This window comes from Glycine max, chromosome 1 (assembly GCF_000004515.6).
Source record: "Glycine max cultivar Williams 82 chromosome 1, Glycine_max_v4.0, whole genome shotgun sequence".
In the NCBI taxonomy this organism is placed as follows: domain Eukaryota; kingdom Viridiplantae; phylum Streptophyta; class Magnoliopsida; order Fabales; family Fabaceae; genus Glycine; species Glycine max.
The window spans coordinates 26,608,718-26,680,806 of NC_016088.4; the positions used below are offsets into that span (position 1 = coordinate 26,608,718).

At 33.4% G+C, this 72,089-nt stretch overlaps 2 protein-coding genes, 1 long non-coding RNA gene and 1 pseudogene across 3 annotated transcripts in view; 1 reads left to right on the forward strand and 3 right to left on the reverse strand.

The window, feature by feature from the left end:
• The window catches only part of LOC102660245 (uncharacterized), a 4,020-nt gene extending 1,837 nt beyond the window's left edge, over positions 1-2,183 (reverse strand). Inside the window, exon 1 of the long non-coding RNA XR_412770.3 lies at positions 1,900-2,183. This is a non-coding gene — a long non-coding RNA (uncharacterized lncRNA). The remainder of the gene's footprint in view (positions 1-1,899) is intronic.
• A 21,906-nt stretch (positions 2,184-24,089) lies between these two features.
• Positions 24,090-36,527, reverse strand: LOC100797918 (receptor-like protein 4). The gene is made up of 9 exons (XM_003517961.5): positions 35,962-36,527; positions 34,814-35,878; positions 34,004-34,154; positions 33,072-33,143; positions 31,642-31,710; positions 30,782-30,850; positions 29,662-29,739; positions 28,496-28,701; positions 24,090-24,631 (listed from the first exon to the last, which is right to left on the reverse strand). Exons 1-9 carry the CDS (start codon positions 36,071-36,073, stop codon positions 24,525-24,527), a joined length of 1,929 nt encoding a protein of 642 aa, XP_003518009.1. The 5' UTR covers positions 36,074-36,527; the 3' UTR covers positions 24,090-24,524.
• An 11,883-nt stretch (positions 36,528-48,410) lies between these two features.
• On the reverse strand, positions 48,411-50,147 carry LOC121174621 (uncharacterized; annotated as a pseudogene).
• Positions 50,148-69,763: 19,616 nt separating this feature from the next.
• LOC100778054 (probable galacturonosyltransferase-like 3) lies at positions 69,764-71,842 on the forward strand. Its single transcript, XM_003516805.5, has one exon. It carries the CDS (start codon positions 70,105-70,107, stop codon positions 71,119-71,121), a length of 1,017 nt encoding a protein of 338 aa, XP_003516853.1. The 5' UTR covers positions 69,764-70,104; the 3' UTR covers positions 71,122-71,842.
• The last annotated feature ends 247 nt before the right edge of the window (positions 71,843-72,089 follow it).

Below are 72,089 nucleotides of genomic sequence, written 5' to 3' on the forward strand. Positions count from 1 at the left end.
ATGTATTTTCCCAACTGACATTATATTATGCTTGTTTTATTGGGATGGACTAATTAAGGGCAGCTCTGAATATGTTTTCTTGTCCCCATTGCTTGCGTTCTTATGATTTTGGTATTAATGATTTTATTTATTCTTTTCATTTCACGATAGAAAGAGTGACCTGAGAGTATAAGGACTAAGGTTTTGTTGATTTGGAAAACTTACTAGAAGAACACAATTTTTCATTTTGTTGGAGTTTCTAGAAGCTCCATAAACAAGAAGGTTGCATAGACTCTTCTGTTAGACAACCTATGTTCTGACAGAGGAAACAGGTATAAGCCACACAAAATACAATGAGAATATAATAATAACTGCAAAATATGACTATCCAAACATTTTAAACACATGATGTGAAAGATGACTAACATACGTAAATACTCATAGGATTTCCAAAAGTTTCAAATGTCAAAATTATTGAGACTTTTTAAGTAAGACACCTTGTTTAGCCATAATTTTCTTTTCCATAACCAATTAGAAGATCAATTGCATAAAATAAGAGAATGGAAAGGAATGCATACATTATATTTGACTTATTAGAAGACAAAGAAACTTTTTTTGGTCTGTGAAAATGTGATTCCAGAAGTGTACATGAGCTTTTTAGGTTTTAAGATAATCCATGGTGGCTTGCGGTTTTGTAATGGTGGTGTGTTGTCATGTTGTGTGATGTGTGGTTGGAGATGACTCTCTTATGCTGAAGAGTGTGTATGTGTGCGTGCGTGCTTCCTAATTACAACGAGGGAGTGAAAAAGTGGTGAGGTAAGGTGAGTGAGATAGAACAACAAGCGTGGCCTGTTGTGTACTTTGTGACGACCAAAACAAGCAAAAGGAGGACACGCAAGTGCAAACATAAGAAAAATATAAGGATTCCTTCCTATAATAACTGAAATTTACTCCCAAAAATAACTGAAATTTGGCACTTATCAAAAGATACTATAGTCATTTAAGTTTCTTCAATTACTGGAAAGGGGTATAAGATAGCATGAATGGATGATACTTGTTATTAGGAAACTAACAAGTTACTCTTCCATATCAATTAATTTGTCATCTCAATCAAAGCACACACCAACTTGATGCAAAAAAGCGCATGAAGCAAATTCAAGGCTGCATATAGGACTCATTTATTGCATAAAATGTTCAATTTATTTCCTATTGTAGTGTGTTACCTCACTCAACAAAAAACAAAATATAGTAGCTTAAGAGCAATGAATGTTAGGACAGGACAAAAAAGAAAAGTCATATTGTTCAGACATTTTTCATATTTTCCTATCATTAGAGTTACAATAGACTACCACCCTATTATCTTGTCTCTATTATTTAATAGCAATATTTTCTTTCCTATACATAGAAAACTCTTAAAACATATACCATCATGTTTGTGAACACCCAATTATGTATAATTTTTTTTACCAAAGTAAACATAATTTGCCCATGTCACTATGTCAGTATCACAAGCATATTAATGTCACAAGAAAAATCAATTGAAATTTTTTATATTTGAACCTGAGTTAACTAATCATAGTAACATGGTAGTATTAGACTTCAATAACTTAACAGCGTTAAAGTTAAACTTGAACACACAAATCACTCTTAATAGAAGATTATACAACTCATAAACATGGGGAAGGAATTAGATACGAATCCGTAAATGAGATAAGTATTATAAATCTCTGTTAGTTCTTAATAACACCAACATTTTTATTATATATATATATATATATATATATATATATATATATATATATATATATATATATATATATATATATATATATATATATATATATATATATATATATAAGTTGTAGTGTGAACATTTTCAAGGTTTTATCTTTATCCTATAGAAAGCAAACCATATCGCACCGAAGCAGATGCCCCAGACACAACAAAAGCGGGTCGTGGTGGATGACGACGGGTCACGACCAAAGTAACAGAGGGAGCAACAGCAGAAATAGATGGAGCAATGAGGTGTTGTGTTTGACGAATGAGAAGGAGAAACAGAGAAATTACACAAACTCCCTCTAGAGCCGATGGCTAGACCACCTGCGACGAGTGTGAAGAAGAAACAATGAGCAAAAGAAGTAGAGAAGAAGCATGGCTATCCAAACTAGGTCTTCAATTTGCGTACAAGCATAGCGTCCTTTTCCTTTCCCTCCCTCTTTGCATTCCTATTTTTAATTTCAATTTTTTCTTCTATTTTTATTTATTATTATTAATTAATTTAAATAATAAAATGATATATTTAAAGCCAACTAAGTGGGTGGCTAATGGGAGTATAACACTTATCAGGTGTTTTTTTTATCTTTTTTCAAATATTATACTAGTTTATATTTTTATTGTCTATTAAAGTTTAAATTATATTGACCAAAAAACTTTGATAACTAGTGATTTACATATTATTTTAAAGACTTATACATTTTAATAATTTATGCATTAATAGTGAGAAAAAAAATATACTATCATTTAATCATAATTGTCATGATTTATGATTAGTTAAAGTTTTTAGAGTTTGATGATCACACATTGATAGTGTAAAATAAATTTACACTATTATTCAATCAAAAATCATTTGTGTGACTTTTAAGATATTTTGTTACAAAAACTCAACAAATTTACCTTACATGGTGATAGTTTGTGATTGAATGACACTATAAATTGAAATTATAAAAATAGATTATTTATTTCATTCAACCCCTTTGTTGTAATTAGAAATAAAAATAAATGATGAAGGGCACTATGGTGAAGACCAGGAGCATTGAAGTGTTGAATACAACTATCTATTAGAACTAAAGGTTTTGTTTATGAAAGATATTCTATAATGCCTTTTGTCTACTTTTAATACTTATAAATATAATGATACACAACATTTTTTGAAATCAAATTGTCCAATATTATTTTTTTCTCAATTTTATACAAAACTAATTAAGTTTAACAATGTTCTATAATCTAAGTAGCATAACTTTAATTTTAAACCAAGTCAACATTTATAAATCTATAATTTTTTAAATATTATTTATTGATTGAGTATATATTTTAATTTATTATTTTTTATATATAAAACATTCATGGAAAAAAATGTAAAAGAAATGTATGATCATTATTTTTGTTTTCTTACATCATATTTTAAGAGCGAGAAATCACTCACAACATTATTATGATTGTACCTACATGGGGATAGACATGTAACTTTCATTTTTTCTTGCGTCGTCTGGAAAGGTTTCTTCCTTCATAATATAATACTCAGCAATCTGGACGACGGAATAACTGCAAAAGGCACTCCAACGCCTAAGTAAGGTATTGGTCAAGGGCAATAAACGAGGATAATAAATAATAATCAACAGTGTCTTACCTCGATATTCATGTAGCTATTTATACATACCTTAGTGAACCTTGGACTTATGGGCCCTTTCCCATTGTTACTTTTCTAGGTAATGTTTCTCTAAGTATCATTAAGGAGTCGAACTCTTCCCTAATGATTGTTGTTAAGTTTTAACCAAGATGGTTTTACCTTTAAGTAGACAATAAAGGGTGAGGCAAAGGTATCCAAGTATTCGGCCATGCCGAGTACACGATTACTTGTTATGAAGGGTGTTCTGATCAATGAGGTAAAGGAGTGTTTAGGGTACTCCGCATGGCTGAATACCTGAACACTAGTAGGGAATAACTTGGGGAATTTGTAGTATCAAGGAACTCCAAATGTTTGGGTATTCAGACATGTTGAATACTTGAACACTGATGAGGAATGGTTTAGGGAACTAGCATTGTTATGAAATTCCTAGTGTTCAGGTATTTGGTCATGCTGAGTACCCAAACACTAGTGAGGAAAAACTTGGGGAATTCCTAGTGTCAAGGAATTTCGATTGCTCAGTGATAACTGCAAATTATGAGTATATTTTGGGGTTAAATTATATAGGAGTTTGTAATTTTTCTCTCATAATTTTTCCTTTTTGAGCAAATAATTATTAAATTAACATCATTTAAGTTTTTGTGCAGAGAATATTAAAAGTAATTAATTAATGATGCTTAGTGAGTAAAATAAAGCCCAAAAAAGCAGGATAATTCAAGAAAGCATGGCTAATTAAGGAAAGCATGTTAATCAATGAAAGAAGGCTAATAAAGGAAAGCATGTTAATTAAGGAAAGGAGAGTAATGAAGGAAAGCAGGATTAATTAAGGAAATCAAACTAATTCATAAGCCTGCTAATCTGCACCTATAAAAGAATAAGAGAGAATAAGGAAAAGACACACAAAAATTTCAAGAGAATGCAATTTCTTATAGAAGGCAAAGCCTGGAAGAAGGAGAAACAAGCATTGGAAGTCATTCCTTCCCTCCATTCCATTTCTTATCTTTTCCCCCTTTACTAAATAGTTCTCTCTTACAACTATAAAGTCTCCATGACAATGAGAGGCTAAACCCCCTTTGATGGGAACTTGGCAGCCAAATACTCTTGAAGTAATTTCTCTTCCTATCTACTTATGAATATTACATTTGCATTATCATTTTTTGTGCTTAATATTATTGCTTGTGGCTTGATCGTCCATTTGAATGGTAAGTTTTTGGGGTAGTGTTGGAAAACATTATTTTCTAATGGAATTGGGAAAATGTATCTAAATAAAGTCATCGCTAGGGATAGGTTAATATTTGTTTAGCCTATTATACATCTTTATTCTTAATGCAATTTACTATTTTAGCTCTGCAAAGGGATTTGGGAGAGAAAATAGATAAATTAGGATTTTTCATGCGGGGGACCAAAGTTAGAGTATATTATTAGATGCAGGTGTAAATTAGACTAATTATAAATAGAGAAAAATCATTAACATTATATCAAGGAGTAGCTCTGATAGGCTAAGTTCCCACCATTCTCATCTTCTGAATTTCCTTCTACAATAATATTGAATTTTCTCATCTTTTTTGTCCTTAATTAACTCATGTTTAATTCTTTTTCTTGTTTGATTTAATTTTCAACAATTTAATTTACTATTTTTCTCATAACCTTTTCAAATCAATTTTCTTTAACTTCTTTTATTAATAAAATATTCATCTACCAAAGTACCAACAAAGTCCCTGTGGATTCGATACTCAAACTTCCGTTTTAACTTTACTACTTGGGACGCATTTGTGCACTTGCCAATCCATCAACAAGTTTTTGGCGTCGTTGCCGGGGACTTTGTTCTTTGTATTTGGTATTTTGGATATTCTATTTTTAATTGTTATCTGCCTTAATTTTTCAAATTTAAATGATAAAAAAAGAGTATCTTTTCTTTGTGAGTCTATGCTTGCAGGGTGAAACCTTGGAAGAACTTGATCCATGGAAGATATTTTGAGTGATATGCTCAGACATTAAAGGATTCTTAGTAACCAATTAAAGAAATTTTCTGCTGAAATCATTCAATTAGGGGTCAGTCACCCACAATCGGTAAATTGTGATTTTTGTGGAGGAGAACATTTCAATGATAGTTGTCATCTCTATTCCATGGAGAATTCTTGGTGGGAGCAAGAGTTACACCCTTACAATCAATATGAAGAAGAAAGACTTTCTAATTTGAGAATGTGTTGATGCAATTCATGGAAACATATGAAGCTAACTTCAAAGCCAATCAAAACGCAATTCAAAATCTAGAGATTTAAGTTGGTAAGCTAGCAAAAGAAGTGGCTGAATTACCCTTTTTAGTCACAAGAGAAGAAAACTTTGAAGAGTTTAAAGCTTATGAGGAGAGTCTTGTAGAAGAGCATGATTCAAGAGAAAGAGATGAAGAAAAGAAGAAAAAGGTGAGGAGAGAACACTACAACAGTGGGAGAAGTGCTCACAAGTAAAAATTCAACAAGAAAGCATTCTCCAAGTCAATACCCCTCCTCATCAACTGATTGGCAAGGAAGAAAGGCATGTAGAATGTGATAAATCTTTAAGTGTCATTCTCTCCTTGAACACCAATGCTTCTCTTGCAATGGTATGGAAGGCATTTTTGGGATACATGAGTTTCATGGAGTCTTTAGCTAAGAAGCGAAAATGCAAGGAAGATGTGTTCTATGTGACATACATGCCATGTAACATCCCATTTTTCATAAACTAATTTAAAAATAATTGTTATTTATAAATAAATAAAGTTTTAAAAGAAAATGATCATGTTTTTATAAAGAAATAAATAATGAAAAATAATGGTTTGAAGAAAAAAAAAAGATATTTGATTTATTCATTTGATAGGGAATAAAATAGAGTTTCTTTTTATAAAATATTAAAAATAAATAAATAGAGTAATAATAAGTTGTATGTACCCTAGGTATAAATAGTGATGTTAGGTCAGTTTTAGACTAACGATGCATTTTTTTTTCCTCATTTTCATTTTCTCTCTTCTCCTCTCCAAAACCCTTTCTTTTTCCCGCAGCCCACAAAACCTGTCTCAGAAAAATGATGATCTTGGACTGAGTCACCGTTGGATCGTCGTAAAATTTGAGTATCACGTTCAAAACCCATTTTCGAGCATTCTCACCGTTGGTAATTGAAAACTCATGTCTGAGCTTAGAGGAAAACCCTCCGCATTGTAGTCTTTTATTTTCCCGCAGAAACCCAAAACTATCTCGGTAAAACTACGATCCCGGTTTCGTTAACCATTGGATTTTCATGAAATTTGGATATGTTGTTAGAAATTCAATTGCGCACACTTTCACCGTTGGGATTTTTGAGATAATATTCTTGGAGGGAGAAAAAGGAATCGCATGAAGACAGTCCAAGTGGAGGCTTCAATCTCTTCTCCGTCTCTCTGACGTTCGAGAATTCTATCGGAGAAGTCGGAGGAAAAACTAGAGGAATCTCAGGAAAACGCTAGAGATGCCGCTATCGTTGTCGGAAGACATGTGAGTCCGCTCAGAGGTAAGGGATGAGTTATTCACAATTGGGGGTTAGTGAGAACATGTGTAGGGATCCTTAGAGAACTAAATTTGGGTTTATTTTAGGATGTTTATTGAATTATAATTTTTCTTTATGATTATGAATGCAATATTATTGTGTTCTATGTACCAATTGATGTCCTGATGAGAATTGATTGATAAACTTGAGTGCTCTTGATGTCTTTGTGTTTAACCCATGATTTTGATTAATTGATTAATTGAGTTTGATAACTGCTAATTATGAGTATATTTTGGGTTAAATTATATAAGAATTTGTAATTTTTCTCTCATAATTTTTCCTTTTGGAGTAAATAATTGTTAAATTAACATCATTTAAGTATTTGTGCAGAAAATATTAAAAGCGATGAATTTATTATGCTTAGTGAGTAAAATAAAGCCCAAAAAAAACAGGATAATTCAGGAAAGTAGGGCAAATTAAGGAAAGAATATTAATTAAGGAAAGCAGATTAATTAAGGAAAGAAGACTAATTAAGGAAAGGATGCTAATTAAGGAAAGCGGAACTAATTAAGGAGAGGAGACTAATGAAGGAAAGCAGACTAATTAAGAAAAGAATGGCTAATTAAGGAAATCAGACTAACTTAGAAGCCCACTAATCTGCACCTATAAAAGAATAAGAGAAAATAAGGAAAAGACAAAAAAATTTCAAGAGAATGCAATTCCTTATAAAAGGCAAAGATTAGAAGAAGGAGAAGCAAGCATTGGAAGTCATTTCTTCCCTCCATTCCATTTCTTATCTTTTCCCCTTTTACTAAATATTTCCCTCTTGTAATTATAAAGTCTTCATGACAATGAGAGGCTAAACCCCCTTTGCTGGGAACTTGACATCCAACTACTCTTGATGTAATTTCTTTTCTTATCTATTTATTAATGTTACATTTGTATTATCTTTTCCTGTGCTTAATAGTATTGCTTATGGCTTGATCACCCATTTATATGGTAAGTTTTAGGGGTAGCATTAGGAAACATTATTTTCTAATAGAATTGGGAAAATGTATCTAAATAAAGTCATCGTTGGGGATAGGTTGATATTTGTTTAGCCTGTTATACATCTCTATTCTTAATGCACTTTACAATTTTAGCTCTGCAAAGGGATTTAGGAGAGAAATAGATAAATTAGGCTCTTTCATGCGGAGCACCAAAGTTAGAGTATATTAGTAGATGCATGCGTAAATTGGAATAATTATAAATAGAAAAAAATCATTAACATTACATCAAGGAGTGGCTCTGGTAAGCTAAGTTCCCAACATTCTCATCTTTTGAATTTCCTTCTACAATAATATTAGATTTTCTCATCTTTTCTGTCCTTAATTAATTCATGTTTAATTCTTTCCTTTGTTTGATTTAATTTTCAACAATTTAATTTACTTTTTTCTCATAATCTTTTCAAATCAATTTTCTTTAACTTCTTTTATTAATAAAATATTCATCTACCTAAGTACAGACAAAGTCACAGTGGATTCGACACTTGAACTTTCGTTTTAACTTTACTACTTGGGACGCATTGGTGCACTTGTCAATCCATCAACACTCAGGTATTTGTTCATGCTAAATACTCGAACACTGATGAGGAAAGGCTTAAGGAATTCCTGGTTTCATGGAATTCCATGTACTCAAGTATTCGATAATGCCAAATACCTGAGCATTAGTGAGTTATGGTTTAGGGAATTCCTAGTGTCATGGAATTCCAAGTACTCAGGTATTCAATCATGTTGCGTACCCAAGTACTATTGAGGAATGATTTGGGGAATATGAGTAGTACTTAGGTATTCGACCTAGCCTAAAGGTTTTACTAGGGGTATTTTTGGGTATTCGACTAGGCCAATTACTTATTCGGTATACAAGCCCCCCTAGCCTCTTGGAACGAAGTGATCATGAAAGGCTTTAATGATGGGTTTTGGGAGCTCAAATGTTTTGTGTCTAAGAGTCATTTTGAATTCTACCATAAAAAGTGATTGTTTTGTTGTGCATAGCAAGGTGTCGCTTAGTATGGCTTAGATCTAACAGTTGGAAAGGTTTTTGGGCCTTGTCCACCATTATAAGCCCTCCTATAAAATGAGGGTTCGCCCTTCATAATTTAATCTTTATTTCGGTTCTCAATTTTTCTCTGTGTCGAGTACTCTTCTTTTTAAGGTACATTTCTGCTTTGCATTATGAGTTTGGCTTTTGAGGCTGATATCTCTGGGGATTCCAAGGGGTGAGGTGTTCGACTTCTGCAACTTAGGGAGTATGGATACGAAGAGGGGTCGATATCTTTCGATTCAAGCTTGGATTCCAGTAGTTGCTCGTCTGGGAGTTCGGTTTCTTCTTCCAAAGAGAACAGTTCTCTACAACTAATTGTTCATGTGGTACTTACTGAATTTGATGGGTCCAGCCAAAAGGTAAATATCGAAGCTTCTTGCATCGATAATGGGGATAACATTAAAATACTTCAGCGTTGTGTTTAGACAAAAAGAAAGGAGCATCTACCGATTACCCTACCCAATTATTGTAGGTTGACGACAAGCTGGGTACTTTTTATTCTAGGTATAGTGACAAATTAAGACTTCTTCATTTTATAAATTGTGTGGATGTATATTCCTCTATGGATGAGGAATTTAACCCCATCCATCTAAGTTGTTTTCCAATAATGCTAACGAGAAACCAAATTGGGTCTTTCTTGGAAAGGAGAGACCGAAATCGCATCCTCCAGGACCGAATGATGAACCCATTGTAGAAATAATGTCATTGAGGGACTTCTTCGACGCGTATGACTACATTTTTTGTAATCTTCATGTTGAAATCCCATTTGATGACTTTACCATGAGTGTTCTCTACCTACTCAATGTAGTACCTTCTCAGCTTTATCCAAATGGGTGGGCGGCAATCCAAGCATTTCGAGCTTTATGCCAATTTTTTCGGTTAGAGCCAAAAATCGAAATGTTCCTCTATCTTTTTAGGACTAGGCCATCAAATAAGGCTAGGTGGTTTTCTCTTACTCGTCACAATGAAAGATCATTTTTCAGACCGTTTACTACATCATACAGAAAAAATTAAATTGGTTTTTTCAAGGTCGTCATCCTTCCCGACTTGGGTGATAATCATTTTCATGATGTCAACAAGAAGCCCTTGTTCCCTATTTATTGGTAGCAAGTGTCGAGGAGGTATGATTGTAACGATCCGTCTCGTTGCTACGATATCACTAATGTTGGACTAGCGGCCTCAATAACTTAAGAGGGATATGCTTAGAATGCAGAAGAAGCAACAATCAATTTAATAATGTTCTTTAAACATGCAAGACAAAATTGATTACAACAAAATAAATGAGATAAGGGAAGAAAGAATGCAAACACAGTTTTATACTGGTTCGGCAAAGTTTGTGCCTACGTCCAGTACTCAAGCAACCACTTGAGATTTTCCACTCCCTTTGTAAAAATTCGTTTACAAAGTTTGAACCACACAAGGACAACTCATCCCTTGTGTTCAAGAATCCTTACAACTTAAGAGACCATCAGTCCCTTAATCAATCTCTTTGAATGAGAAGAAAGAAAGAAGAATTCTCTCTTGAAGAGAAAGATATTACAATTGAAGTCCATGGAGAAACTCTTAATGGATTTGCAAGTGTTTGTCCAAGAGTTTCTTTTGATAGAGCATTTGGCAATGAAGTTCTCTTGAAATATCTCTCTCATACATTTTGTGTCCCAAGTCACGTATTTATATGTCTTTGATGACCATTAAAAAATCTCTTGAACAGATGTGACTCTTAGGAGTTATTTTCTAAAGAGTTGTGACTCTTGGGAGTTATTTTCTGAATTTCTGAATTATTGACTTGGATCAAACTTGAGAAGCACTTATCTTTGGCATCATCAAAATCATGTATACATACATTCACAACTAACCCTAAAACACGTTATTTCAATTTTTAAATGAAATCTCCATTAATTTGATTATGAAAATGAGAGTAAATTTTTTGCAATATACATTCACCAAACAATGCACAAACACTTAAATAAACACACACACACACACACACACACACACACACACACACACACACACACACACACACACACACATATATCTTAAACCATTATGCACCATTCACATGATAGAAAATAATTAAATTTTTGCATGTATCTAAATCCGGGATTTACAAGCCCAAATCAAAAAGAATTATGAAATCACTAAGGAGGAGTTGATAACAAAACACACCTCTCTCCCAAAATAATCTCAACATCATCACGTCGGCTTGGAAGCTCCCACAAAAAGAATCTCCCTCCATGTCATCTACTGTTGTTCATCTACTCCCACGAATGAAGGTTCGCGATCATCACAGGTACCAACCACACGGTACAAAATTGCAAGGATGGGTTTATTATAAAAGAAATCAACAAACATCAAATGACCATGATTATCAAGAAAACAATAACAAATACCCTAATCATACGCAAATATCCATCAATCCAACATACACTTAACAACTAGTCATCAATTTTTCCACAATTTCAATCAATCATGCTCAGTATGACGCATGCACCTAACCTCAACTCTCAAATGTAATGTGGTACCATTTGTTCATTTTCCTATATGGTTCCTTTTTCTCCAATTTTTAACAAATATATTCAAGGGAAATGAAATACCGGAAAGCGCACCGGGTCGTCAAGTATTTAAAATTAAAACGGAATGATCCGAGTATCGAACTCAGGGAACTTGCTTATTAGACAGAGTTTTATTCAGAAGTAAGGCATTGTTGGAACAAACATTGATAATTGATGGTTAAAAACATAAATAAACTACTTCTATGGTAAAAACAGTAAATGCAAGTAAAAGTTGACAGCAATAGGTAAAAAGCATTGGGTCTTTCTAACAAACAAGTTGATGCATATGAGGATATTTCTCTAATTAATCATGTTCTTGTGTTCTATTTTGTAGCCTAAAGTACTAAACCTCGATCCCTTGTAAGTTTAGACTAATTTAACCTAAGCTTCGTCCGCAGATCCCTCTTGTAAGACTAGGCTTAACTTAAACAGCATTATCATCACAACATATTCAAAAAACCAAAACCCCACAATCCATCCCTGGTAATGTATTTATTTAGTCCTACTTCTATCAAGTTCTAAAGCAACATTACATTTCCCAATGCTAAAGTCACCTAACAGTACACACAAGTGGGTGATCAGGCCAAGAGCATGCAGTAATTAAGCATTAAACACACAAAACACAATTAATTAGATATTAAAGATAATTATATCAACTGTTCATTAGAAATCCCAACTAGGGTTTTTAGCCAGCCATACATAGAAACCCTAACACAAATGAGATAGACAGTACAGAAAAACTGTTGCTTACACAAGAAGGGGGATCCCTCCTCCTCTTCTTAGCACCTCACAATCACTCTAACACTCACTAATCTCTCTAAAAATATAGAACCCTAGGCTTTTCTGCACATCTGCTCCTCTTTGCTGCCTCCAGAGCATTATTCTCGAAGTCTCTGCAAAAATATGCAGCTCAGGTCTCTCAAAATCCTCTGTTGTGTTGTCTCTACCCTAATTCTGACAGTTTAGGCTTAAATAGGCTTTGAAATCATGATATCACGCTTAGTGCCACCCTCGCGCTTAGCACGAGTAAGTGGATTTGGGCTTGGCGCCAGTCGTGCCCTGAGCCTGGCAAGAGAGAAACATCTCGCTTAGCGAGTTAATCTCGCGCTTAGCGCACGACCTTGATTCTTGTGCTCTTACAGATTCCCTTGTCACACTAAGCGCGCTGAAGCTGCGCTTAGCAGTGGATACGCGCTGAGCCCACAAGGTTCACTTAGCGCGACTGCTCCTTTTAGCACTTCAAGATTTTAGCCTCTTTTGACCTGAAATTGTACAAATTTTATCATTAAATCACATGGAAGATACTCTAAAGACAATTATTCAAATAAAACAAGATTTATATACAAATTCCTACTAAATAACTATAAATTGGGGAACTATACAAGTTTTAGAAAATGTTTTCTATACAAAAGTTAGTCGTATAAGACGACTAACACCATTCGTCAGGAAATAGCCTGAGTGTGTCCACGCGACACTCACACTCAGAAAAACTAGGCAGCAAGTGTCGAGGTCATCCTATCGTGCACATGCAACTCCCCCACCATGGTGATTAGCCTGAGTCACAAAGGAGTTCCAAACCGAGTGATATGCCCCCAAGTACAAGTATTTTCCCTCATGAAAAACTACAAGTACTTACTGACAAAGTTTATACTATTTCATGCAGTATGAAGTATAAAACATGGGCACCATCAATGTACTGACCATGGATAATTAAAGATTCTAAATCATCTCCCACCAGAGATGCTTAAACCTCTTTAACCACTCTATTTCCCCCACTAGGGGCATCCAACTTGGTCACTGCACCCCTCATGTACATACACAACATACATCATCACAATGTCATTAACATCATCTCATCTCAATATCATCATCAACATCAACATCATCTCATCTCAATGATATTCTCAACATCAAAATCATCTCATCTCAATCTCACCATCAATATCAATATCATCTCACATCAACATTATCATAAACATCAACATCATCTTATATCATCATTATCATTATCATAAACATCAACATCATCTCATATCATTATTATCAACGTCATCAGTAATTGCATTCCACGTATATATACATATAAATTTTATGCCCGGGATTCACACTCCTCGGGCCTCAGATAACATAAGTCTTATACAACAACAATATCATTAATATCATTCACAATTTCAATCTTCAATAACAAATAAAGCGCATCCCATTAGTCAAAAACATAATTTTTCTTGAAAACCAACACGCAACAGGGATAGGCATATATCAATATAGTTGGGTTCCCTAACCCCAACTACCCTATCAAAGCAATAAACCAAAATAAACTCCCTTCACTTATCATTATCTCTCTGTCGAATCCTCTCTGCATTGTTCAGAGGTCTCTCGCATTCAAGTTTGCTGGTCCAAATGCAGATTCCTAGATACCAAATCAAAGACAATTTAGCATAGATTTTAAGGGTAAGGTTAATATCAACATTTGGGTCACATACCCATTCACTTTTTAAAAGGGACAAAAATGGTGTTTTTGGTTTCTACATCAAAGAGATGTCATTTTGAAATTTCGATCACGTCAATGTGATCGGGGTTTAGTGAAGGTCATGAAAACAACATCAATTTTATAAAAAGGTAACTTTCACAATGTCGTATTTTCAAGGGTTTTCAAAGGAAGTGTAAAAAATCCTATTACAGTACCCAAAACATAAGAGATACTGAGAGAAGCTCAAACTAACTAGGAGAAAAGCATAGAAGTCAAGGTTACCTCAAAGAAACTACGAAAGAAAGGTTTGAGAACTTGTTTCACTACCGAATCCTTGAGGTGGATTCTGAGGATCCCACTCCAATTAAAATGTTCCTCTCTGTGAGGTTGTCTGTCGGCAAGCAATGGCAACTTGTGGTGGCCACCAGTGGCCATAGGTGGTGGAGAAGAAGGATTTAGGGTTTGAGTGGGTGTTTGGAGATAAGAAAAGTGAAAAATCATGTTTTTCACGCTGAATAACGTATTAATAATCTGCAGAGTGTGACATTTCATGCTGAGCGCAATTTACTGGCTGGAATTGTGCTTAGCACGCTTGTCTCGCTAAGTGAGATGTCCAAAAGTGTTATTTTGCAAATCCTAACGATCAAATCTTGAAGAAGTGGGTTACGAACCTACAATATAAATTTAAAGGTGATCCAATGGTTAACAAGTACAAGATCACGGTTTTAACAAAACATGTTTGGGTAAAACTTAAAATCTCACAATTTCAACATAGGTGAATTAAACTCCACATAATCTAACATTCACATCAAGCAATCATACATTTCTAATTCACACGACACCTCAACCCATCCAAATCAATCAAATAACACAAGAAATACATTAAACATCGATTTTTGGTTAGCAAAATTTCAGGGTGTTACAATGATCATCTTCCCAATAGTTATCTTACTGAAGTAGAGAGTCAACACCTGACCCTTCACAATAAAGAACCCCGGAGGTTGTCAGCTAAGGTCATTGTATCTTTGTTCAAATCATCATCTGTTTTTGCAGATTTGCGGGTACATCTTTTTTCTCTTTGGCATTGGATTCTTTTTCTTACATAGTTGATTACTTTATTTTATTTTGTATCAGCTATCCTTAAGTTTTTTGGTATGGATTCCCTTGATTTTGCCAATGTTTGTTGAGAATCTGGTGGTATTGTTGGTAATGCCACTATTTTTGGTTCCGTCAACCGAAGCCCTCAATTGTGCCCTTCTCCAATTGATGTGGTACCTCCTGGTGATAAGAATAAAAGTAAGAAAACTAAGGGAAGCGATGAAGATGAGTCGACCTCAGAAAAATCTTTAGCAACTGACTCTTCATTAGTATAATACTCCTCCTCCCGACTCCCTAGATGCTCTGCCCTTGGTGCTCAGGAAATAATTTTTCAGTAACACTCACAACCCTCAAAACTTGATGTTGAATAACTCTATTTTGGACCTCAGCAAAGATGTCTTGCAAACATCCAATGTTTCATCAAATTGGGCCATGTTTTGCGACCTTCAGTCGAGGTCGACCGCTATTGCTCAGCATATGATTCTGAGAAATTCTTCAGCAGACCGAGAAGTGCTTAGCTAAAAAAAGCACTTAAAGGAATGGCGAGGGAAAGGGATCAATCCCTTCATGAAAACATTGAGTTGGAAACCAAAAACTCCAAACTGAAGATTGATATTAAGAAATTTGAGGACATAAAGGCTTCTTGGGGCTGAAAACTAAAAAGAGATGAGGACTCAGTTGCGGCATTGAAAATTGAGGTAGACAAGTTGAAAGAATCGGTGGCTAGGGCCGAAGCTGAGGTGGAGAAGGAAGAAAAGAGTACCAAATATTGATGAAGGATGCTCATGAAAAGTTGACAAAGAAAACAAAGCCGGTTTTGATAAGGTTATTCGGTAGGTGCAACATAAGTTTCAAATTTTGGATGTTGCGGAGTTTGACATCCTTGAGGATGCACATGAGTGTGTCATAATGTCTATTAATGACATCCCAGAAAAGACCCCCATTCAAGCCAACCACCCATTCCACCTACCAATACCCATTACCAATGTGACATTCGACGAAGAAGAAGAAAGGCAGCTCGATGATGATAAAGTGAACAACTAGAGTTTTAAGTTGTACTTGGCGGCCGCTGGTGCCTTTAGAATGTGGTCCTTTGCCTTTTATTTCTCTTGTTTTCCTTAGTACTTGTTATTTGCCTTTATCATTATCAATGAAATACGTCCATTTTCTACTATGCCTCATCTTATGCTTGGTTAATGTTTTCATATCATATTTCTTTCCAATTATCGCTTGTTCAAAAAATGTATTTAACTTAAGCATTATTTTATTAGTAATTATGGTTCAACCAAATATGGGTATTTGATGTGATGGATACCAGTACACTAATTGAGAATGCTTTTAATTGAGTAAAGCTATTCAAGAGGAGATCTTACAAATTAAAGTTAGGCCCTCAGTTGAGTGATGATACTTAGGAGATCTTTGAATGTGAAGGTTCGTCCTTCACCGAATAGGGGTATTTTTGGGTATTTGACTTTTGTCCTTAAGTTTAAAGGCTTGATCTTGGCGAAATAGGAGTGTTCGGGAGGGAAACCTTATAAGGAAAAATAGTACACCATTGAATACATAAGGTTAACTATAATAAAACTGGAGATAAGTGGAATTCCACATGCGCAACATGAGCTTTCCAGACAGTTCTTCTAGCTTGTAAGCCTCACCTTTAAGGTTTTGCCGAATTTTGAAGGGGTCAACCTAATTGGCTGCTAGCTTGCCTTCCCTGGAGTCCTTCCTTACATCACTTTACACCTTCCATACCAAGTCTCCTTCCAAAAATTCTCTTGGTTTCAATTTTGAATAAAACCTCTTGGTCATTCTCTATTTTCATGCTTCAATTGCAAGCCTTGCTTGATCTCTAGTTTTGTCAATGAGGTCGATTTCACCCTTTAAAGCATCAATGTTCCATGCTTCTTTGTAGTACAGTTGTCAGAATAAAGGCTCTCCCACCTCTACTGGAATAAAAGCATCAGTACCATAAGTTAGCCGAAATGGCATTTCTTTGGTGGTGGATTGTAGAGTGCACTGAATTCCCCATAGAACTTCTAGTAATTCCTCAACCCATTTCCCTTTGGCCAAACCAAGTTTCTTCTTCAACTCAGCTAAGATGACTTTGTTGGCTACTTTGGCTTGCCTGTTGGTTTGGGGATGTTCCACTAATCTAACTCGGTAGTTGATCCCTAACCATTTCACAAAGTCATTCAACTTTTTATCCATGGACTATAAGTCGTTGTCAATTATCACTGTGTGTGGGAAGCCGAACCTTGTGACTATATTCTTCCATAAAAGCTTCTTGACATTATGTGTCAAGATGATGGTTAGAGGCTCAACTTCTAGCGATTTTTGAAGCAATCGATTGCAACTAACAAATACATACATTGTCCTCTAGCTAGTGGAAAAGGCCCAAGCATGCCACCACATGGCAACTGCCAGGAGGAAGCAAGAATGAGTAGCTCGTCGACAGGTTGGTGAATTAAGTTGCCATGTTTCTGGCACTGAATGCACCTTTTTACATACTCAACATTGTCGATAATCAATGTCGGCCAATAATATTTAGCATTGAGTACTCGAGTTGCCATCATCTAACTCCCTAAGTGCATTCTGCAAATGCCTTCGTGCAACTCCCTGATTACATACTCAGCTTGCTCCCCAGTTAAGCATGTGAGTAAGGGTGTCGAGAACCCTTGTCAGTAAAAATCTCCAGACATCATGGCATATCTTGATGTTTTAGTTCTTAAAACCTTAGCATTCAAGGTGTCTTCTAGAAGGTTTCCTTTAGTCAGATAATCAATTATATCAATCATCCACTCCTTATCTTCCGAAGAGATGTTCATGCATTCATCCAAGTGTATACTCGGTTCTGGCAATCCTTCCTGTATTAGGGTTCGTAATTGACTAGTTCAATGTGCTTAACCTACAAGTCTTCACATTCGTCTTTTAGCTTCATAAAATCATGATAATACATCAAGAGTTAGGGTTTTTTGACTTGATACTCACCATTGATCTGTCTATCCGCCACCTTTGAATCACTCCAACATTTTATCTTTTTTGCTCCAACATCCATGGCTAACCTAAGACAGACTAGAAGTACTTCATATTTTGCTTGGTTGATGGAGGTTTTGAAGCCAAATATGACAGATTTCTCTAATGTCATTTGATTTGGTCCTTTTAATATGACCCTAGCTTCGCATCCTTTCCGATTAAAAGATCCATCCACATGTATCACCCACCATTAGTCTTGAAAGTGACTAGCTGGATGCAACATATTAATAAAATTTGCTAAGTATTGGGCTTTTATGAACCCCCTTGGCTCGTATTGAATGTCAAATTCTGGTAACTCAATTGGCCATGCCATCATTCTTCTGGCCAACTCAGGTTTTCTCAACACTTTGGCTATTGGACAATTCATCCTAACCACCACCCGATGACTTTGGAATTATTGTCAAAGACGTCTCGCTGCATGTGTTGGACAAGTGGCCTCAGAAATTTTAAGAAATGAGGGTTGAATTAAGATTTCGTTGACTATTCCTAATTGAAAATTTCCCTTTCTTAAATATTCCCTAGATTCAATTATTTCTTTAATTGTAAGTTACTCGAATAACAAATAAGGAGAAGTAAACTTAAAGAAATATAAACACGACATAAAGTAAAAGAGATTAAGGAAAGAGAGAATGCAAAACCGGATTTATACTGGTTCAGCCACAACCCGTGCCTACGTCCAGTCCCCAAGCAACCTGCTTGAGATTTCCACTATCATTGTAAAATCCTTTACAAGCAATGAACCACAAAGGACTTCCGTCCTTTGTGTTCAGTGATTACAGCCAAGAAGTTATTCCCACTTCTTGCAATGAACCCCAAGGAACATTGGTCCCTTGTGTCCAGTGATAACAACCAATAAGTTATACACACTTCTTGCAATGAACCCAAAAGACGTTGGTCTTTTGTGTCCAGTGATCAACCAAGAAGAAAATCCTGCTTCTTGCAATGAACCCAAGGAACGTTGGTCCCTTGTGTTTAGTTTTTGTAACCAAGAAGACCTTCTCTTGAAAACAGTCACCAAGAGTAGGTTTCTTGAAAAGCTTTTTGTAAGAATGGAGGAGAGGAAGAAAATAGAATAGCACAAGTTTTTGCCCAATGAACTTTTCTTGACAAAGCAAGTGTTGAATAAAAACTCTTAGAAAGATATTGAGAATATCTCATTTTGAAATTCTTGCCACGGTCACATATTTATAGCCATTTGATGGCTCTTGAAGAAACCATGTTAAAAGTTGTGACTTTTGGCAATTTCTTCAAAAACCAGTCACTTTAAGAAAGTTGTGACTCTTGGCAATTTCTTCAAAAACCAGTCACTTTAAAAGTTGTGACTCTTGACAATTTTTTCAAAACCAGTCACTTTAAAAGTTGTGACTCTTGGCAATTTTTCAAAACCAGTCAATGGTAATCGATTACTATAATGGTGTAATCACTTACACAGTTTATTTTATCAAAGGTTGTGACTCTTCATGTTCAATTTTGAAATTCAACGTTTCAGAACCACTGGTAATCGATTACAAATATTGTGTAATCGATTACACTATTTTGAAAATATTTTGTTACAAGTTGTGACTCTTGAGATTTGAAATTCAACGTTCAAAAACATTGGTAATTGATTACATGCCCATGGTAATTGATTACTACTTTGTAAAACAGTTATAAAATTGTTTTGGGCTTCTGGTAATCGATTACTGCCTTATGGTAATCAATTACCAGAGAGTAAAAACTCTGGTAAAAGATTTTTCTTTGAAAAATTATTTTGGACAAATTGTGTTATTCAATCTTTTCTTTGAAAAATTCTTTTTATACTTATCTTGATGTTTTTCTTGAGGTTCTTGCATATCTTGAGTTTTCTCTTGAATCTTCTTGATTTCTTTAATCTTGTTTGAATGTATCTTTAATAATCTTTGACATCATCAAAATAATCTTGGAAGCTTTGCTTCTACAGCATGAACTAATGGCAACATGACCTTTTCAATCAATTGGTATCGGGTTTTAGCATCATGCAAAACTCGGCTAACAAAATAGACAGGATGTTGGGTTCCTTCTTGTTTTTGAGTCGCTGCTCCACTTACGACTTTTCCAAAACCTGAAAGGTATATGATTAATTTCTTTTGTGTGTTCGGTTGAGTCCCATGTTATGTTTCTGGATCTATGCAAATATTTCTTCTAAATCACGAGCATGGGATTCAACTTCATTGGACTTGACCACTATGTCATCAACATATACCTCCATATTTCTTCCAATATGATCTTTGAATATTTTATCCATCAAACATTGGTATGTGGCCTTGGCATTTGTTAGGCCAAATGGCATGACTTGATAGCATTAGTTGGTTGATTCGATTATGAAGTTCATTTTTTCTTCATCTCGAGGGTGCATTTGAATTTGATTGTACCCTGAGTATGCGTCTAGAAAACTGAACAAGTGATGCCCTATTGCCCCATCCACCAGTTTGTCTATAGTGGGTAAAGGGTATGCATCCTTTGGGCATGCTTTGTTATGGTCAGTGTAGCCTGTACACATTCTTCATTTGCCATTAGATTTATTGACCATAAATACATTTAAGAGCCAAGTCGTGTATCACGTTTCTCGGATAAACTGGGTTGTGAGAAACTTCCTAACTTCTTCCTGAATGGCTCTTCGCCTTTCCTTCCCCACTTTTCTCTTCTTTTGTGATATTGTCCTGACATCTCAACACATTGACAGTGAACAGCAATGATAGTTGGGGTCTATGCTAGGCATATCTATTGTTGACCATGCAGACAAGTCGGCATTGGCATCTAAAGCTCAAACTATGAGTAGTTGCTTTGCCTCTTCCAATTGAGTTCCCGTAAAAGTCACTTGTCCTTCTTTGGCTCCCAATTGATAGGGTTTGGTTTCTTCATTTGGTTTTACTCTCTGGTCTTCCTCGGTCCTTGGGTCTAGATCCAAATTTTCCCCCTTATTCGTGCTGTCAAAGTTACCACATTAATTTCTTGTGACCTCAGTATTTCTTAAATACCAGTGAGTTTCAGGCTAACCATGTAGCATTCCCAAGTTTCCTTTTTATTCGCATGAATAGTGATGATCAACCCCTCATAGGATGGGAATTTCGTTGCAAGATGTAGGATGGATACAATGGCTCCAATGGCATTAATCGATGGCTGGCCAAGCAATATGTTATAAGAGGTGCTAGCATGAATGATAACTTACTTGACTATAATATCCTTGTACACAGTCTTCTTGGTGTTGAATCTTGTCAACAATTCTATGGATCCCTCGTGCCTACCCTTTCACTAGCAAATCCAAAGAACGAATCATCGTGGGGTTGTAGTGCTGACTCAAGTATATCCAATTGCTTAAAGGTGTTCCAAAACAAGATGTCAATCGAGCTCCCCTAGTCTAAAAGTGTTTTCCTTACCAAGCAATTGGTCGCCTCGATGGTAATGACCATGGGTCATCTTCTTCAGGATCAATACCCTTGAAGTCTGCACTTGTGAACATTATGTCGAGCATCTCAACCATATTTCGCGTGGCCACCATGTTTACAAATTGAACATTGTGTAAATGTTTCTTCTTGGGCAAGGAGGTGTATTCTCCACCTCCAAAACCATCGGTGATGTTGTTTAGAATCCTTCTAGGCCAATCCATTTTTTCTTCCCTTTCTTTGGAGTGACTACTTGGTCGTTCTTCTCTTTTATGCCTATCTTGTCCTGGGGCACGACTTTTGTCTTGGTCCTGGTACTTGGAACCCTAATGTTGAGTGAACGGTTTGTAGACAAAGTCTTTCAAACACCTTTTTTTATTGAAATCCTCAATTTTATCTTTAAGTGTCATGCATTCTTCCGTTAAGCAACCTTTATTTCTATGGTATCAACAATGCTTTGAGGGATGATCCCTTGGTGGAGTGTTGGCACATTTCGACACTGCTAAAACCTCAGTAGCAAGGGCTTGCTCCAAGATCCTTGATTTACTAGCATTAAGGGGATTGTAGTAGTTGTAGCGAGGTTTAGGAGTTCCGCACACATATTCTTTTCCTTTTTGAATATCTCTCTCCACCTTCTTTTTTGGACCAGGTACTTTGTTTCTTAGTTGTCGATCATATTCAATGAACTCCTCCAACTGCATGTACTTAGTTGCCCGACAATGAAGATCACCAAGGTCTGTTGCTGGCTTTTTGCAAAGACTATTGACAAAAGGACCGGGTCATAATCCCGTAACCAGGTGGTGCATAGCAACTTCTGGATCAAGGTTTCAGATATCTAAAGAAACTTTTCCAAACCTCTTCATAAAGGACCATAATGTTTCCTTCTTTATCAGTCGCAAACTGACCAACACTACTGATGTCAAGTGGATTGGTCGTCTAGTTGTAAACTGGATTCCAAATCCAGCCATCAAAGTCTCAAAACAATCTATGGAGTTTGGCAGGAGCCAGGTGAACCAACTTAGTGCTTTCCCTTTAAGGGAAATAGGGAATACTTTGCATATGATAGCATCATCCATTGTATAGAGTCCTACTTATGCATCATAAATGTCAATTTGTTTGTCAGCATCGGTGGTACCATCGTACTTATCTAGCATCATGCCTTTCCCAGTAGGAGGTAAAGGTGTATCTATGATACCAACCACGAAGGGATTCCTAGGATCAGGAACAAGGGAAAGTTATCTAGCATCATGCCTTTCCCATTTGGAGGGTGTTTTGATCAATGAGGTAAAGGAGTGTTTGAGGTACTCAGCATGGCTGAATACTTGAACACTAGTAGGGAATTCCTAGTATAAAGGAATTCCAAGTGTTCAGGTATCTGGTCATGTCAAATACCTAAACACTAATAAGGAATGGTTTGGGGAACTACCATTGTTATGGAATTCCCAATGTTCAAGTATTCAGTCATGCTGAGTACCCGAACACTAGTGAGGAATAACTTGGGGAATTCCTAGTGTCAAGGAATTTCAAGTGCTTGAGTATTTGATCATGCGAAATACCCGAACATTGGTGAGGAATGGCATGAGGAATTCCTAGTAACATGGAATTGCAAGTACTCATATATTCTTAAACATATTTTTATATATTTAAATTATCTTAAACATATTTAAATTTTTATATATTTTTGAACATATATTAGATGTACAGATATTACATCTAATATATTGTAAAATACTTTCTTCGATCTTAAATATATAAAAAAAATCGATTCACATTAATTAATAAAACTAATTAGTATCATTTAATAATAATAGTTTTATTAAATATTTTTTAAACTCCCCTTCTTTAAAACTTATGAAAAAAGAGTCATTGATCATTCAATCTCAATTAAATGAAAAATATCTAGACTACTATTTTATTAAATAGGATAAAATTTATTAAAATTTACTTATATTTTATACCAACATACATAAGTTGTGTTTTTACTTATATTTAAAAATCAAAAGGAGTAATGGAAAGCATAAAGATTTAAATATGATTTTCATATAATATCATTTTTTCAATTTATTACCTAAATTTATTTTATTTTATTACCTGATATTTTCAAAATTTTGATTTTAATATTTAACGTTTGTCTTAGTCCGTTAAATGATGACATAACAAACTAAGTGTCACATCATCAATTAAGTAATGATATAACAAGTTAATGAAAGATCACATCATTACTTAACAAATTTAAACTAACAGCATATATAAAAGTAAAAATTTGAAAATATATAATAGTAAAATAAAATAAATAAAAATATATTTTTAGATAAAAAAACTAAAAAATATATATTAGAAAAATATATTTAAGAAAAAAAATGATTAAGCTTCCTAGGGATTTGTAACATAATAGTGCACAGAAACGCAAATTGAGAGAAGATAACTTTAAATTTTAACCCACTAAATTAACTTTAACAAAATCTTTATTGGTATTTGTCATTAAAGGTTTATATAGCATAAAAGAAATTGATATACAAAAGTATTTTGGTGCGGCGTGCTCTAGTTACAATCCTCTTCAAGTCTGAATGAATATAGAATGAAAAGGCTCGAAATACAATGTACAGTAAAGTCCAATCACTAGTCTTTTGCTACATAGATCGGTATACAATGTTAGCTTCAATCAGAATCTATGTGCCATGAAAAATATACTCTAATTTGTGACTCATTTCATAAATTAATGGCTTGTACCTATCACATTCAGCAAAAGTTGCGGCTAAGTATTGACATAACAGGGTATATGCTTTTTTTCCTTCATGGGTCAAGAAACAATGACACGGGGGGAGCATGCATCGTACAATAAGTGGCTTCCAAAAACCTCGCCGAGACAAAGCATTTCTTTCCTAAAGCCGCAGTGTTGATCATTGATGCTGCAACACATTCAAACCATTTTCTATAAGCTGTCTCGTTGTATATTTGGCTGAAAACTATGAAAATGAGTATTCCATTTCCATTAAGATAAATGGTTATTGTGTAGTAAAATGTGAAGGTAATCCCTTGGCGTGTTGACTTTCCATCTCAAGAACCATTAAGGATTTCTGCCTCTGATATCTGTTTCTCTTGGCGGCTAATGCTGCATGAGAAAACATAAAATGGTCAACACTTAGTAGAGAAATTTAAGCATCAAACATACCAGAGATCATTCTAAACCCAAACATTTGTCATTTTAAGGAATTTAAATGGTTCCATACTGAACAAATAGATTTAAGGACAGAATGTGTCTATTAGCACTCCTAAATGTTCACTGCCACTCCTATTTAAGTAATTTTTGTCTAAAATATCCCTTTCATCTTTGTTAATTAAATTAATGAGAAGGGTACTTTAAGTAAAAAAAAATTATCAATTAGAACTGGCAATAGACGCAGGGGAGTGATAATAAACAAATAGGAGCAGCAATAGACATATGGAACTTCAATACAAATTGGTGGGTACAATGTACAAGGCAACTACAAAAAATGGAATTAAATCGCTTCTCCTTATGTAGACTATTGGCTCCTATAGAAGATAAAAAGCAAAGCATATTAAGTATCAGTGACCGAAATGGTAAAACCAGTTAAAATAGAAAAGATGCACAACAGAGTAAAAACAAAAAAACTAGAGACAAAGAATCCCAGCAAAGATGTACCAGTTATTAAAAGTTAATGTAATTTCTCTAATAATTTGAAAATGACCTGAGAACGCGTTTTGTTGACAACGTGAAATCAAAACATAAGCTTTTAATACCTAGGCCAACTTTCAGTCCTCTTTTTACCTTGATTATCATTGTCACATAGAGGGGCCAATGCCTTAATGCGTGCTTTTGGAAAATCATAGCCTTTGTGTGGGTAAATAAATTGTTGGAGATAAATAGGTGTAACAGACAATTTCACCATGATGCTTGATTTCTCTCTACATTTAAACATGGTATCTAGAGCCTAAACAAGAGGAAACCCTAACTGGTGGACCCACTGCCCTCTGATAATTTTTTTGCTGAAACCATATTTCTCTGGCAGTTTTCGGCCCCCTGCCATCATGCCATGTACCTCTTCTAGCAGTCACAAATGCACTTTCTGGCAACTACAGGCTTTTATACTGGCAACAACCAAATAGGGTGCACACCATCACAACCAGCCTATCCCCACCAGTCAAGCTCTCATGTACCTCCAGACATGTCAATTCAGGCACCGTGCTATTCAAATTGAGCATTATTCATCATGCTTTAGTTTTTTTGTTCACTGTTTGTTATCTCATTTAATGAAATTCCATCATTTGTTACTTCTTGGGATTGATGTGGCATAGTCAAAGAATGGTATTATGATTTCCTAAAAGGAAGTATGGGCACTCCCTGTGGATCATGCCAAGTGTCAACTGTTGCTAAGTCAGGATGAGACACTTTCAAATCCAAAATGTATAGAAGATTGGTTAAGAAACTGAACTATCTCACTATTAGTTGTTTAGATATCCTTCATAACTCTTCCTGTGAAGGATAAAATAATGTAGTAACTCACATCCTAAAATATATCAAAGAAGCTCTAAGGAAAAGGTCTCTTGTATGAAGACAAGTTCATACTCAAGTTGTGGGATACTCTGATGTATATTTGGGCAGGCTCTCCTATTTGTAGGAGATCCACTTCAAGTTACTAAATTTTTGTTGGTGATAATTTGATTTCCTAGAAAAGAGCATTGCTGCAGGGTCAAGTGCAAATGCAGAATATCAAGCCATGGCTTCAACCACTCATGAACTCATCTGGCTGAAATAGCTATTTAAAGAACTAATATTTGGGAAGGTTACAAAACTGACGCTCATTACTTATTAGTAACAATCAGACAACCCTACATTATCACCACAAATCTGGCGTTTAATGAGACAACAAAACACATTGAGATTGATTGTTATTTTATTCAAGAGAGATTCTTACCCAGAGACATCATCACTAGTTTTGTCAATTCAAATAATCAAACTAGCAAATGTTCTCACCAAGTCATTGAGAAGGTCCTCGAATTAGTTATATATGTCATGAGCACGCTCCATATGATTTATATGCTCCAACTAGAGGGGAAATGTTAGAAATATTGTAAATAGGGAAATGTATTGTATGTATATTTATCTGTATTTATGATTCTAATTCTAATTATTAAAAAAAAAACTTCGCTTTGTAATTCAGCCACTTGTGAAACATATGTTCCTTACTTCTTCAATTATCATTTGGAAATTCTACACAAGTGTAATAATTTTCCTTTGTCCTAAAGATTAACATGGTAGTTAACAAGTTATTTATTGTACTTTGATTCCAAACACCTATCTTAGAAAGCTGGGTTTAGACCTAACTCAACCCCAAAAGCTAACTCTTATGGTGAGGGTTGTCCCACACTTATATACTTTATCTTGACACTGTCTCTGGCCAATGTGAGACTTGAGTTTTTTCAACACACCCCCTCACACCCAGAGCACTTTTGGGCTTGATGTGTGGATAATATGATATGTGACCCCTTTTTAATGGATCTAAGATAGACTTTGATACCATCTTACAATGTGAATTTGGATCAAATACAACCCCAAAAGCTAACTCTTAGGGTGAGGGTTGTCCCACAATTATATACTCTATCTTGGCACTATTTCTAGCCACTGTGGAACTTGAGTTTTTTTCAATAGGAATGACTATGTAGTTTTAGAATTAATGATTAATAAAAAAATAAATCAATCAACTCTTGCTAATGAATTTGAGATCTAATGATAAAATTAACTTGCTAGAGCAATTGAATGAATGAAGAAATGAATTTCTTAAGTTATTCACTAGGTTAAATATTCGTAGTAGCATATTAGAGTTTAAATTAAAGTAATATCATACTCTAGAGTTAACCCAAAGCTAAAATAATGGGGGGAAATATTATATTATTCTTCTAGTTGTTCTTAAAATTAAAAGATGTTACTTGAAGCTATTTGGACATAAGGAGTATTGCTGGATGTCAACCTTGATCTGGTAAATTTATTTGACTAATTTACTACCTTGATCAGTAAATAAGGAGTATTACTAGAAGCTAACCTTGATTACTACATTAATTTGACAAATGACTGGTCTTTTATATTTAAATTAGAGAATTCAATTTAATTAATTAAATGAATACTTATGAGTGGAATATGTATGTGTACATACACACACATATATATACACAAAAAAAACTACGGTCCCTCGTGTGGGCTGTGCAGTCATAACAATAAAGACTATTTTTTAACAATTGGGGTCCAGTGTCAAGAATTAATGGTAGTAGGTTGCTTCTCAATTTTTAAACCAAAAATAAATTCTTCAATGCAACTCAGTTTTTCTTTTCTATAAACATGATGGTGCATAGTTCAAACAATGGTGTGCGGGCATGAGATTGAAGCTTATTGACAATCTACAACAAGGATAGACCAAAATGTGGCTCTACAACATATAATAAACAATGGAACATGACTACAATAACACAGCATAAAAGCCAAGGTAAAACCAGATTTGTCAGTACTAGGCCAATTATGGTGCATTAACACTACAATTAAGAAAAAAGGAAAAAAGAAATGATAAAAATAATATTAATTAATAAACTGGAAAAGCATAACAGTCCATGGGTACAACAAACAATTAACAACGAAAATATTGCAGTTTCTTGACATGCAAGAATCACAAATAAAAATACTTCATAAAAATCAAATCCTATTTTCTTAAATAAGATTTAATTTTGATTTGCTGACCACATAAATTCTTTTACTTTTTCACTATCAATGAATTAATTCTGCTACCATTTAAAAAACAGTTAAAATTTTAACTGTTTGTAACCAAACCTTTTGGTTACTAGAATAAATAAAAATTCTAATGTGTAACATAAAAGAGAACAAACCACAACACTAAAGTAATTAAAGCCATACCAGTTGGCTTAATAAAAACTTGACAGAAGAAAATCTTAATGAAATCATACTTACATGTTAATTCATGAGGTAGAGCAAAGTCATAGTCATTTCTTCTCCTCCTAATGTAAATATAGACCAGCAGCAGTATCACGCAGAAAACAAAAAGACAGGACAAGCCTATTGCAATTTTACCCTGAGTAGATAATTTGCCATTCTCCCAAAACATAGGACAATCTGGCAGAGATGGTACACCACACAGACCTTTGTTTCCAGAGAGACTGAACACAAACAAATCAAATTGAAGATGTCAGATTATTTCTCATTGAATTATATAATTACAATTAATTGCAGCTTTAATAAGTACAGGCATGGCATACAATCCTTTGGTGATATTATTAGAATTTGGACTTAGAACCAAGTGGCAAACTCAACCCCACAAAACTGGCTTGTAAGGTGAGAATTACCCAAGCTTTATAAGGACTATATTGGTCATATCTCTAGTGATGTGGGACCTCAATCCACTGAGAGCCAACGTCCAGGTAGCTGACACTATGAAGTTTCACTCATTCTTTCTGGACAGCCCCTCCTTAGTACTTAGGTAGCCTTTTCTAAGACACTAGCAACTAGCATTGAAAGGCAAAGGCCACAATTAAAGAAGGCTAGGGGTAACTGCAATTAGGTGATTTTCCAAAAGATATACACTTTTGTACCTATTACAGCCTAAGCAACTCAGGCCACAACTAATGCTCTGATTAATTACCATAAGGAAAAAATGTTAGTAGGAGCATCCATGTCAGATTTGAAATGGGTAATCGTCTGATTTTGTGATTCATAAGCATACTTTTCACTTTTTAGTAAAACAAAGCCATTGCATAGTCAGTCCTTTAAAGATTGAAGGTAAATCAAAGTTGAGGATTTCTAAAATCATCAAATTTACTTCAACTTGCATGAATAAATCAATTTGGATATCTTTAGATAAAAAATGATTGTACAGGCAAAAAAACATTGAACAATGGAAAGAGACAGAAGGGAAGGAAACTTTAAGTAAAGATGACATCATGAGCCTACATGGGTGTGGCTCAGCTAGCAGTTTATTTTAAATAAGTACACACAGACAAACACAAGAGAAACAGACAGGACCTCAAAGATAATCAAGTATGGAAGTCGTGTAATATTTCAATCTTAACACATTATCCAGAGGATTAAAGGACTAAAAATATGGAATGAAAAGGTCATACTCAATAGCTCCACCATGCACACCAATCGAATAAAGTTGCTCTGGTACTCGTCCTTCCAATAAGTTACCATTCAGTAGCCTGACATGATAAAATGTTTTAGAAAAACAGACCAAAGTAAGCAAAAATTGTCAGGTGGGTAAAAGGAACACCTGCTTAAGACTCACTAGACGTAAAGTATTGTCTACCATTTCTTTTCTACAATGCCCAACCACTTATGAAGAATAGCAGTTTCATTGACGACTTAGGAACTTAAAAACAAAATTAATAGCTTTTTTCATAATGAGGTAATAATATAAGATGAAGTTTAATGCAATGCTGAATAACACTTATAATTACAGAAATCAACGCACAAATTTTTCTATTTTGATCCAGTAGTTCCAGATTCATTACAAAAGAAGTAATCAGACCAAGTTTAATATTGAGAACATGATGTGGATGCATTTGTGGGGAAACAATATCAACAGAGAAAAAACAGCATGGTTAACATCTATGCTCCAGCTTGAGGGGGAGTGTTAAGAATCGTTCAGAATAAAAGGGTTTTAGTATGTATATGGGTTTGACCCATGTGCTTGTCTATACTTAACCTAGTAATTTTAATTTGAAGGGAGCTACACATTGTAGAGTACCCAATTACAGTTTACTCATATGCCCCCCTTCTCTCTCTCTACAATGGGAATAAAAAGGAACAGATAGTGCACAGAAGCATGAATAGATCAAGAAGAGAATGATTTTAAGTTAGAACATCAGTGCATCTGCTCTCAACTATAGATTTATCTTTTTATATTCTGTATTTTCCATTCATGTAAAGAGCTAATCTCAGTTGGTTTTGGTTTTATTAGTAAAAAATCATCTCTATCAGATTATAGCACCTAATTTATGTCACCTAATTTATGTCTCCACACCACCATTATCTAAGTATTTAAGAAAAGGGCAATCACAATAAATATAAGGGTTTTGCTATAATGAGGCTGTAAGAAATAATATGAGATCAATAGCCTTATTTAAGAAAGAAAGTATTAAATGTTTATAATTTTCATTTAATATATTTTTTTTTATCCCATACTTGGGTCCTAAAGGCACACGTCAACAAAATCCTAAATATAGTGCAGTAGGTACTTACACGAGCTGCAAACTTGAAGAGGCAATACTATCTGGTATGGGGCCTGTTAACTGATTGTTGGACAAGTCCCTACAGTATTTTTCAAAGAAAACAATTAAAATATTAGATACATAACATTAGATTTATTTATTGACAGCTGAATTGTAATATTTACACAAGTTATTTTTTTTTATCAGCAAATTTACACAAGTTATTATTTTCATTAAAACAATTTACACCATTAAGTGGCTCCAGAACTTACCATGTGGTTTTTCCTTTCTATTCCTAAAATTTCTCTAAGCCATGAAACATAAATTATCTTATTACTCAAAAACCCGATAGAATTAGCAAATTGATTTTTTATTGTTTGGATAAAAAAATAAAAATAAAAAGGCGTTTAAAATTTTTAAAAATGACTTGTTTGTTGGAACTTGGAATAAGGTACTTACGCAAGAAAATCATAAAACATATATTACACAGATATATGATAATATTCCAGTAAATATCCATTTTGGTCATTCATTTATAAATGAATAATAATGCAACAAATTGGTCATTCAATCTCAATTTATGCTATCAAATTGTACCTTATAGTAGCACCAAATTGGTACCTAAAAGGACAAAACTGATGGCATTTAACCAGAATGATCTATACAATATTTGTAAAGGTGATAATTTCATTGCTTCTCAAAAGGCATAATGGACATTTTCTCTTCAATATTCAGTACAATAGCAAAAGTAAATGAAAGAAATATCTATTACAAAATATGAATTTTAAGTGGATAAACTTATCTTCAACTAATCAAACAAACGACTCCAGTCAGTTGAGTTCTATAAAATATTTTGCATAACATTTAGAAAAACAAAAGCCCAAAACTTACAGGTGTATCAGGGATTTCTGACCAAGTCCAGAAGGTATTTCACCCACCAACAAATTAGAACTCAAATTCCTGGAAAATTAAAGAGAAGTTACCCGACCATAGAAACCAATATAAAAATTACTAAGTTTGTCTTGGAAAACACATATCAAAAGCATAAACTTAATGAATTACAATCTACTACAGAAGTATATGGGCATCTAGATACAAAATTCCAGCCAAGATGCATGTACAACAAAGCTGGCACAAAAATATTTAAGGAATTTTATCGGTGATTTAAGAGCAGAAACAATTTAGAATAGTGTGCATTTATCAAGTATAATGCAGGAAAGGTGTTAACATATATCATGATTGTGCCAACATGATGTGTCATATCAGAATATAAACACAGTAGCCACTGCAAAGAAAACAAGTTTGGTTGAAAGTACCAAAGCTGATCATATAAAAAATGAATAATCATTTTAATGATGGTTATCAAACTAGCAAGTGAACTCGTAGAATTTTACAACTTTACAATTTTAGGTTGGGAAATCAAGTTCACTCACTCACAAACTTGTTTCTCTGAAACCAGCAATCTATTTGTGAAACCAGCCACACAATCAAAGCATTTTCTGCATATTGTGATCCCAGAAAATCCAGGTTGTGACTCATGAAGGAGAAAATTGTTGTTGCAAATCCAGGTCATGACCCTTGAACCCAAATGCAGGATCAAATCATTTCTTCAAATCTGTTTTAATCTGTGCTTGCAAGTTTCAAATATAACCAAGTTTTGTACGTATTCTATTTCTGCTCCACTTCCATGTGTGTTCTGTGTTTTTTTTTATGTACTGTTTGTGCTCAAGTTCTATCATATTCTGTTGTCTTTTATGTATTTTCTCAACTGACATTTATGCTTGTTTTATTGGGATGATGAGTAACTAAGCACAGTTCTGTTTTTTGTGTTTCATTTCCCAAGGTAAAGTTAGAATATGTTTTCTTGTTCCCATTGCAGAATGTCCAGTTTAGCTCTATTTGTGTTCAGTTTTTTTCATTTTGGTGTTAATACTTCTATTTATTTCATGTTAGAAGGAGTGACATGTGTAAGTCATTAAAGGTGAGAGGATAAGGACTAAAGGTTTTGTTGATTTGGAATACTTACTAGAAGACCATTTTTCATTTTTTTTAAAATATGATTTTTGCATTGTTAAACTTTTATGAGTTGAGTTTTTTGAAGCTCCATAAACAAGAAGTTTGCATAGACTGTTGTGTTTGCCAACCTTGGTTCTGATAGAAGAAACAAGTATAAGCCAAGCAAAAGATAATGAGAACACAATAATAGCTGCAGACTATGACCATTGCTTGAACATATAAACCACAGAGCACCTCAAAACATTTTAACCACGTGATGTGAAAGATGACTAGCATATGTAAAACATTTGGCTGCTGATACTTACAGGCTTACCAAATCTGACAAAAGACTAATCTGATCACTTATGGACCCTTTCAAGCCTTGACTGCCCAAATCACTGAAATGAAAATTAAAACAAGGATAAAATCAAAGCAGCTTTAGGAGAGGAGATAAATCATAAATGATTGGAGAACTATTGTCTGAAATGGAAACAAATTGTAACTTCCACCATTTTCTTTTTCTTTTTCTTTTTTTTTTCTAGTTTCAGAGTGCATGAACTGAACCCATAAATCCCCTACCTACCAAGCCATTTAGGGTAAGGAATATATTGATAAGCCCAAAAAGTGATTGACAGAATAATTTAGATGAGGGAGAAATACTATTTTTAGTTTTGTACAAAAATAATAAGAAGCCTTTCTGATACAATGATATGGCCAGAACATATCAAGAGCACTTTAGACTCACCCACCCCTCTTTAGTCAGTATATTTAGCACATGATAACTACCTCACTGACCACCACAGCACCACTAACCAGGGACGGATCCAAGGGAGGGCAAGCAGGGGCTTTGGCCCCCCTCTCCCTTAGGACCCTTTGTGTATATATGAGAAAAAAAATAGAAAAATTAAAATTTGAAAAGTATTAATAAAGGAAAATATATAAGAAAAATAGTTTTTTTGAGTTGATATTTGCTTTAAAAAATTTTAGTAGTAGATCATATCTCTAATTTTGTCCATAAAATCAATAATAAAATATTTTTTAGACTTATTATTTATTTGAAGTTAAATATGTAAATAATTATGTAAAAAAAAAATGTGGTCCCCCCTTTAATACACTTCTAGATCTGTTCCCTACCACTAACCTTACACAAAGTTTCAAATGTCAATTATTAAGAGACTTTACGTAGCCATAATTTTCTTTCCCATAACCAATTAGAAGATCAATTGCATAAACTAAGAGAATGGAAAGGAATGCATACATTTGACTTATCACCAGAGTGGTACTATTCTTACTCGTACGGCAGGTAACTCCCTCCCAAGCATCCCAATTAGTAGGAGCACAAGGATCACCATTCCAACCCATTCTTTCAGGTACTCGAAATGAATCCTTCAATGCTTTCATGGCAACCACTGCACCCAAACAAAAAAAGCCATTCACTTACCACAATTCTCCAGTCAACAAAATCTAAACCAAGTCCCTCCCTTCCCCATTGTTGTAAATAAAAATCATTAACAAAAAAGAAACACCAAAATAATTGGTAAGTAAATATATTTGCAAGAAAATAAAAAACCATAACCCCCTAACCAAATTTTCAAAAACGCACCAATTCATGACAACAGTTCACAGTGGCACACACAAAGTTAATACCAAAAATTTAAAAAAAAAAAAAAAATCACATACACCAATCACCTAAGTAATCGGAAACCATATTCCCACAAAATTGGCAAACCATAACACCCTAACAAAATTTCCAATAACACACCACCTCATGACATCAATATTCCCACAAACAAAATTATTAACAAGGCGCCAAAAGAAGAAAACAAAATCAGATTACTTTTAACCACCAAAGTTTCCAAATAGGCAAGCTCTTAAAAAAGAAAACCCCCCATCTCAAAACATCCGTAAAAAAATCATAAACAACACACCAAATCAAGAAAACAAAACCCGATCCCTTCGAAACATCAAAATCACAAAAAATTTAAATAAATCAAAAGCATAATTCTCAATCCCCCAATATCCACAAAAATATCAAAAAGTCAAAAAAAAAAAAAAAACACCCACTCACCTTGTTCTGGAACAGTGGAAGGATCACTGGGCACCAAAGCGTAATTCTCAATCCCACAAATCAGAGGCGCACCCACCACCCCCACAAGCTTCACACTCAACACGCTGCTACTTAAATTCTTCACAGTGTGATGCCAAGTAAACGCAGCAAAACCTCCTACTTGCTTGTATATATCAATCCTAGTCAAATTATCATTGTTGATATACACATCAAACACTCTTTCCCCCACCCTTCTCACCCTTCCTTCAATCTCTGCAAAATGCAGCCACACCAAGTAATCGAGCTTCGCGTCCACGCTCAATTCGTACTCCAGAACACCATCACCCTCCTCCGCCGTCACCGCCGTCATCGCCGCGCTCTGGTACAGCTTCTCCGGGAAGTAATTTGGCTTCTGCTCGGTCCCGCTGATACCGCTCCGCGTCGACACGGCGCGGACCTTGCTCCGGCCGGTTCGGAAGTCGGAGTCCGACTGCCACGACCGCCCGAACCGGTCGGAGTCGTTGGAGAATCCCGGCCCCCACTGGTTGGACCCGCAGGAGAGTCTTCCATAGTTGACTAGAACAATGTCGTTTTTACCAATTGCGGCGGCGTCGTATGAGGCTGGATCGGCGGCGAAGAGCTCGATCGAGGAGACTACAGGAGGATCAGTGGCGAAGCTGTAGAAGCAAATTAGGGCTTCGGAGGAGGCGATGGTGGCGAAGAGGTCGGCGTAGGCACCGTTGCGGGCGAGGGACTGGGGCCACGGCGAGCGCCAGGAGAAGACGACGGTGGCGGCGACGGCGACGTCGAAGGAGGGAGGGTGGGACCGTCCGTCGTAGTTGTCGTAGACGACGAATGTGCGGAGGAGGTAGCGGGAGGGAGGAAGATTGGGGACGGTGTAGCAGTTCTTCTTGCCGGAGGAGATTGGGAAGAAGCGGAGGGTCTTCTCGTGCCCGTGCCGGAAGCGCAGCGGCTCCGACACGATCCCAGTAGCGCCGCCGCTGAAGTAGCGGTCGGAGAGCCACGTCGTGTTGAACTGGTCGGTGGAATTCGTCGGACTTCCGCAGTCGATGTGGTACGACAGACCTGTGAATTTTTTTTAAAAAAAAAACTATTAATTAAGAGTGTTAGTGAGAGAGAGTGTTTTGATTGTGTGTGAAGAAGCGTACCGGATGGGAATGAAGGAGTGGGAAGAGGGAGAGGGGTAGAAGTGGTGGTGGAGGTGGTGAAGAGGATGACGAATAAGAAGATTAGGAGAGTGAGAGTGTGAAAGAGAGACATTGTGTTTGTTTGTGTTTTACTTGGGGTGATGATGGTATGGGTGGAAAGACATAAAGGAGAGAGAAGTGGGTAATGTAATGTACTATACTAATCTAAATCTAAAATGAATGGGGAGAGAGAGAGAGAAGTGGGTATTTTATTTAATCATTATAGAATAGTGTTTGTGTGTATCTGTGTTCTTTACTTTGTCATTTGTGTGCCATGAGCTAGAGGGTAGAGGGAAGGAATGATAAATTTGGTGGCCAAAGTTTTGGCACTTTGAGTTTTGGTTTTCGGGGTTGCTTTATGGTGAGCTAGTGAATAGTGTATTTTGTGATTGGAGCTTGTGGTTGAAGGTGGGGGGAAGGGATAATGGGAGGGGCTACTAATCGTGTTAATTATACAAAACTGGTGGGGTTTGACACTGTTGTTACTCTACGTGAGTGAGTGAGTGTTGTGAGATATTGGTGAACTTGATGTTGAAATCCATAAATGGAGCTTTTTATGACAATAATGATATTGATGAGCTTTGCACGCACGTGACCAGAGCCAAGCCACCGTTCCCACTTCCCGCAACGAGAAACTCATCAATTATCAAACAACATTTTTAGATGGCAAATCGATAAGGGTTTTTAGAATATTGATTAAAAATTTATAAAAAAAATTATTATAAAAATATAGGATATTTAAAAATTATAAATAATATAATTTTGTATATCTAAATAAAAAAATTATCTTTTTGATTTCTTAATCAATATTTTAATACGCCTGTTAGGAAAACTATTTTCTAAATAAGTGACTTTATTTATTTATACATTAAATTTTTTTACAATAATTAGGAGTATATATAATGGAAAGAGATAAGAAAAAATTGTGATAAAGAGAGATAAAACAAAATAAGAATTTTTATTATAAATTATACATAAAAGAGAGAAATAAAAGAATATGTGATAAAAACAAGTTATATAAATATAAAAATTGTCGAATATGAATGATATTCTTTCCGAATAGATTGGGAAAAAAGTATCTTTGTTCCCAATTGTCTAACTTCATTTGGTTAAAGAGGCTATTGTTTTTCAAAGAAGATACTATTCAATCCTTCGCGAAATGGTCCCTGGTCGACAATATTTAAAAGAGTCACTCCATCTTTAGAAATGGATTCTTTTTTTATAATTAGTTTTCTTTTATAAATTTTAAATCAGTGGGTTCTTGTCAAAATTTATAAAATTTTCTGGAATAAAATAGAAATTCAATATTTTTACATAATAGTATCGCTTAACACTTATAATAATTAGGCTTAAATGTAATTTTTATCTCCTTATTTTCAAAAATATGTAATTTTAATTTTTTATTTTAAAATAAAGAAATTTAGTTTTCTTATTTGTAAATTTCAAAATTTTACTTATCTTATTTTAAAATAGAAACATTTAGTCTTTAATTTTATAAAATTCATAATTTTGATCATTACATCAAGTTCAGTAAGTGTTGGTGAATAAAAAAAATTAACTTAACCTGGATCAAATTTAGTGATGTAACACGAGATAATTTGTTTAATTTACATTTTATAATGTTAATTTTCTAACAAGTAATGCTTTCAGCATGAAGAAATGATTAAAATGATAGATTTTATAAAAATAGAAGATTAAATATTTCTATTTTAAAATAGGAGATTGAATTTATAAAACTTTAAAAATAAGAAAAATAAATATCTTTATTTTAAAATAAGAGATAAAAATTATTTGAAAAATAAAAGAAAAAAATTACATTAGAACCTAATAACTACTTCTATTTAGGTTTTTTTTCTCTTCTTTCTTTTGTTATAAAAATAAACAGAAAGTAGTTTTATCACTCATCTAAATTGTAATTGCATTACATTTGATTTATTGTAATCTCCCATTTATTTTTATTTTTTTAAAGACAGAGTAATAATATTATTATAGCTCAGTTCAAAGCTTGTGCCTGAACTTGATCATATCAACCGAGTACAAACGTTGAACACTCACCAATATAATAATGCAGCTACAAAATAGAATGGCAATTACTTTATCTACTTAAATTTTCTCTCAGCCAAAGGTCCTGGTCATAACAATAATCTTCCATTTACTAAAGGGACAACCAAATTTTGTCTGTAAAACATATACTTGTGGGCCAAATTGTTGGTTAAAAAGTCTCATACAAAGAAGTTAAAAAACAAATGTTAATCAAATGTTTTTTAAAGTATTGGTTAAAAAATTTATTTTAAATTTTTTTAATTAAAAAATAAAAAATTATGTTATTTATAAAAAAATTTACACTCTCATAATTTATATAATAAATATTTTTATTTTAATTCTTTAACTAATATTCTAAAAATACTGATTTATCATTTCCATAAGTTAAATGTTGATTAACCAGGCTAAACTTTTTGAGAAATGAACACATGATGTCAACCAATGAAATGATCATTCAATAGCCAATAAAGGCAGCCGGTGAATCGAGCGGCGGTGTCAGGATAGGCTGCAAATTCGCAATGTTATTTGCCAGAAAAAGCGGTGCAAGGAAATTTTAGGTAAGTTTTTAGGTTTTTTTTTAATGAGTTTTAATTAATCAAAATTACTTAATTTAAAAATACTATTTTTAAGATAAATATGAGACGTTCACAAATTAATTTCTGAAAAATAAAAATTCGAGTATAATTTCTAAAACTGCAAAAAAGCGATAAATTTTAAAGTAATTTAATGATAAATTAATTTCTAAATTTTACAACTTAATATCAAAATTAATCCTTAAAAATATAATTTATTTTCTAATTAATCATTAAACATTATAATTTAATAATGAAATAGTCTCACAAATTTAACAACAGGATTAATTTAATGTATTTTTTACACATTTAAAAATTAAATTTATATTTTTTATTTTTAGAGATTAATTTATTAAGACATCATATTTTTTAAAACAAATTTAACTATTTAGCATATTTTAAAAAAAAAAACACAGTATCATAGGTATTCAAAACTTGAAACCTAGAATGTTACTAAACTAAAACAATCATCCACTCATTCATTAGTTTTACAGTCTATTTAGTAAGATATTTTAATAGGTTATAAACTATTTTGCTTATAAGCTAGTTTGATATTAGATTTTATTTTGGTAATTTGTAATTTATTTTTATAAGTTACTTTTTTTCACCATGACATCTTGTACAATATCTATTAGTTTGAATAATGACTAATTTTTATCGGAGAACTTGATCACCTTTAATGGGTCTCTTATTTTCAATCATATTTTTTTATTTAAAAGACTCAAACTCAAGATCTTACTTAGGGACCAAACCTAAGACCACTTGGACCAGGACTTGTTGGTTTTACAAGTCACTTTAAAATTTAACTTCTAAACTTTTAACAAAAGTTAAATCTATATTGTTTAATTAATTCTTTAATTGATTTTGTAAATTTTCATTTTTAATTGATCTATAAAATTCTTATAAAGTGTAAAATATTTGAAAATCACCAATAAAAATTATGAACTAAATTATTTTTCAAACTAAAAATTTTATATATTCACAATTTTATATTTCTAATATTAACAAAGTATTTATATTTTTATTAATTAAATTACTTTTTCTTGATATTTTTAATATATATAGTATATAATTCATTTACTTTTAAGAAAATAGTAAAATGGAAGGAAAAGTTTCTTTTAGTGTTTGGATTTACATCAAGCAATGTAGAATAATGTTAAAATAGTAACTAATTTATTTTAGATAAATATTTATATATATATATATATATATATATATATATATCAATTTAATAGTCATGCATTGATGTAAAATATTTTTATATTGTTGTCCAATCACAATTCACCACAATATGACTTTTAAATTAATTATCATAAAAGTCAACAAAACTATCATATAGGATAGATTGCGATTGGTTGACAGAGTTAAAAATTTTACCGTGACAATGTATAACCTTTTTTCTCTTAGTTTAACATGAAAAATTTATTTTGCATTTAAAGTTATCATTTTTGTTGTAATAACTTTTTATCTTGGACTAAAAAATTTACATTGAATCAAATATTATTTTTTTCCTACACTCTCCTTATTTAACCAAGATCATAAGATTAATCTTTCTTTTAAGGCTATGTTTGGTAAAATTAGTTGATAAGTTAGCTGATAACCTATAAGTTATAGGCTATGTTATAAGCTAGCTTAAAACTTATAAGTTAGTCGAAAGTTAGGAGCTGAAAAGCTAAAAGTTAACTGATTTAATAAAAATCTTTGATAAAACTAAATGATAAATATCAAATAACGTAAAAGAACATATTTAATATTTTTTACATTTAAATTTATTTCTAATAACATATATTCTAAAAAAAGTAGCATAATAATTTTCAAATTTTGTATTATAAGAAAATGGTGATTTCATTTTTTTTCAAAAAAGTAAAATTAAATGAAATAAACTTTACTAAAATATTTTTTTTAAAATGACATTTAAATACTTTATTAATAATATTATTTTAAAACAAAAAAATAAAAGTGTTTTTTCTTTATAATTTATTAAACATTTATTTTTCTATTTATACAAGAATAACTTGGATGTATACGTCTCTTACTTGCATAGCTACGAAACATGAAACAAATCAAATCTTTTATTTAAAACTAATCATATACATTTGAAATTTCATTTAAATTTAGCAAATAATTGTAAAGTTAATATGATTCAAATAATTTCTAACCTTAAGGAACAGTGTGATGATGACAATTAACGAGTTGACTGTCATGTGTGTGTAATAATGGTAAATTAAATAAGAGAAGTTTTCCAAACAATAAAAAAAATTAAAGAGAGTTTTTAAATTGAATGAAAGGGTAATACAAAATTTCAAATAAAAAAAATAATAATAATATTGAGAACAAAAGAAAACCGGCTTTTAAGGTAGCTTATTTTCTATAAGCTACTTCAAGTGGCTTATTTTTCATGAGCAACTAAAATAAGCTTATATATCAAACAAGTTTATTTTGGTCAAAGCAACTTACAAACTAGTCAAAGGAACTTATAAGTTTCTCAAATATCTTACCAAACATCTAGAAGCTAGTTGATATAATTGTAAGTATTTGGTAACACTAATTGATAAATGTCAAATGGCGTAGGCTGACACATTTAATATATTTTACATTTGATTTTATTTCTAATAACTTATATTCTTAAAAGTAGGATAATAATTTTTAAATTTTGTATTATAAGAAAATGGAAAAGATTTGGTGATTTTACTCCTATTGCTTAAACTCAAATTTTTCATTTTTTACAAAAAATTAAAATTAAGAGAATTTTTTTATTATAATTATATTATTTAAAATAATTTTTTGACATTTAAATACTTTATTAATAATATTATTATACAACAGAAAATAAAAGTGTTTTTTTCTTTATAATTTTTTAAAACATTTATTTTTGTATTTATACAATAATAATTTGGTTTTATACGTCTCTCACCTGCATGACTATGAAACATGATACAAATTAAATCTTCTATGAAACATGATGGATACCCACTAGATAAGACCAACCCATCTTTATGGTTGTGACTCTAGTGTAAGACTTTGAGAAGTCCATAGAGACCTTAAGGAGTAGAACTCAAAGTGGAGTTAAGAAATAGTTACCAAACCTTCCATAGTTGATGTTAAGCTAGACAACCATAGAAAAGGTAAGCTTGAACCAAACCAAGAGAACTAGAATGTGGTAGAAATCTTTTTAGCTATAGTGAGTGCCTAAGAGGTATGATAGGTGATGGAGTAGAGTGACGATGGTAAGTGCCTAGCATATAGTTACCAACCTAGTTATGGTTTAAGCTTAGGAAAAGAGACCATAGAACCTTTTTAAGGATAAGCCTAGCTGAAGCCAGTAGAGGAATTGAATCTTTGGAAGTTGAGAAAAGTAAACAAACACCTTGTAAGAGACTTAAGACTAAGATCGCAGGAGATGTTGGTTATCAAACTACTTCAAGCATGGAATGAAAATCTTTTCTAGCAAAGACGAGGTAGTTTTGCCTCTTAAGGTTGAACCTAATTCTAAAGCCTTTAGTACAATGAATCTGAATAAGGTAAGATAAGTGACCCAGCTAAAAGCTTTTAGGAGATTTTCAACAATATGATTTTCTTGAGTTAGCAAGGGATAAACCACCTAAGCGTAGAGATAAGGGAAACAAACATAGGGCAAGGATATGAGAAATGGATTAGTATGTGTTTTAAGACTTTGAGGATTGAATAATATATTGCTTTTTGGCTAGTAACTAGAGCATATGGATCTAGGATGGGTAAGAAAAGAAAATAGTTGCTTGTAAGGGTTAAAAGAGGATTAGACATAGGAAAACCTTATACCTAAGAAAGGGTAGTAGGTGTTTCTTAAGTCAATATCCAACTAGCATAGTGTTAAATGACAAGGAACCTATAATGATCCTTGGAATCTGATTTTCTAGGAGAGAATAAAAATCAAAGATAGATGGTTAGTTTGAGAATAGTTTTAGTTTGAAGATCCCTAAGAATGAGATTCCCTTGGATCCTTAAAGTAAAGACATATAAGGATATGAGGTTATAGTTAGGTTTCAATTTTCAAGGACGAAAATCTTTTCAGGTGGGGGGATGTAACGTCCCTAATTTATGGACATTAGTAATATACAAAATAGGGATCTTTTATGGGGTAGTCTTTATATTTAATGCTAAAAGACGACTCTTTAGCATTGTTAATTATAGTTGTCTTATATTAGAATTGATGAGAATAGGATAATAGAACCCAAATCAGGAGTTGAGGCCCAAGGTTTACCAAGGCCCACAAAAGCCCACTACACACACATGCACGCACACACACTCATGTTTGAGAGGAGAAAGGATAGTTGAAGGAGAAAGGAAAGAAAGAAAGAAATAAAAAGAGTTAGAGAGAGAGAGAAGAAGAAGAAGAAGAAGAAGAAAATGAGAAAGAGCAGAGAACTAGAGACCTAGTGTCTTAAGCTCATTTCCACATGCTCCTAAAGGTTCCCCTTTTCTCTTTCCCTTAAGCAATTCCTTGAGTTTCTCATGATCATTTCCCTTTCTCATTTTTACACACTATTCGTGGGGTTTAGAGAGAATGATGATTTTGAGTTTTTTTACTTAGATCTAGAACTTTTATGTTGCGGTTCAGTGTTAGAAGCATTAGGGATGATTATTTGTGTGTTTAGTGTGAATTTTGAAGGTTGGGTATCCATTAATGGTGCTGGAAGTTAGAACTAAGGAGGAACTCACATTCCTATAAATGCAATTTTGGCTTAGCGACAATTTGCGGCTAAGTCAAATTTGTAGTAGAAAGAAAGTTTGGAGGAATATGGCTAAGCAACAATTTGTGGCTTAGCCATATTTGTGGCAGAAAGGAAGTTTGGAAGAATTTAGCTAAGTGGTAGTTTGTGGCTAAGCCATATTTGTGATAAAAAAGATGTATGGAGGAATTTTGCTAAGCGACAATTTGTGGCTTAGCCAAATTTGTGGGGGAACGGAAGTTTCGAGAAATTTGGCTAAGCAACAATTTGTGACTAAGCCAAATTTTAGGCGTAATGTTATTTAACCAGAGTACTATTTTGAGAGTTTCAAATGTGTATATAATTGTATTATGAACTATATAGAAAAAGTAAAGTTACTTTTATGAGGATTATTCTTTTGTTTTAGATATTACCTTTCAAAGATGAATGTGGATAATTATGAATCTCGTAAATATTGAAATAAATGTAGTAGGATTATCTATAAGATAAGTACTTTATTGCTAAGATGGTTGGATGATTATTGAAATGTTATATCTTGAGAATAAGAACTTGAATGAATTATCTAAATGCAATATTTTATTGATGATATGTATTATGTGAGTGTGGACTTGATGTTGGAATCGACCCTAGATATATTGAATGAGTTGTTGTTGTTGTTATAGTTATTGGTACATGTGTATGCATAGAAATATACTCTTGTTGTTGTTAGTACACGGTGGGTACACAGAAATAAACTATTGTTGCCACTAGTACACAGTGGGTGCACAAACATATGAGTAGACATGTAAGTTGAGGGTGCTAGGTGAGTTCTCAACCTAGTGTTGAAGGTTTTTGTAGTGGCTAATGGGAATGGTCATATAGAATAGAAGAGCGGACAAATCCCTATAGATGTATAATCTTGCAAACCTACAGAGGTAAGCCAATACTCACATTTGTCTATATTCAATAAAACTACACTTCCTCCATAGGGTTAGCCCAAGAGGCTCCCTGAATAGTCAGACTGTGAGCACCATGCAAAGGGATAGGGTTCATGGAGGATTGCTCTTATTGTGTTAAAACTCCATGGAGTAGAGTCAGTCTTGAGATTTGAGTTTGAGGTTACCTAATTGGTTATTGGTGTATGATAGTTGTGATGATTGAGCCTTAGAGTTAGCCAAGGTAATTAACTCTAGATGCCTAAGTGGAGTTTAAGGTATGTTCTAATGTGATAGATATGATAATGATTGATGGAATAGTAGTTGTGAGACAAAATGCTTGAGAAAAGAAAAGGAGAAGCCATGAGAGTGTTAATCATGAAAATTTGTACTTACTCTTTGAAAAGAACATATATATTATAACAATTGAGTAATTTCACTAAATGATTCTATTAACAAATAAATATTTAAAGATGAAACATAGAATTCATTCTTGATTGTAAGTTCTTTTTAATCAAACAAACAAGTCCATAGTTTTCAACTTATTGAAAAATTGTCTAATACTTAATGCATATAATAATAGTAATTTCAATAAAGATATCAATTTTTAATTATAGTAATATCATATAATGATCTACAAGATGATTTGTAAGTAAATTTTATAATAGTGTTTTCAATTTTAAAGTTAATTTCAATAATGATTATCCTTCAATAGTAATTTCAATAGTCACTAGAAGTAGAGATTGGAAAAGTAAAAGTTTCGAGAAGAAAAATGGGATTGGAAAAGTAAAGGATCTAGAAAGATGCAATAAAGTAAAGAAACATGAATTCATAAAAGGTGGGAATGAATACATACATGATGACCTTCTGAACCAATAGTCAATTTTGGTGTGTGATATTGTCGGTGTTTGAGGAGTTAAGTTATAATGATTCAATCCCTTCAAAATTTTTAGTCAAAGGTCTTATTTATAAACTTCTACTACTAACGATCAAATTCTACGATTTCGACACATGTACAATAATATTTCTAAATGCACAGATCTAATGTTATTTGATGTCTTTATGTAACTTCTTTAATAACTACTTGCACTGATATTTCGAAATTTGAAATGGCCTTGCTTCTGAGTGCTTCTAAACTCCACAAGTGCTTTAATAAAGTCGTCAAAAACGTCAACTTCTATCAAAATAAATTTCTTAGATGGCGCATTCAACTTTTTTTATAACAGCTTCAACTAATATTTTGAATGCACTTTTTGGTTTCTCTTAAGCCAAGTTCATCGAAACTATACATAAGTTTCATAACTTGGAAAAATTTTACTTAACAGAGGTAACAAAGATTTAAGAAAATGATCTATAGAATGGAAATTCAATCTAGAGTCCATAGAGCACTCATCGAGACATTATGTCATAATGCTTTTAGTTTTCATGTTTTTTTTACAGGTTAGTAAATGGATACCTCATGGGAGAAGCTTGGAGCTACTTGCTTGGAGGAAGATTAGGGTAGTTCTATAACTTCCAATGCATGGGAACTTGGTTTATCTTGTATGTACCTTGGTTTTGTTTTGTAAGGCACATAAGTGCCAAGAGCTTTGTTTTAAACTTGTTTATTTTATACATGTTTAAGTTATAGTTTCCAGGTAGTTAACTCTGATATTCTTATGTTTTAAGTTTACAAAATTTAGTAATATAAGAAGACAAAAGGTAACATTCTTTAGAGTGTTACAAAAGATGTTGTAAATACTGTCATAATCTAGAGAAGGCGATGGACATCATCAATAAATAATTGATCAAAGTTTTACAAAATAGACAATGATTCGCTCGATGTTCAAATCCTCCCCTTTTTTAGGGAAATGGACATTTCCATTTCAGTGGATCTCCACCATACACGTGGCTTTAAAAAAATTTAATGGTTGAGATTGAATTTGTTTTAATAATTGGTGATGTCGAGTCATGTTCCACTCTTCTATTAGGTGTTGTTTTTCTAAGCTAACCAATGGAGTGAAACGGACGACTTTTAGGCGGTGTAGAGAGGCCAACCAAAGTTGCATTTATCAGTGATGATGAGGCAAGAGGAGGATGCCACAATGTTGACAAAGATGTCAAACTAATCCACAACTTTTGGGTGGGATTCAGAGGTTTGGGCGCACATTTGGTCCTCGAGGTGAAAGAGGGCAATGCTAGTGGTTTCTTCTTCTTCATCAATATTGGTTGTGGCTTCGTAGTGGTTAAGCCATTGTTGCTCAAGTTTAGAGAAGATTAATAATGTTACTTTCCTAAGGTCCATTGGCCATAAGTTGTGATGAAAATAGAGAAAGATGTAAAAATGTTGAGTTTAATTATGCATTTTCTTGCTTTTTGATGGTGAAACCAATGGTTTCTAGTCTTAAAGGAGAGGATAATCAACACAACTTTGTTTTAATTGATCCCTTTAGAGACCCGTTGCTCAAACTTACTAACCCATCACTTTTTTTACAATTCTCTTGCTCTTTAATGGTAAAGTTAATCTTGTTGCCACTTCAAAAGGACAAAAAGGTCTAACTTATCTCATTAGAGAAGTCCTAATGCTTAAAATTATAGGTCTCGTGGGTTAAGAAGAAATAGACACAATTGATGAATGTTGATGAATTTTTAATTTAACATGAAATTTGAAAACTGGAGGTTAGGATGTGGGACTTGATAAAATTAAAGAGATAGGAGAAATTACTTCCATCTTCCTTTACTTCAAAACTGACAATCAAACCGCTAAAAGAGCTTCATCATTGCACAAAGAAAGAGATTGTGGTAATTTTAGTTGGATGCGAAACCATTTGGCTATGTTTTTTGACAGCGACTAGGGTGTGAAAGTAAAACTACTTTCACACCGTGCAAAAGGTATTTGTAACCTTTTCATAACCATTAGATTTGGTTCATTTTAAATCAACGATTCAAACTTTTCTTTCTTGCTTTTACAGATTTACCCTTTTTGTCTTCTCTCTGTCTCTCTCTTTGCCTTTTCTTCTTCCCCTCTCCTTCTCCATCCACCCTCTCAACTCTACTGCAAATTTACTTTTTTTTCCTCTTTCCTTCTTAGTGTAAAGAAATCCAACACTACCCCGCAATCTCATATGCTCTCACCTTCTCCCTTTTAAAAATCGTGCAGTGGCAATTCATTGAGGAGGTTGGTGCCCGCTGCCACCATGAAGAGGTGTTTCTTATTTTGACCACAAAACTACGAGTAAATAAAGTTGTGTGCGAGTGAGGGACAAGATCAGACCAAGAGGAGAAAAAAGGAGAATATGCATGTTGAGAATAGGGGCATCGCTATATGTGGTGGCAATGGGTCACCGTCGATTATGACACACACAAACTCTACTAGTAGTTGTTTGTATGGTTTGCTATTTTTGTTTATGGTAGGCGGTTTGTTATTGTTGTTCATGGAGACAATGATTGCATTGTTGTTGCAGGGTTTTGGGAGTGACTACAGTGGAACATTAAATGAGCATTTGTAGCATGTCACTATGAGATTTACTCAACTGGAAATTCCATTTCCTATTGAAAATGGAAAGGATTTGGACTCAGTTCACTTCATGAGGTCACCCTTGCGTCCTTCAACTTTTTTCTATTAAAATATTTAATTAAAATAAACTAATAATATAAAAATTATATTTTCATTTGATAAGAATTGTTACCTAAGAATTATAACGATTGCTATCATTACCTAAGAATTGTTCTCATGCATAAGATATTTAATATGCTAATTGACTATGAGAATCAAGTTACCTATGATCTTCTAGTAAGTTTATGTGCATATATGCTTTGAAAGTAGTAACTTATTTGCCAGATAAAGTTTCGACAAAATCAGTATCTACAAACTCCATATGTGATATGTAAAGGGCTAGAATGAATCTCAAACACAACAAGGTTTGGGATTGTCCCACTTGCATTAAGAGATTGCAAATAGACAAACTTGAGGCAAGGTCTGAGAAATGTAGATTCGTTGGATATCCCAAAGAAATTATGGGATATCTTTTACACTAACCTTCTAACCATAAAGTGTTTGTGGTAAGATGAGCTATTTTTAGAAAAGGATTTTCTTGCAGGAGGAAGTCATGGAAAAGAAATTGAGCTTGATGAAACTCAATTAACCAATGAAACAACTTAGGACTATGAGATGGAAACTAAGATACCTTTCTTTAATGTTCTAAAGTTACCACAAAGGTCATCACCTCCAACAATTGTTGTTCAAGAGCCAGCTATAGTTCAAGATCAAGTTAATGAACCAATCTTTGAGCCAATTCAGCAACCTATGAACCCAATGCATGAGCCTTCTAGAAGGTCTACTCGAGTGCACCGTACATTCACAAAATGATAGCAGCTCTTTCAAATGCACCCAATCCCGTGGAGTCTCCTTTGTAAGTTTTTCCACAATAGGTCCTATCTTAAAAATCAAGAAATGGTTAAATGAATTTAATCTTTAATTTAATATATAATTAAATACTAGAATAAATAGTTGGCTAGGAATAAACAAGGTATTTAAAAAAAACCTTTGACTAGATTGGATATTAAACACTAGATTGGGCTTCTATCACATAAAAGGATAAACATAAAAGCTATGAGTTTATGAATTGGATCAATAAGAAGACTCAATGATATTATGAATCATTACCTCTAGTTGTCAACATATTAATTATTAAATGTCAACTTACTACATACATAGATAGTATATATGCACTACAAGCTATACCATATGCTAACAAAAATGGTATTGTCAACATATTAATTATTAAATTTCAACAAACCTCTAGTTGAGATCATTTGTAGTTTGGTGATTTTTACTAGTAGAACCATTTGTAGTATCTAAATTAAAAGAATGTTTTTTTTTTGTAAAGTATCATATCATAGTTAAATCTTTGAATAAGTTGAATTATAAATCCATACCTCTTGATTTATAGCTTCTAAGACTTGATTAATTTGTGGATCTTATGCAAATTGCACTTTAAGGACAACAACAAGGTTTTCAAGCAAATTCTCCAATTTTTGAATTCTATTGTTTGCATAAGAGATTTGAGATGAACTTGCTTGATGTGAAAGCTTGCCAAGACAACACGCATGTCCTCTTTTTTCAGGTTCTTTGACTTTTGAATATATATCATTTGTCCAATTAGTAGAATCTTGAGTGCTTTGTAAATTTTGTGAACTCTCTGCTTCAATCATTTTCTTTTTTAGTTCATCCTACATAAATACACCATATAAATTATTACCATGCATCAATATCCTCAATACTTCAATGTCACTAAATAAAACTCATCTCCTCATTAGTTAGTCATCCTTACACCATAATTCTATTAGAAAATTGAGCAAAACAAAGAGAAAGTATTGAAATAAAAATTAAAATTCTTACAATTATAGCAGTAGCCTTTTCAGTAACAATGCTTCCATCTTTTCAAGTTCAAGTGTCAATATAAATTTCTGCCCGAGAAAGTTGCATTCCCTTAGCCTTTGTTGTCTAACATTAGTTAAAAAAATCAATCATCCTATTTGTATTCAGGAATTAAATATTAAAAAAATATAAAAAAGACAAACCATCTCATGAATTCGTCTTGGAAGATTCTTGGTTCCCATGCAATGCAAGTCCTCATATTTTGAGCGATTCCTTTTGTTAGTGTTGCTTATTTCCTATAACCAACAAATATAAAAAGTCAATAATAAAATAAACATATAATATATAATTGTTATGTTAGCCAAAGGTTGGTGACATTGTACATGTATACCTGCCCTTTCTCAGAACACCAATAATGTACTAAATCACGATATTGAGAAGGATCAACCCTTGGATTTGGGATGTAAGCAATCATTTCCTCCTTAGTTTTGCTATCATCATATCTTTTTGCTTTCAGTTCATATTTAAATTGTCTCCATTTCAGACTCATGTCATCAATCAATATTTCCTTTGTTTGTTCAGTTAATTCAAGAACAAATCGAAACGTACTCTATTATGAGTATCATTAAAAAACAAAAAAAAAGATCATTTTGTTAGACATTACAAAACATAAAATTTTAGAAGAAGCAAAATGAAACAACACTTATAAATTTTTATACTAGACCTAAATCAATTCAACCATGTCAGTAATATAGTCCTCAAACATGTCTTTCCAGCTAAGAAAATTGATAGGAGCACATTGGTGTCTCCTTACCAAGCTCCCAATTGCATTCAATACAGTTTTTCCTTCCTAACCCATAGGATTGCCCTAATGATCTACTTCAACAAGTATGAATTATTCATCTAGCAAGTTCCACACATCTGGCATATGTGTATAACCTCTGATCCTCTTTTGACCTAAATCATTCATGGATATGATATTTATCATATATATATATATATATATATATATATATATATATATATATAAAGAGAGAAAGAGAGAGAGAGAGAGAGAAGTGTATATACTTGCATTGTTAAACCAATCCAAAAAATAAAATAAAAATCAGATATAGCTACATTATTGACTATGATTTTTTTAAACACCATGCCAAAAAATAAAAGAAGAATAAAGTAGTAACAAGTGGTGTGAATGTAGTTACCTAAAATGTGAATTTAGATTACTTGTAAGCTCTTTCTTTCACCAATCTCCAATGACCAAGAATCAAACTGCTGAGAAAACAATCAAACAAATTTTGATAGAAAACTGATAACATCATTATATTTTGAGTGATTTTTATACATAACAAAAAATAAACACAAGAGTAATGAACAATAAGAACAAAAAACTAAAGAAAAAAATAAGAGTATATAAATGTGACAAAATGTTCAATACATGTATACTAAAAATATAACCAAATGTTCAAATAGAACAAATAAAAACAAATCAAAAGAAGTTTGCATCTCTCTCATCATCATCTATATAATTATCATCCTTGTCATGTGGTAAAATGTTCTCCATAGGTATTGCAACTTCAATGATATCATCACTATCATCAGCTTCTGGTTTGATCAAATCATTATCATTTATCTCTTGTAAGACTTGTTCATTCCCTTGATCTATGTCATTGGATTGCTCATCACCCATATCATATACATCTCTGATTTTAGCATGCATAACAACAAGCCAATCATTTTGTGTTTTATTCTCCACATAGAATACTTTCTTAGCTTAAGATGCAAAAACAAATTGGTCATCACATATATCATTCCCTGTGTGTTGCAAATAATTGAAATTCACTAATGTCATACCGAAATTATCAACTTTGCAACCTCTGTTTATATCAACCCAATCTCACTTGAAAAGTACAACTTTGTATCTTCCTGAATAATCCAATTGAACCATATCTATTAGTGCACCATAGTAGTTGATTTCTTCTTCCTTTGGGTTTTTATCTCTTGAACTGACATAACTTAATGTCTTAACAGTTACAACAATGCCACTATTTTGAGTCTTCAAGCACCTTTCATGTATCTTTGTATGAAATCCAACTCCATCAACAATGTACCCTCTATATCTTCTCACTATTTCTAGTGGATCACGTGCTAACCACTTGATATCATTTGTCACGAGTGTTGTCTTGCTCTTCCAATCGAGCAACCTATCACAATTTTATTTCAAATTGTTAAAATTTTAAATGTATGCAAAATTTAACATTATTGATACTTCCTAAACTTACTCGTTCACGGAACCAATCTGGAAATTCTTTACTATGAATTTTGTCAACTTCATATGGAGATAATTGACGATTTTGTCTCTTGATAAGATCAGTATGAACTCTATGTAAAAAAGGTTAGAAAAAGTAAGCATTAGAATTGATAGAAAGATATTATACAAAATTTCAATAACTAAATATAAACATGAAAAAAATTGTATTACTTTCAAAAAGGGTCAACATTGTTGCTATTGAAAAGCACATATCTATGTGCTTGAACCAATGCTTTCTTATCAAAAGAAATTCGAGAAGCTCTTTTTCTCTTCTTCACATTGAATCCAACTTGCTTCTTTCTCCCCAATGGTCTACCTTTAGGATTTAAAACACTTACATTTTCCATAAAACATGAATCATCATGTCGAGCATATCGATTAAAACGAGTCTCCACCCTAGATAGATATCTTGAACAAAATATCAAGCATTCATGAGCTAAATATCCTTCTATAATAGATCCTTCTCAATGTGCTCGATTATGAACAAATGAATTTAGAGTCAAAAGGAACCTAAAAAGAAAATTTTAGGTTACAAATTAAGATAATATCATTTTACTTTATAACTCTAGAATGTTTTAAAATGATTAAAAAGTATCCATACCTTTCAATAGGATACATCCATTGGTAATGTACAGGACCTCCAACTCTTGCTTCATGTGCCAAATGGATTACCAAATGTACCATTAGGGTGAAAAAGGACGGAGGAAAAATCTGTTCTAATTGGCATAATGTTAGAGCTACTTGATGCTCTAAGTGATCTAAATTTTGCTCATTAAGCACCTTGCCATGAGAATGAATGAATAACTAAAATTGAGACTACAAAATCAAATCACTAATGATTTTTTTTTATCACACAACTTTGGAATCAACAGAAACTAGCAGCACAACTAGACAACCATCATTAGTACCAACCGCTAATACCATTGCCAACCTGATCCCATCAAAAAGGGCAACAACAGTTAGCTATAGTAATTGGTTAGTGCTTTAAATTATGCACCAACACATGCATTTCATATTAAAGATGCATTAGCTACCACCTCATTGAAATTCATCAATAGTAGTAGTAATTCATTTCATGCACATTTCAACCAACAATAAGCCTCGATTAAACGGTGAAACAAACATTGAGAATGAAATAAAAGGAAGAAAAAAAATCAGAAAACAGAAAATGCAAAATGTGATCATCACAAAGAACAATGAAAGTGAAATTTGTGAGGTAAGAAGAAGAGTGTTGTTTTCCTCACCAGAAAATGAGTGACGGAAGCATGCAGCAAGCATAAGCACAAACCCAAACCCTAAGAAAGCCCAGAAGATGCATAGAGAAGAAAATGGAATGAAAATGATTTGAAGTAGAGAGATGGCGTAGAAGAGCACGGTCATTACCTTTGCACCCGTGGACCCCATTTCCCTAAGCATTATGTGAGAGTCAAATTATTTTTTATTTATAATAAAGAGTAATTTTTATCATTTTTCTTTTTATTGAAATAAAGTGTTGATAATATCTTTGAGAGTCAAACTATTTTTTCCTTTCATTGTTATTCTTGTGATATTTTTGGAAATAATTATTTTAATATGTTAAAAAAATTATTTTAATATGAGAAAAAGAGTTAGAATAACTTATGTTGTTGAGTCTCTGATGAACTTTCTTAAAATAATTATTGTAGCATGTATTTGTTTATTGGGATTTTACCTACGCTATGTATTTATAGGTAGAAATTTTTAAATTTTATCTACACCAATGAACTGTAGGTACAAGTTTTATAAGATTTTACCTGCAACAAGTAATCATAGGTATACATTTTTTGAAATTTTACCTACATTAAACATTTGTAAGTAGAAGTTATTTTGACTTTTACCTACATCAAATAATAGTAGGTACAAATCTTTGAATTTTACCTATGATAAATAATTATAGGTATAAATATTTTTTGACTTTTACCTATAATAATTTATGTCTATAGGCAAAAATCTCCGTAAACATATGTCATTCTTTTTATAGTGATTTTTTGTCATACAAAAACAAACCTCCTAGTTGAGACTAAAGACAAGAGTAACATAAGTCTTCTTTCTAGTACCAATGATCTGACCTTAAGTTTGATGACATTGTTAAGGTCATTACATTCCAATTATTATCCACTTTAATATTCAATGATACATTGCTCATTTGTTCTTAAAATGTGTCTTGACGAGTTAAGAGATGAGAGTATTAAAAATTATCTTGACCTCAACTTCTAAGTAATATAAGACTTTTTTATACACTCAAAAAAATAAAACTTATATGAATGATTACGAAAAAAAATATAAAGACAAGAAATAAAAAAATATTAACTTAAAGAAACGAAAATCATATTTAAACTTAAATTATACATAACAGGTTTTTTTTAGTGGAATATACAAGACAGGTTTAAACAATGTATACTATTTAATTTGTTTTGTAAGAAAAAACTAAAATCAATGTCCCACTTTTTTATCCGACCATTATGAGAAACACCAAGAAAATAGCGTGTGGAGATGAAACATGGTGGAAAATTCCTTTTACACATATGCTTATTTTGCACATCTCAAACGTAATTTTTTTTCCTCATTATTTCTGAAATGTTAATGTCATTATCCAGATGTGGTACTCGCAATGTATTATTCGTTTTCACTTTTAAAGAGAATACCTACTAGATTTGAAGAGCTTTAACTACAATATTTAATCGTGCATAAATAAGCCAAAGAATTCGATGTGTATAGCTACCTTCCAAATTGATATGTTCATCACGTGAAGATTCTCTTCACGGATGTTGAGTACTAGAAAAGCATCAATTTATTAAAGAAAATTTTGTTGTCATATATCAGTATGAGTCCGTAATCAACAGAACTTCATATTTCTTATACTAATTTATGAAATACTCCATAAAATTGAGTAAAATATTGGATCGACTGAATTGATTGTAAATGCTCATAGTCTTGGCTTAGAGTTTTATCAAACCGGTTCACAATGTGAGAATGTGTATGCGAATACTCTCAAGTCTCAAGTAAGAAGTTTAACTATTGTTTAAATTTAATGAAAAAAAAATTATTTGAAAAAAAATCTTTAAAGAACATCTTATTACATCTATCTAGTTTAGTTTCTCATGCCATACACAGCTATTAAATTCATATTTTATAATTTATAGGAGCAATTTTATATTATTTAAATTTTAATATATTTTATTTAATTTAAATCTTAATAAATATATATTAGTAGATATCTCAATAAATATTTAAATATATTTTATACGCACACTTGTAACGAACTTAAATTTTTTAAGAATTATAATATATAATATTCAATAAATATATAGAATAAATTAATATTGATTTAAACTATTTTATTAGAAACCAACTAAAAATATGCATGTGTATGTTTTATAATAATAAAATATACCCGTGAGAATTTATTTAAATGTTACATGTGCAAATTATAAAAAATATTAGTAGAAACCAGTCTTTATTTGTTGTGTTGATGTTATATTTTAAAGTATACCTATAATAGAATATTTTTCATATTTTTACTTTGATTAACAAAAAAATATACATATCATTTTACACAATTCTTAACCTATCATATAAGTTTTTTTAAAAAATAGAATAAATATAAAATTTGAATATTTCAATTTATACCATACTATATTACAATTATATACGATACTATAATTTATTTAAGATTTTACAATTGATTTAATTGATTCTATTGAAAATAGAATAAAAATATAAAATGTGCACATTGAATTATTTGAAGATAATGAATATGAGAATGTCACGTGACATTACTTCATAAAATAAATTTTTTTATATATACTAATTAGTATCTTGTGCCATGCATATATATTATAATCTTTTAATGTATTTATATGTTTTAATTAATAATTAAATAAAAAAATATAATTATATATATATATATATAAAAATTTATATATATTTATATATATATATATATATATATATATATATATATATATATATATATATATATATATATATATATATATATATATATATATATATATATATATATATATATATATATATATATATATATATATATATATATATTAGATTAACAATAGTAAAATTGGGACTTAATTCTCCCATTACACAATGGCATTTTAAAGCTTCTTTATAGAATTCTTTTCTATCCAAAATTAAATATCAATTTTTAAACATGTTGATTAGAACAATCTTCACCACTATTTATCATTGAAGCATTACTCAATATCACAGAACTAGTTGTTGGAAACAAAAAATTTATTCTACTTTAGCCCAACATTACAAATGAATTATCCACATATGACATATTTGGTGGAAAGAAACTAGAAAATGGAATTTGAGAAAAATTTCTCATGTTTGAGCTATTAGAAGAATTTGAGAACTTGGGCTATTAGAATAATTTGAGAACTGAGGAGGAATTTGAATATTTTGAAAATTTTACATTCAATAGAAGTAAAAAAAAAAAGGATCATTGAGATCCATTTGTGTGTAAAAAGAAGGAATATAAATAACAAAATTTAAGAGAGTAAATAGATGAAATAAAATATGAGAAGTTGAGAGAATTGTTGCAAAAAATATTAACTAAATGTATTATTTATACACCGTAAACTTGTATCCTGTATAACAGTTCAAGAAATTTTCGTTTTAAAGAAAGTACTGTATAATGGTTCAATATGTGATTAAAATGTTTTTCTTTTTTATAAGTTTTAACGTTAACAATTTTTTACATCCAACGGTTAGATTTTTATTTTTGACATTAACATTAAAATTCTTTTTTATATAATTTACTGAGTAAAAGAATTTGTCACGGCATCGTTTTTTTTTCTTAAGTCATCTCCCATCATTTTTTTAATAATATACTTTGCTAATGGGCCTACTCTCCAACAAGAGAAACGAGGGCACGGCTACGCGCAACTAGCGAAATTGTTGATATACCCAGTAATTTCGCATTTTTCCAATTTTATTTTGATTTGTATGAGATGATCTGTGATTCTAACCAATTGAGCTAATGAGTCAATTACATTATAAAATAAATAATGTTGTTATACATAACACTAAAATTTCTAATGTATATTTAATGCGCATGTAAATTTACATAATAAATTTTGTGATAGTTAATTTTGATATAACTCATACGAATTATTTAATCCGTATATTTTTTTGTAAATAAAAAATATTTACTATTACACAATTTAATATATATTAAATTTTGTAATAGTAAATTTTTTTTAATGCGCAAATGAGTAATTTAACATATTAATAATTAAAAAAACAAAACTTTAAGGAATTAAAAAAAAACAAAAATCCAATATGGATAAAGTTCATCCGTATGTGAAAAATCTGTTTGCGGATCACCACTCAGCCAGAAAAAGAAACTTAAAAAGGAACAACAAACCAGGAGCATTTTGGGTATTAATAAAAAATATTGGGTGCACCTAGCAACACCTGAGAAACGAGAGTGTTGCAATTGGTAACTTTCTTTTGTAATGGACCTATAAGTTACTCTCTAGGGAACTGCTTGGGGCACCCAGCATTTTTGCTGGTACACCCAACAGATTTCCTAAATATCAAAAATCCCCTTATTGTAAATAGCAGATCAAGGTTTTTCATTTTTGTAACGCCTTTTTTCTGTAAAAATGCACTCCCTTAGTGTAACTTGCTTCTGTTAACATTGTTTTCTGAGCATTTGTTGTCTTCGATGATGTACGTGCGTTGTTTACGAATATATGGTGAAGTTTGGTGATTTTTCATTGTCGGAGAAGAAGAGGTGCATAATTTTTTTTCAAAACATACGGATTGACAATCCGTATGAGTTTTTTTTTCCATAAAAATGTCATTTTTGTTCTTCGCCAATGATTCAATTCAAATAACAATTCAAAAAACCAACAGGGAATGGAAGCAATACATTGATTCAAACAACCAACAACCAAAATAATGAATCAAGCAAAACATGGAACGAAGAATAACTTACCTCGAATGAGAGCGCTTGCTGCATGAATGGAAGCAACGAAGAACAAGGAACGAAGAATAACTTACCTCGAATGAGAACGCTTGCTGCATGAATGGAAGCAACGAAGAACAAGGAACGAAGAAGATGAACCAACGAAGAAGAAGCAGCAACGAGCTAGCACCGAAGGAAGAAGAAGAACCAAGAAGAAGAAGCATGAAGGATTTTTTTTTTTATAGTGAACAGGTGAAGAGCATTTTAACCCTTTCACCTTGACTACTGGGTGTTCTAGCAAAAATGTTGGGTGTCCAAAGCAACCGCATACTCTCTAAAGAGAACTAACATTCCAACACACTCGTTTCGGAAAGAATAAACTTTAATTTTTTTTTTTACAAAACTAAATTTTTGGAGAAGTAAAAAAAAATTAATTTTATGAGGTATTTGATATAAGTGAAATTTTTAGATTTTAGAGATTATGAAACTAGGAAACTTTATTTTCCATGTTTATTAGGAAATAATATTTTTCAACAATGTCTTTAATTATGTTTTCTACAAAATGAAAAATGTGAAAATCTATTTTTTTTAGTTAAAAAAAGGTTTTAATATGACAAAAATACTATGCTATTATTTTATTAAATCTCATTTGATGTGATAAATAATTAAAGTTTTCTATAAAATATTATGTTACTTTGATTCTTAAAAACTTGTATGAATGTTACCGATTCTTAAAAACATGTATAAATGTTTACAGGATTTTTTTTTGATAGAATGCATACAGGAATATTTATGATATGAAATATAAGATGAACAAATTATTATATAATTTTGTGACAATTGTAAAGAAAATAAAAACTATATAAGACTTTTGACAAATAATGTTAGAAGACATTTTTTTCCGTATATTTTCAGTGCTAAAATTTTTTATACAGTCAATTAATTAAAAATTATTTTATATATAGTTTTTAAGATAATTATTAAAAAATAAAAAATCTTATTATATATATATATATTTATAATTAAATAAAATATAAAATATATTTTTATTATCATTATATTATAATTGCTTTCTAATATTAAATATGTAGTTATTTCACATATAAATTATTTAATGAGTACAAAAAACTTTTTTTATTTGTACAAATACTTCAAATAAAGGTATCAACTTACAGTTATAGGTGTACTGTGTTTATATATTGGTGTATATTTCAAGGTGAAATGATGAATCATTGATATTGAGTTTATTTTTCACGAATTATTATTAGAAAGATTTTTATACCGTTAATAATTAAATAATCTTACATTAAGTAATTAGTATAAAATTTGGCAATTTTAATATACATGATAATTTGTTTGTTGGATGTCAATGTAATTTTTTTTACATTATTAGTGCATTTAAATTAACCAAATGCAAATAAAGAAAGGAGGTAGCTCTAAAATTGTTTTGATGAGTAAATTGGTAACGGATGGCGTTTGTCAAATCCTCTTGAAGTTGGTAATGGATGGAGTTTGTCAAATCCTCTTGAAACGTAAACATACAGCAATTGTAGTAAGCATACTAATTGCAGCAATTGTAGTAAGCATACTAATTGCAGCAATTGTAGCCATGATTCAGGGATGCCTCATGTGTTACTCTTAAATTATACTGTTAATATAGAGTCAAAGAACAGTTGTTAGAATAAGAAAAAGACAATTGTTAGAATAAAAGCTAATGAAATTGATCATAAGTCTAAGGATAACTCACTGATCTGAATTATTTTTATTTTTTAAAATTCTAGGAAAATTTGACCCAATTCCCTCTCATGGATCCTAAGGCTGTGTTCATTTCATTGGAAAGAGAAGAAGGAAAAGTTACACCAGCGATGAAAAGGAAAGAAATGCACAATTTCATTAGTTCGGTTGAGCTGAAAATCAGGGTAAAATGTGCACGAAAATGGTGGGGTTAACAAGTGTAGTTTTTTTTTTCCCCGCAAAAACTGAGATGAAAGGAGAAGAAAGAATACAGTAAAAATGCGAACTTAGCGTTTCCAAATTTAATCCTGTTAGCTCTTGAGATACACATATGCAAAGAGCAATTTTTATATATTCGATTATGCTGCATTTCATGTTCAATTATGGTTAGCAAAATCGATATGATGAAAGCATATTAGAGTATTTGTTTTTTTATAACGCATGCACGGTGACAAGTCGAATGTGCCTTTGTTTTAGTAGCAAAATCAAATATGCTCGGTTTAATCGGGAATCAGTGACCTAGCTGGTTCGATTAAGCCATCAAACCAAAAATGCAATCAACCCAAATTAATTCGATTTGACCTGGTTGGATTTGACAAAAATTAGTGACCTGGATTAGATTGACACAGTTTGACTCGTCAATTATTTTTTAATTTTTTTCAAGTCTTTTTTTTTTACATATTTTTTTACAATTCCTAAAACATGTTAAACTATTAATAGCTAATTATTGAATCCTAACCTATAATATGCTCCTATAATATAATAACTAATAATTATTATCTTGTTACGATTTAATATTTATGTATTTTATACATCTTTATCATATTTGCTCATGACATTTGATAACTTTTATATTTAGTTATAGAAAATAACAAGAGTTTCCTTAATATTTTAATGATAATATTGACAAAATAATTTATAGTAATAAATAATTATGTAATATTGAAATATTAACAATGGATTCACCATATTTTGTTAGTTATATTATATATATTTTTAATTTTTAATATATATATATATATATATATATATATATATATATATATATATATATATATATATATATATATATATATATATATATATATATATATATATTGGATCAATAATAAGAGACTCGATCATCCATTCGACCTCTAACCCATTAATTAACTTGGTAACTCGATGGAGTTGATGACCGGATCGATTTTTATAACATTGCTTTAGAATAATTGATTTTGCAACTTGCTTTTTATAACACTTGCACAATGACAAGTTAAAAAAGGTATTAAAGAAAAAAAATACAAACACAAGAAAAATTTATAATTGTATAAATGCTTAATTTAAATATTTTAGCTCATTTCATATTTTTTTCATCTAAACTGAAGAATCTCACTTTCATCATTTTTTCATTTCTCACATTTTTATTTATTTTCTTTCCTTCCAGCAAACCAAACACAACCTAATAAATAATAGGAGTTTATTGTGAATTATGATTGTTGAATGAGATTGGGTCTTAGCTCATAAGAAGTTGAAGCCTGCTTAAGGAAATAGTAAGATCAAAGGCCCCGTCGTCGAACGAATATGATGAAATTCAAAGTCTAACATTCTGTTACGACAAAAAAAAGAAGTCTAATAGTTTGCCGATCTGAATTCTACTATACACAAAGTTGACAAAAAAAAAAGAGACTTTCCTTTCTTAAATTTATTAAATTCAACTTGAAATATACTTTCACAAAGTTCAAGTTTAAAGACAGACTAGTTTGGATAACAAAATTCAGTTGAATTTAAACCAACATGGATATCTAATATTTGAGTTCGACATAAATTATAATTTAGTCGATTATACAATTAAGTTATACTGAATATTGGAACCAAACTTTTACGGAAGAACCACATATCCAGTTTCTTCTTGTGTGTTGTTGATAGGAGCAGAGGAATGAACGGGGAGTGAGGAACCTTGAATTAGAGGACAAGGGACCTCCTTAAAGGCAAAGTAAATTTCTGAAATTCATACTCTACTCTTTATTCATTTTGGTATTCTATTCATATAGGCTATGGTGCTGATCATTCATTGGATCCTATAACAGAATTCCACTACTAACTATATTCCATTAGTAATAAAATTATCATTCCACTAATATTACTAACATTCTGACCGTCTTTGTCATTTAGCTAAACAAAATGTGTGCACTGCTATGATTGCTACACGTAATCTTCAAGGTATGTTGCTCTGTTTGCACTCCTTTTGGGCATGCTAGCTTTGGCTTCCTTTGCAGTATCAATATCAGGTAAGCTTGGGTTCTAGTTGCTATCAATACCATCCCTTGGAAAATTTACCTTGTCCTCAAGGTGAAACTTGTCATAGACTATCTCCCATGGTTCCCATGAAGCTTCTTTGGGTGAGATTCCTTGCCATTGAATTAGAACCATAGGTGTTGGAGGTGTGGTTGTATTATCCATTTTATGAGACAAAATGGTGAGGGGCACTAGAACAGGGTGATTATTGATGGCTTTGTGGCAGCAGTGTGTTGGAACTAGGTGGGAGTGGACCATGGTGTAGACGAAGTAGTGAATAGTGAAATACTAAGTGGATTTTGGAATTTTCCGGTAAACGGAGGCAATAAGCCACCTCGCTAATGTGCTCAATGATTTCAAATGGCCTGAAGAAACATTTGGTTAACTTGTGGTTTGCAGACCTCGAAATGGAGACCTGGCAATACGGGCGGAGCTTCACATAAACCCATTGGCCCACTTCGAAGTTGTCTTGTTGGTGTTAGGCATCGGTGAACTGCTTCATGGTTTCCTGTGCTTTTAGGAGATGTCGTTTCAGATCCTCATGCATTGTCTTCCTCGTGATGAGGATGGAATCCACAACCTCGATAGATGATGAACCTAGGATATAACTAGGTATAGATGGCAGTGGCTTGCTGTAAATTAAGGAGTCTTCCCTGTGCCAGAATGGAGGGAAGTGTTGTATGACCATTAAACAAGATTCAAGAACTTCCATTCTGTAGGTCGAGCGTGAACCAATGATTTGAGGTATTGTTCGAGAACGTGATTCATGACTTCAGTCTGGCCATCGGATAACAGATGGTAGGCCGTGCTCATCCGTAGAGATGTGCTGCTCAATTTGAATAGTTCCTTCAAGAACTAGCTTACAAAAAATTGGATCGTGATCTAAAATGAAACTCCGAGGGAATCTATGATGTTTACAAATGATGCCGAGAAGTAGGGTGGTGGCTTTAAAAGCTGTAAATTGCTGAGGAAGGGCTCCAAAATGCACTCCTTTCGAAAAGCGATCGACCACTACCATAATCATTGTGTACCTGTGGGACCTTGGAAGGTTGGTGATGAAATCAATTGACAAATATTCCTAGACACCTAATGGGATTGGTATTGGTTGGAATAAGCCAATAGGCTAGCAAGTCACATGTTTGACTTGTTGGCATGTTGCACAGTTCCAAATGAAGGTTTTGACATCACGCCACAAATGGTCCCAAATGAAACTAGCCTGGATGTGACGAGTGGTCTTGGCCACACTAAAATGACCGCCAAGGGGTGTGGCATGGAATTCAATCAACAAAGCAGGAATAAAAGTTTTATCATCATTGAGCCAGATGCTACCCTTATAAAGTAACATGTCATTTTGTACCTGGTAATTAGGGTATGCCACTGGATTTGCAGATATCAAAGCCATTTTGTTTTGAAAAGCAAGGCTTATTAACAACATTTCGCAAAGTTGGGCCATGAACTCGAATTGGGGAAAAGATAGAATGAGCAATTGGGCCTCTGCACCTTCGTCTATTCTGGAGAGAGCATATGCCACCACATTTGAAGAACCGCTCTTGTATTAGATCCAATAATCGTACCTGTCGCAACCTACCTCACAATGGGATGACAAAAGCAAAATCGATAAGCCAAAGCGTCCGTCTCCAAGGGAGAAAACGAGTGAAGTCGCCACCAACGTTTATTCGAGGAAAATGTTAGAAAAACCAAAAAGAAGGTCTGTGAATTTTTTGAAAATAAGGGTTTGGGAGTTGTGTACGCATAGGGAAGGTATTAGCACCCCACGCGCCTGTCACGAAGGATGACAACCTTTAACCAAATGTGCAATGTGACTTCAAAAAATATTTACTTTTCCTTTTTTTTTATATCTTTTTATTTTTGGGGTCGACAAGGGGATTCCCTTGCTCCTATGTATCCTCAAGTGCGATGAGGAATTCAGACCTACGTAATTTTTTAAAGTGAGAAAGTTTGTGTGTCGAATTGGTTTTTATGCTTTTGAAAGATTTCTTTTTAAAACATCAAGAACAAAAAAGGGGTTGTTAAGGCGTTGGACCTTGAACGATCTCAAGTGACTTTGATGGAGAGAAATTCAGTTATGCATTGATTTTATCTTGGTTTTGTTTATTAACTTTCAATCTCTTTAAAGACAACTTTACGACGCTAATGATCAATTAAGGTTAAACTTTACAAAAAAAATGAGATTACCGATGATAGAAGGAAGAGACAAATATGCACAAAACAACAAGGAGGACCTCTAAGGGTGCATAGATCACATTCAAATCTTTAAAACAAAACTAACCGACGAACGCACGAAGAACACCGAACAAGGAACGATGTAGAGATTGATCACAGTCGCGATTCGGCAGTGCCTCAACTTCATTTCCTCTTCTTTCTTCTTATTCTCTCTTATTTCTCTCCACTTCCTTCACTACTCAATGTTGGAACCCTTTAAAACACCCCTAGGACGCTTATTTATAGGCAAAGGGTCACTTTAGGGCAGTTGTAGCTCGCCCAGGCGAGCTGAAACTTAACCCTGCAACAGTGAGCTCGCCCAGGCGAGCTGGTTTCTTCACCATGAAGCTATTTGGTGGCCCAAGTGAGGCAGAGGCTAGCTTAGGCGAGCTAGGGTCTAGGAAAACCAAGGAAACAACCCTTTTGCCCTTTTTTTGGTATTTTTTGCATTCTTGATCAAAATACTGAATGATCATCTGTTTCGCATTGTAACTGGTGTTCAACACCGTAAGTCAACTAGCAAGGATCAAAAGATCAATGAACGATAGTCCCTGGATGAAATTAGGGTATGACAGTACTTCAAGAGTTTGGATAAGTAATATTGTTGCTCCGGTGGCTTAATAACTTGATTCATGAGATCCTTTAAGCTCCGGTGGTCCATAAGGATGATGAACGAATGGCCTAGTAAATATTGACGCCACTTGCGGATGGCCGCTGTCATAGCATGCAATTCACGAACATAGGTGGATGTGTGTTGCAGTTTAGGTGTGAATTGCATACTAAAAAGGTGATAGGTTTGCCTTGTTGCATCAATAATGCTCCCATGGTGCTACTAGACGCGTCAGTTACCAAAATGAATGGGATAGAGAAGTCATGAGCAATGAGTACAGGAGCTTGGGTCATGGCCTGTTTTAGGTTGTCGAAGGCGTGTTGAGCTTCTGGGGACCAGAGGAATTTGTCGCGATACAAGAGGGTAGTGAGGGGGGTTGCGATGGTGTATCCTTTTATAAAGCGCATGTAGAATCCCGTGAGTCCCAAGAAGGCACAAAGGTCCTTTTGGGAAGTTGGAGGTGACCATTGTAACATTGTGGCAACCTTTGACGGGTCTAGTTCAATCCCTTTGCTGGAAACAATATGGCCCAGGTATTCCAATTGGCGTTGGGCGAACAAGCATTTAGAATGCTTCAGATAGAACTTACCCTGCAACAACGTTTGTAGCACCATGTCTAAGTGCTCGAGGTGTGTCGATAAGGACACACAGTAGACGAGTATATTGTTAAAGAACACAGCTACGAAAAGGACAACATTCATAATAGCTTGAAAGGTAGAAGGAGTGTTACACAACCCAAAAGGCATGACACGGTATTCATAATGCCCATGGTGTGTCCGGAACGCCATTTTGGGAATGTCTTCTTCAGCCATTAAAATTTGATGAAAACCTTGACAAAAGTTCAACTTGGTGAACTAGGAAGCATAGCCGAGGTCATCCAATAGCTCATCTATGGTCAGCATTGGAAAACGATCATGGACTGTAACAACGTTGAGGGCTTGATAGTCGACGCACATCATCCACCAACAATAGTCCTTCTTCTTCACCAATAATACTGGGGAGGATAAAGGGCTATAGCTAACACGAATCAAGCTAGATTGAAGCAATTTCGAGACCTGTTTCTCGATTTCAGACTTCTGAAAGTAAAGGTACCTATATGGGCAGACATTGATGGGCCTGGTGGGTGGGGCAAGAGGGATATGGTGTACTATCTGTTAAGGTGGGGGAAGGTCCGTGGGAGTGAGGAAGATGAGGGCACATTTGGTAATTATAGTTAGGATTTCGAGTATGGGGTGGGGCGGTTCTGGGCACGGGTCTGGGTTGGAGGGCCAAATGGAAAAGGGAGGAGGTAGAACCATTGTGGATCAGCTTTCAAATTTGTTTTGGTGAAGAGTTGACAGGCCCATAATTAACATCAGCGCGAAGCTCTACTGAATGGCCCATATGGGTAAACTTCATGGAAAGGGAGATGTAGTCAGTAACTATGGAGCCCAATTCCTTTAACCGATCTACACCCAATATCACATCTATGCCACTAATGGGTAGAACATGGAGGTTAACCGCAAAAGTTTGGCCCTGCAGGAGAAGAGCAATGATGGTACATCGTTGGCGACACTCGAGGATAGACCTGTTACCAACCATGACCCTTAATGGTGAAATCTCCTCCATGGGTAGTGCCAAGAATTTGGCAATATGAGGTTGGAAAAAGCTATGGGTGCTGCCACTGTCCACGAGGATAGTGAGGCGAGTCTGGCGAATAAACCCATAAACTTGAAAGGTCGCAAGTGCAGACAAACCAGAAAGTGCATGAAGGCTAATATGCGGGAGAGGTTGTGGTGGCGGGGACACGACAATGGAATCTGGTGGTTCTGGTGATGGGGGTCAAGGTTGTTCTCAGAATCATCTGGCTCCGAGATAAGTAAGAGAATGCGACCTTGGCATTTGTGGGGGCAGGTTCCATTTTTCATCACAGTCGTAGCAAAGCCCTTTTTCACGGTGAAGGGCCATTTCGTTCGAGGTGTGATGAACAAAAGGTTGGAGAATGTTAAAGGTTGTGGGAGTGACTGAGGATGGACTTGGTGAAGGGTTATATGATGTTGGGGTTTTATAACTCCGACGACGGTCAAGGAAATCCTCCTGCAATTTGGCCAGTGCTGTGGTCTGTGGTAAGGAAATAGGTTGCAGGGCTTGAACCTCTTGACGAATTTTTGGCGAGAGACTGAAAATAAAGCAAATAAGGAGGAAAGGAAGGGGCAACCCATTTATATGATTAGCTAGGCACTCAAATTCTGTTAAATATTCATTGACTGTTCCCCATTGAGAGAGTTTGAACAGTGCTCCTTTGGACTTGTCGTAGTATGTCGGAGCAAACCTGGTTTCCAACACTTGAAGAAATTCGGGCCATGGCGTGATAAAACTGTTCCGGTGTGACCATTGGAACCAGCTGAGGGTCGGGCCGTCCATGTAAAAGGAAACTACCGTGATGCGCTCTTCTTCAGGAGTACCTTGGTATTCGAAGAATTGGGAGATCTTAAAGATCCATCCCAATGGGTCATGACCGTCACATCTCGAAACCTCGAGTTTGACGTGAGTGAGGACGTGAGGGAAGAGTGGATGGGGTTGGTGGCACATAAATGGTGGTGAGGTGGTTGAGCAGTCGAGAAAGGTGTTGACTTTAAAAGCTAAGTTAGAGTGTTTGGAAGCAAGGGATTTAGCTGGGATAAGGCATCTTCAAGCCTATCGGTGGTTGTTTTGCGCATTCTGTGGTCAGATGAGGGATAAGGGACCTCTTTAAAGGCAAAGTAAATTTCTGAAATTCATACTCTACTTTTTATTCATTTCGGTATTCTATTTATATAGGCTATGGTGCTGATCATTCATTGGATCCTATAACAGAATTCCACTACTAACAATATTGCATTGTTAACAGAATTATCATTGCACTACTACGATTGCTACACGTAATCTTCAAGGTATGCTGGTCTGTTTGCACTCCTTTTGGGCCTGCTAGCTTGGGCTTCCTTTGCAGTATCAGTATCAGGTAAGCTTAGGTTCTGGTTGCTATCAGTGGCGCTAGTTTGTTCGCTGGTGTGTGATGGAGATCAATGATCTAAACAAGAGGTAAATATAAGTGATTTATTGATGTTTTGCGGGGTTCCAATTACAAGAGCTTGCGTGAAGAGAGTTAAAGAGGTTATACTAAACATAAACGTTTAGAATTTATACAAATTTAGTCTTAGATAGTATAACTTGGGTATAATTAATTGAAGCTTTGGAAGATTAAATGGCTAAAAGTACAACAAGGCTTAAAATATGTATTGACATTAATATGAGCGGCAATGCATGATTAATAAGATCTAATTTGGACTTCTAATTCTGTCAAAAAAAATTTGGACTTCTAATAATCTAATAATTTGATATTTTTATTTGTTGTTTATATTTTTTTTTAATAGTTTAGAACCTCTTTCTTATTAGACTTAAGGGCTTTTTTATTTTTGATTATGACATTTTTTTATTCCGAGACCTAAGGGCTTTAGACTACCTTTCATAAGGTGACAATTCATTTATTTTGGTGGTTGAACATTGCTTTAAAGGGTTGTAATAACGTATTAGAATAATATCAAGAATTATGAGCAGATATTTTAATAAGTTTTTACCTTTTAGGTTTGAGATTGCAAAGTTTTCATTAAGACAGATTATCGTTTGAGAAAAATGTGTTTTTAGTCTTATATTTTTGGTTAACTTTGGTTTTGGTATATGTACTTTCAAGTTGTGGATTTTAATCCTTTAACTTTTTAAAATATGTAAATTTAATCCCTTTTCAATTTTAAACTTAAAATTCTTCAACTCTTCACAGGCAAAATCAAATCTACATTATAATAAAATCATTCAAATATTTTTTTGTCCTAGATAAAAAAATCAGGGATATTCCATAATTTATTTGGTCAAAAACTAATAATGCATGTTATTTTAAAAAATATATACTCGTAGTAATCACCTTAGTTACCATAATTACTTGTTTTGTTTAAATTATTAAAAAAAATCTAGCAGCAAGACAAAAAAAAATCAATGTATGTTAAGGTAAAACAAAAACATTTTTAGTGACTCATGTCCAAATTCCCCACCAACAAGTGAAGGAGAAGAGGAGTACGAAACTTATGTTCTGAATGAATTTTGAGTGAGAAAAAATTCCTAACCCCAATTACACTTAGCTCCAATTAAAAATTTTCCTAGTATCAAACACAATAAGAAGTATGAAGTGAGAGGCTTTGCAAAGTATGTAATTATATTAAACTTAAAAGAAATATCCGTATAATTTACTATCAACTATTACAATTCAATTATAGTGTATATTAATAATGTAATTTTTTATATTATCATTCGATCATAAATTATTATATATAATAAATATCATTAATGTTTATAATAATTATTTTAAAATATATATTTATAATAATTTTTATTTACTTAACAGTGTAAAAATCTTTGAATCTTGATAGTGTAATAATAATAATAATAATAATAATAATAATAATAATAATAATAATGAGTTATAGAAGGAAGTAAGAAATTCTGCAAAAAGAGAAGAAAAGAGTAAAAAAATAAATAGAAAATACATAAAGCATGATAATATTGGAAGGTGAAATTAAAACATTCGTATAAATGACAAAAAGTAATTTCCACCATGATCCTTATCTTATGTTTTTAATTCATAAAAAAATGATAATCATAGTAAAGATCACACAAGGGGTCGCGCAGCCTATACCATGCCTGCTCTCACCCTTGAATGAAACATTATCTCGGGCAAAACCGTAAATATAGCTACGTTTTAACAACGTTTCAAAGACATTAAAAAAGACACTCCCAATATAATGTTCCACGTCACACCGGTAATATCCTACGTGCCAATGTAACCTCGGCCAAGTTAGAATAATTCTTCCATGCATTTTTCTTTTTTAAAAATAACTGTACCTCGCGCGTGATTACACATTAAATAACAATTAACTAACTAATTAATTAATGACATTGATTAAGAATTTTTTATTAAGATATACAAAATTATATTACTCATAATTCTTTTTTATATTTTCTTATGTTTTTAAAGTAAATACATTTTTTAATCAATGTCCTTAACTAAAGATATTATTTAATTAAAGATATTGATTAACAAGATTTTTAATTATTTAATTACAATTAATGGTTCCAACTCCCACTTCCGTCAACAACGACAGATTCAGACGCGAAACCACGTAATAATAATAACAACAACGCACACATTTCGAAGCTATACTATATAAAGCCAGAGACGCGTCTTTCCAGCCTGGCTTCTTACCATGTTGTTCTATTCGGGGCCCACACCCCAACAAAACCCTAGTTAAATCCCCAAAATACCCCTAGATCTTCACAAAAATACTCTCCCTCACTCTTCACTCTGGTTTCGATTCCCCCATTTCCTCACCATGCCACCGAAACTCACACTCGTGTTGGTGGTGCTGTTTTTCGCCCCCGTTGACGCGCATTTTCCGGCAACCGGAGAGCTTCCAACGTTCCGCGAGGCGCCGGCATTCCGCAACGGAAGAGAATGCCGCAACCGCGCGCGGAGCGACTCCGTGATCCACATCGCGATGACGCTGGACGCGACCTACCTCCGCGGCTCCGTCGCCGGTGTGTTCTCCGTCCTGCGGCACGCATCATGTCCGGAGAACATCGTGTTCCACTTTATCGGCACCACGCGCCGAAGCACGGAGCTCCGCCGCATCATTACCGCGACGTTCCCGTACCTCGCCTTCTACCTGTACCAATTCGACGCGAACCTCGTCCGCGGCAAGATCTCGTATTCAATCCGACGCGCGCTAGATCAACCGTTGAACTACGCGCGCATGTACCTCGCGGATCTTCTTCCGGCGACCGTCCGGCGAATCATCTACTTCGACTCCGACCTCATCGTCGTTGATGACGTGGCGAAGCTATGGAGCATTGATCTCCACGCGCGCGTGCTCGGCGCTCCCGAGTACTGCCACGCTAACTTCACGAACTACTTCACGCACCGCTTCTGGTCGAACCCTAGCTACGCGGCGTCGTTTAAGGGACGTGACGCGTGCTACTTCAACACTGGCGTAATGGTTATCGATCTATGGAAGTGGCGCGAGGGAAGGTACACGGAGAAGCTCGAGAGGTGGATGCGGATCCAGAAGCGGAACCGCATCTATGAGCTAGGTTCATTGCCGCCGTTTCTGCTTGTTTTCGCCGGCGACGTGGAGCGCGTGGAGCACCGGTGGAACCAGCACGGCCTCGGCGGCGATAACCTCGAAGGTCTCTGCCGAGATCTGCATCCCGGTCCGGTGAGTTTGCTTCACTGGAGCGGCAAGGGGAAGCCGTGGCTGCGAATCGATTCAAAGAAGCCGTGTCCGTTGGATAGTCTTTGGGCTCCGTACGATCTCTTCCGTCACTTGCCGTCGCTGTTCTCCGATTCATAGCTAGGGTTTTGGTGCGGGTGCATGGGCTTTTGACGTGGGGAGTGCCTCACTTGATTGCTGCCACTTGCTCCTCCTCGTCGTCGTCGTCCAGCTGAAAGGAAGTGTGATTGGAAATGACGGAAAAGGACACGCGAGTGTGAGGGAGATGTGATACGTGGATAAAGGGTGACGTGGCTATGTGTTTGGATGATATGATATTATACGGTGACCTATTTTGAGTTTGGATGATGATGATGATGATTGGGTTGCGATGGTTATTAATTTTGTACAGTATTGGTAGGTAGATAGTGCAGTTTACACTCTTGCCCCTTGTGGTAGGGTATGCGCGTTAGGCACTCTTCACCGGTTCTTAGTTCTTACACTTGGATGGAGGGTTTCTTCGCCTAAGTTCTAGTGTTCGTTTATTTTTTGTTCAAATAAAAGGAACTAAAAGAGTGTAGTGTGGCGGGTGGTATGGTTGACGGGGCAATTATCATTTTGTTTCAGTGAGACCAAATAGAAAATATCAAAATACGAGTTCGACACAGCAATGTTTTCAGATTAAAAACACTGTTGTCATAAGCAGTGTTAAGAATCTGTTTATTTTAGTTTTTAGGAAAATTATTTTTGAAAATTTCCAGTGTATTTCTTTAAGGATTGAACTTTAACAAGGTTATATTTATATTGTTTTGAATTTTGAGAAGTTATTTTGGAATAAACAATTGAAATGATCATGAAATTTTAAGATAATCTTTTTAGAATTATAATAAAATAAAAATTGGTTACTCTTTTATATTTTCTGAAAATGTTTTCTTAAAAAACAGATTACTCAAAATAGATCTTAAATTTGTCCTAATCAAGATGCCATTTCACTGAGTTTAAACTAAATATGTCCAAGTAATCTTCTTTATGAAAGGACTTGTTTTTTTCTTACATTCTTAGTGGTATTTAAATTTTTGAAAAATTGTCATTTTTTTAAAAGCTATTTA

Coding starts and splice junctions, on each gene's coding strand:
- LOC100797918 (XM_003517961.5), bottom strand. CDS start 36,073: ATGTCTCTCTTTCACACTCTCACTCTCCTAATCTTCTTATTCGTCATC. Junction 34,155..34,813: donor TTCCACTGTTCCAGAACAAG/GTGAGTGGGTGT, acceptor GTTTGGGTGCAG/TGGTTGCCATGAAAGCATTG. Junction 29,740..30,781: donor TCTTCAAGTTTGCAGCTCGT/GTAAGTACCTAC, acceptor TTATCATGTCAG/GCTACTGAATGGTAACTTAT.
- LOC100778054 (XM_003516805.5), top strand. CDS start 70,105: ATGCCACCGAAACTCACACTCGTGTTGGTGGTGCTGTTTTTCGCCCCC.